The sequence below is a fragment of the Loxodonta africana genome, chromosome 7 (assembly GCF_030014295.1).
Source record: "Loxodonta africana isolate mLoxAfr1 chromosome 7, mLoxAfr1.hap2, whole genome shotgun sequence".
Classification (NCBI taxonomy): Eukaryota; Metazoa; Chordata; class Mammalia; order Proboscidea; family Elephantidae; genus Loxodonta; species Loxodonta africana.
The window spans coordinates 83,827,153-83,888,100 of NC_087348.1; the positions used below are offsets into that span (position 1 = coordinate 83,827,153).

Consider the following 60,948-nt stretch of genomic DNA (forward strand, 5'->3'; position numbering starts at 1 on the left):
GTTCTGTGCCCATCTCTTCCCTTCTGTTTCTGTCTCATCATCCATAAAGTGAAATAACAACCCAGTATGATGTTAGGAATAAAAACAACTAAAATTCATTAGACAAACCTAATTTTACAGGTTCGAAAGTTGAGACAAATAAGGCACTGTACATGGCTTAATATAAGTAGTCAGTGGAAAAGTGATGACAAAACTGCCAGTCTCTGACTCCTACCTTTTCATCTTTTCTTTCTATTGCTGACAGGAAACTTTCAATCTAATGAAATGGCAGATGCGAAATTGGAATACATTTCTTCATTTTGCTTTTGTTTTTGTGTGCTGTCAAGTGAAATCCAACACATAGCGACCCTTTAGGATGAGTAGAACTGCCCATAGGGCTTCCCAGACAGTAATATTTTGATAGTGAAATTATGTTAAATATTAAGTCATTATGATAAAATCATAATTCATTTATTTAAGTTTGAACACTGTGATTTTGCTAAATATTGAGTTAATATGATAGTTATACAATGTTCAGAAAATGTACTCAAATTTAACCCAGACATTATTTATTATGGGGCCTGACCATCCTCCCTTAACCCTGCCACAAATTTTCACGACAAGGAACTTTGACCCAATCCCAGAAAACTTGATGGAAAATTGTTTAAAGCTCCTGTAAGATAAAATTGTTTTTTCCCTTGGAAATTTGCCAATCTGAGAAGCATTATTCTAAATTTTGGAGTAAGAGTCCAGAGTAAGGACATGGACTATCTATATCAGCTGATATTCAATTTCACCGGAAAAGGAGTTAATTCAAATCTCAGAGCTTTGTTGCCTCCAACTGTATCCTGGGAGTTCTAATGCCTGCACTTTTCCCTCTGGAAGCTGTGGCCACAGTACAAAAAAAAAAAAAACCTCCTGTCTAGGCAAATGAAGTTCAGAAGAATGCTGGAGAATACTTGCTAACTTCCAGGTGTGCCTGCTGGTAAGGTTTTAGGAGCAGGGATTCTATCCGTAGCCAGCTGAGCACAAGGAAGAGAGTGGTAGATGATAGGAGAGGAGCTGGGGGGAGGCTTCTACTAAGGGACCAGGATAAGAGAATTGTGGCTATATTTATATATATATATAATCTCTTGTACACTTTCGAGTGGCTACTACTGTTTGTCTTCGTTCTTACACAATTACAAGAGGAAAAAAAAATCTCTATGTGCTGTTAATATACCTTTTTATACCTTAGTGACTCTTTAGGCTGAGTAGAACTGCCCTTTTTACACCGTTGCTATTTTCTCTGGGTTCTAGAGCTCTTCACTGACCTGGATAAAGTCTGTTCACTCATCTGTTAAGGCTCTGTCTCTTCACATTTTCTGTCGTTCTAGCATTATCTCTCTTTCAATCCAACTCTCTTCTTAATATCATTTAAAGAGTGGATAAATGGCTCCCAGCTTGAGTCTATGTTTGACATGGAGGCAGGACATACCTCAAAGGCAGAATTTACCTTAAACCATCCAGGAAGTATCCCTAAATCATTACAGCCTAATAAAATATGGCTAAACCATTTGCTATGCTCCTTCAATGAAAAGGTACTCGTAATCCTTTTGGAATATTATAGTACCCAAAAGTGCATGTCAAGGTCTGTGGAAATGCCTAAGGATGAGCCATTCCTATGTACCTTGCTATAAACTCCTTATAATATACTCTACTGAAGGCTTTATACACAGATACAGGGAGGCTCAGTATTTACAGTGTGTAACCCTCTGTTTGGAAACCCTGGTGGCATAGTGGTTAAGTGCTGTTAACCAAGAGGTCAGCAGTTTGAATCCACCAGGCCCTCCTTGGAAACTCTACTGGCAGTTCGACTCTGTCTTATAGGGTTGCTATGAGTCGGAATCGACTTGACGCCAGTGGGTTTGGTTTTTTTTTTTGGTTTTAACCCTCTCTTTTAAAGATTACACAGCAAAGTATGTCAGAACCAAGTTCACTACATCTCTTTATTTTATCATGTTCTCTAAGCAACAAATCAACCAGTTACTATAGCTACACTAATAATCCATCTTGGTCCAGGCATGCCTTGCAACAATCTTGCAATGTAGACATTTTAGTCTCATTTCATAGGGGAGGAATTTTAGACTTAGGGAATAGAAATAGTTTAGCCAAGATCACTTGTCCAATGAGCAACATAACCTGGCCTCGATTCCTAGTGTCTGTTTCTAAATACTGTGTCATTTCACACACACTAAGGAATTCCTGGGTGGTGCAAATGGTTACCACATTCATCTGCTAACTGAAAGTTTCAAGTTATCCAGAGATGACTTGGAAGAAATGACTGGCGGTTTACTTATGAATAGTCAGTCACTGAATACCTTATGGAGCATAGCTTTCCTCTAACTCAATGGGGTCATCACGAGTCAGAGTTGGCTCAACTGCAACTAGTTTTTTTCTTTGTTTGTTTGTTTTTAAGATCTAAGTTAGCTGACAGAAAGTCATAGAGAAGAAATCCAATTATAGGATTCTACCTTGTCCCTCCTCCTGAATCCGCTCAATTCAAATGCACTTTCCTTGTGTATAGGCATCTCTACCTACAACAAGGGTATTTGCTTTGTAGTTCTTAACACTTTCCTAAGAGTTACTCTCCTATTCTCTCAGCCTGGTTTTTTGTTTGTCTTTGACTAATAGTAACAACCTCACCTCAGCACCTGCTTGTAAATTCTTTCAGTTCTCTTAATTTATTTAGAAGACAGGTAATTAATTTTGTGGATTAAATTCCCTTCCCTGCTTGTAATTCTCCTATAATAGGTAATTCGTATTTCTACTGAGCACTTCTAAGTGATGGAACCTCTGTTTGGCATCTTAATAATATCCAGCTTCTATCTATCTACCTATCTGCCTATCTATCTATCTATATCTATCATCCATCTATCTATCTATCTATCTATCATCTATCTATCATCTATCTATCTATCTATCTATCTATCTATCTATCTATCTATCTATCTATCTATCTATCTATCTATCATCTATCTATCTATCTAATCTATCTATCATCTATCTATTTATCTATCATCTATCATCTATCTATTATCTATCTATCTATCATCTATCTATCTATCACCTATCCATCCATCATCTATCTGTCTGTCTATCTATCTATCTATCATCTATGTATCTATGTATCTATGTATCTATCATCTGTCTATCATCTATCTATCTATCATCTATCAATCATCTATCTATCATTTATCTATCATCTATCTATCATCTATCCATCCAGTACTCTTTATCAAAGTAAGTTCATAATTTTTAAGGTGATAGATCATGAAGACAACAAAATGTAGTAAGAGTTAGGATAGATTGAGTGTCAAGGAGTAGCCTGTATAAATTAAATAACTATCCGACAATTTTGTGATGTTTTATAAACTTGGGTGTTCATGTTTGTGTGTGCTCATGTGTAACTTTCTGTTTCTTTCCTTACAGTCATCGGTAGTAGGACACTTTAAAATGAAAAGGCTCTATTTGCGCATCATCAAGGTGGAAATGCAAAAGGAAGGGCACATTCCTTTATAAGCAGAGTTGAAGTAAAAGGATCATCCTGAGATGAAGTTCACTGTGACTTCCTTAATAAAACAGTAAGGCAGAGTAAATCTCTGACATCAGCATCAGCAAGAAAATAGCCTTGGAGTTTAAACAGTGGAGGCCTATACAAATCCAAAATTGTTTCAGCATGTTCTGGTTTGCTGCGGTTCTGGATTCATTCAGCTTAGATAGTGGTATAAGTAGAATCATATTGACTATCTTATTTACACCATTTTCCTAGCTCTTTGCCCACAGAGAATATAATCATAAACAATTTTCTGTACAAGAATAATAAAACATTTTCAGAAGTGTTTTTTTTTTTGTACCCAAAGTAGCAAAGGAATGACTTTAATCTTAGAAATTATTGCTTGAATTTAAGCCATTGATTTGTATAACTATTTCAACCACTAAATTTTAAGTTCTATTTTTTTTTTTTTATTAGGTAAGGAATTTACTCTATTTCTTACAATCAGTCTTAGCACGGAAACTGATACATGTGTGGTAGATAATCAATGTTAACACGGTATATTTAATTTAATTAATCTGATGAGGTACATTGAAATCACGTGACTACATTTTACCTTTAAATTGTGTGTACCTTCAGTCCTCTAAAATGCAATGATGTGGGTAGAATATGAAAGAAGTTTCAGTGATTTCTTTTTCCTTTTTGTGCACTAAGCAAGCCTGAGAGCTCTCAGTGAGAGAGAGACACTTGGTCTATGATATATTTTGCTGTAAAAAAGATCCCAGAAGGATGACCCCACTCAATACCACTCTATTTCATCCCTATTCTTTCATCCTCCTGGGGATCCCTGGGCTGGAAAATGTACATAACTGGATTGGCTTCCCTTTCTGTGCTGCATACCTGACAGCTGTTCTTGGGAATATCTGCATCCTTTTTGTGATTCAGACTGAAAGTAGCCTCCATCAGCCCATGTTCTACTTCTTGGCCATTCTGGCATCTATTGATCTGGGACTATCCACATCCACTATTCCCAAGATGCTTAGCATCTTCTGGCACAACCTGAGAGATATCTCCTTTGAGGGATGCCTCATCCAGATGTTCTTCATCCACCTATGCACCGGCATGGAGTCAGCTGTGCTTGTGGCCATGGCGTATGATCGCTATGTGGCCATCTGTAACCCTCTTCGCTACACACTGGTGCTAACAAACAAGGTGGTGTTCATCATTGCATTGGTAATCCTACTAAGACCTTTGTCTTTTGCCATACCTTTTGTTCAACTCATCTTACAGTTACCATTTTGTGGACACCAAATTATCCCTCATACTTACTGTGAGCACATGGGCATAGCCCGCCTGTCCTGTGCCAGCATCAAGGTCAACATCATCTATGGCTTATGTGCCATTTCTATCCTGGTGTTTGACATCATAGCCATTGTCATCTCCTATGTCCAGATCCTTCATGCTGTTTTTCGACTCCCTTCCCATGATGCGTGGCTTAAAGCACTCAGCACCTGTGGCTCTCATGTGTGTGTCATGTTGGCTTTCTACACACCTGCATTTTTTTCATTCATGATCCATAGGTTTGGACAGAATATACCAAGGTACATTCATATCCTTCTTGCTAATTTCTATGTGGTCATTCCACCTGCTCTCAATCCAGTAATTTATGGTGTCAGAACTAAACAGATTAGAGAGCGGGTACTGAAAATATTTTCCAGAAATAAAACATAACTCTTGTATTCATAAAGATTCAAATTTAATAAAAGGGTGGCACTGATTTTCTATATTCAAAATGGGAGGAAAACATCCCAGACTATCTCGAAGGAGGCCTGTCAATGGCAAATCTTCAGGCTGTAAGCCTCTTTCTCAAACCCAAAACTGTAAAGTCAAACCCATACCAAATGCATGAATAAAAATGTTTTATATTTTCTCATTGTTTGGAAGTAATACAAAAACCCTTCGATGAAAGGAAACCAACACATTTTTCTGCTTTGATTATGACTAAACACATCAAATTTCACAGTCGCAGTAAGTTTAAACCATAGCCAAGTATCTTAGTTACCTAGTGCTACTATAACAGAAATACCACAAGTGGATGGGTTCGACAAACAGAATTTTATTCTTTCAGACTCTAGTAGGCTAGAAGTCCAAATTCAGGGCATCAGCTCTCTCTTGGCTCTGGAGGAAGGCCCTTCTCATCAATCTTCCCCTGGACAAGGAGCTTCTCTGAGCGGGAACCCCACATCCAAAGGATGTGCTGGGCTCCTGATGCTGCTTTCTTGGTGGTTTGAGGTCCCCCCATCTCTCTGTTTGCTTCTTTTTTTTATATCTCAAAAGAGATCGGCTTTAAACACTATCTAATTTTGTAGATCTCATCAATATAACTGCCGCTAACCCATCTCATTGACATCAAAGGGACAGGATTTACAACACATAGGGAGATCGCACCAGGTAACAGAATGGCAGATTATCATACAATACCAGGAATCGTGACCTTGCCAAGTTGACAGATATTTTGGGGGAACACCTTTCAATCCATGATATCAAGTAAAACAGTCAAGAAAATAAAATTATAAAGCACTCCATATGCTGAGTTTAAACAAAAAAGTGGGTCACCATGACTAGTTCTGATTCCTTAAATAATAAACACTAGCCATTTCCCATAAGCCTGTATTCCCTATCATAACAATTTATTTCTGACATTGCCATGTTGATGTCTAAAGATACGGTTTGCGACCGTGAATATTATAATCATGTGAGAAAGATTTTTTTTTTCCCTATGAACAGAATCATATAAACTTTCTAATCTTGGTAAATGTGTAGTATTTGTTACTTCAAAAATGTGCTTGAATATGATATGATGCCACTATTATAAGAACTCAAGAAATAATTTAAACAGAGAAGAAAATATTCTTTGATGGTTATGAGAGTGGGGAGGGAGAGAGAGGGGTATCCACTAATTAGATAGTAGACAAGAACTATTTTAAGTGAAGAAGAAGACAACACACAATACAGGAGAGGTCAGCACAACTGGACTAAACCAAAAACAAAGAGGTTTCCTGAATAAACTGCATTGTCCAAAGGCCAGAGTAGGAGGGGCAGGGATTTGGGGACCATGGTTTCAGGCTACATCTAGATCAATTGGCATAATAAAATCTACTAAAAAAACATTGTGCATTCCACTTTGGAGAGTGGCATCTGAGGTCTTAAACGTTAGCAAGCAGCCATCTAAGGTGCATCAATTGGTCTCGACCCACATGGAGCAAAGGAGAACAAAGAACACTAAAGACACAAGGTAATTATGAGCCCATGAGACAGAAAGGAACACATAAATCAAAGTACGTCTCTCTAAGACCAGGAGAGATAGATGGTGCCTGGCTACAACCAATGACTGCCCTGACAGGGAACACAACAGAAAACCCCTGAAGGACCAGGAGAGCAGTGGGATGCAGACCTCATATTCTCGTAAGAAGACCAGATTTAATGGTCTGACTGAGACTAGGAGGACCGCAGAGGTCATGGTCCCCAGACCTTCTGTTATCCAAGACAGGAACCATCCCAAAGCCAAGTCTTCAGAGAGGGATTGGACTGGACTATAAGACAGAAAATGATACTGGTGAGGAGTGAGCTTCTTGGATCAAGTAGACACATGAAACTATGTGGGCAACTCCCGTCTGGAGGGGAGATGAGAAGGCAGAGGGGGACAGTAGCTGGCTGAATGGACACAGAAGTAGAGGGTAGAGAGAAGGAGTGTGCTGTCTCACTAGGGGGAGAGCAACTAGGAGTATACAGAAAGGTATATAAATTTTTGTATGAGAGACTGACTTGATTTGTAAACTTTCATTTAAAGCACAATAAATTTTTTAAAAAATGTGCTTGGTTGTTTATTTGATGGGCTTGTTCTTATGGGGTCTGACTTACTGGAACTTCTTTGCGAACAAGATATTCTTTTTCTAAATTGTTCTGTCTTTGTGTTTTTTTTTTTTTTTTCTCCACCCCCATAACATCTCCATTGTTATGGAATGTTGGAATTACCGGTGACGCTCCAAGTTCGCCTAAGTGTTTTTGTTTGTTTTTAAGGGGGTGGGGAGGTCGATGAACCCCTAGTTCCATGTGATATCACTCAGTGTAGTGTTTTCTAGTTCTATGTGACGTTAGTGACTTTAGATGCAGAAAGGACTTAAAGGAAAAGTATGTTTGTGAAATTCTGGGTGGGAAAATACTAAATTTTTAGACTTGTTTTTATTATAAGACTTCTAGGAACTTCTAATAGCCACAACAATGGACTCAAACATGTGAATATGAAATGAGATAGTGTATTTACAACTGCTTTGAGCAGCATGAAACATTGCTCGAATATCAGAGATTTCTAAGATTCACCCAAAATATAGGACCGATGCACCTACGCTCCCATCGTTTCCTTCATCAGCTTTACTCTGCTGTACTGAACTTAGCAGAGAAGCCCATGCACAAATTTTTCCTCAAGAAATTGCAGCTCAGACTCAAACCATAACATAGTAGATATCCCTGCTGCCGTAACACAGAGGTAGTCCTTTCAGGGACTACATACCAAGAATTCACTGTCTTCAGAAACTTTTGACAAACCTGTTTATTATGAGCCTGTCTGCTCTAAGGAGAGCCCAGAAACTTTCCGGCAAGACCACTGTTCATCTAGTCCATGACACATATGAGAGAGATGATGCATTACCTGACCTCACCAGGACTTCTTTGGGATCAGGATGAGCACCCACCTTCCCTGAGGGCAGCTCTCTCATGATTTACAGCTTCTCCAAATGAACTCAGTTACGGTCATGCTTCCAGATGCCTAGGTCTTCCATGGACTTGGAGGGGAGATGGCTTCCCTACGGTGTCAGGGAAAGAAGCTATGGGAAGTTGAAGATCTGAGTTTAGAACTAAGCTTCTAAACCCTTAGAACTGTCTACTTCATAACAGAAAAATCCAGGAAGGGTGATGAGGAAGAGAAAGAGCCTTGAGTCATCTTCAGTTGTCTCAGGGGCCTGCCCTCACTCAGCAGGATTGCCTGAGTCTCAGACCCCTGGTTCTTAAAAATGTTGCATATGTTTATGAAAAAAAGAAACAAATATTTTCTATTCACTTGGTATTAAATTAAAGATTGAAATTTCATTTACTTTTTCTCATTTCCTTAATCATATGGTTTTGAATTTTTAAATCATATTAGGCTGTATATTTTTATACATAATCCCAATTTAATCCTGTGATATATACTGTACTCCTATAACTCATCAGAATAAACCTCATAAAATTTATTTAATTATATAAGGAGAATTAAGTGAATAAAAATTGGATTTTGATAAGAATTGTATTATACCTAAGTATTAATGTGGGAAATGTGACACCGTTGAACATGTGATCTTCTCAGTTATCTGGTTTCACTGATTGCTTTTAAATGTGTTTAGCCTCCTTTCAGATGTCGGAAACAATCTTTTGAAGCACTTTTGTATAAATCCTGCCAATTTTGGTAATGGTATAACTTAGAATTCTATAATTTTATTTTATTTTTTTAATTTTTATTGTGCTTTAAGTGAAAGTTTACAAATCAAGTCAGTCTCTCATTAAAAATGTATATACACCATGCTATAGACTCCTAATTTCTCTCCCCCTGAGACAGCCTGCTCCTTCCCTCCACTCTATCTTTTTGTGTCCATTCCACCAGCTTCTAACCCCTCTTCCCTCTTGCCTCCCCTCCAGATGGGAGATGCCAACATAGTCTCAAGTGTCTACTTGATCTGAGAATCTCATTCTTCATCAGCATCTTTTCCTATCCCATTGTCCAGTCCAATCCATGTCTGAATAGTTGGCCTTGGGAAAGGTTCTTGTCCTGGGCCAACAGAAGGTCTGGGAGCCATGACAACTGGGATCCTTCTAGTCTCAGTTGGACCATTAAGCCCGGTCATTTTATGAGAATTTGGAGTCTGCATCCCACTGCTCTCCTGCTCCCTCAGGGGTTCTCTGTTGTGATCCCTGTCAGGGCAGTCATCGGATACGGCTGGGCACCATCTAGTTCTGGTCTCAGGCTGATGTAGGCTCTGGTTTATACGGCTCTTTCTGTCTCTTGGGCTCATAATTACCTTGTGTCCTTGATGTTCGTCATTCTCCTTTGCTCTATGTGGGTTGAGGCTAGCTGATGCATCTTAGACGGTTGCTTGCTAGCATTTAAGACCCCAAATGTCGCTCTCCAAAGTGGGATCCAGAATGTTCTCTTAATAAATTTTATTATGCCCATTGACTTACATGTCCCCTGAAACCATGGTCCCCAAACCCACCCATCCCCCCCCGCCCCACTACGCTGACTTTCAAAGCATTCAATTTATTCAGGAAACTGCTTTTGGTTTAGTCCAGTTGTGCTGACCTCACCTGTATTGTATGTTTTCTTTCCCTTCACCTAAAATAATTCTTATCTACTATCTAAAATATAATTTTTTTTATTTTTTTATCTAATTAGTGAATATCCCTTTCCCTCCCTCCCCCCTCTCTTAACCATCAAAGAATATTTTCTTCTTTGTTTAAACTATTTTTCCAGTTCTTATAATAGTGGTCTTATACAATATTTGTTCTTTTGCAACTGACTAATTTCACTCACACAATGCCTTCCAGATTCCTCCATGTTATGAAATGTTTCACAGATTCATCACTGTTCTTTAACAATTCATAGTATTCCACTGTGTAAATATACCATAATTTGTTTATACATTCATCCATTGATGGGCACCTTGGTTGCTTCTATCTTTTTGCTATTGTAAACAGTGCTGCCATGAACATGGCTGTGCATATATCTCTTCGTGTAAAGGCTCTTATTTCTCTAGGATGTATTCCAAGGAGTGAGATTGCTGGATCATATGGTATCTCTCTTTTAGCTTTTAAAGGAAGCTCCAAATTGATTTCCAAAGTGGTTTTACCACTTCACATTCCCACAAGCAGTGTAGAAGTGTTCCGGTCACTCTGCAACCTCTCCAACATTTATTATTTTGTGTTTTTTGGATTAATGCCAGCCTTGTTGATGTGAGATAGAATCTCATTGTAGTTTTGATTTGCATTTCTCTAATGGCTAATGGGTGTTTTTTTTAATGGCTAATGAACATGAGCATTTCCTCATGTATCTTTTAGCTACCTGAATGTCGTCTTTAGTAAAGTGCCCGTTCATATCTTTTGCCAATTTTTTTGTTGTGTTATTTGTCTTGTTGTAGTTGAGTTTTTGCAGTAACATGTAGATTCTAGAGATCAGGCGTTGATCAGAAATGTCATAGCTAAAAACTTTTTCCCAGATTGTTGGTAATCTTTTTACTCCTTTGTTGAAGTCTTTGGATGAGCATAGCTGTTTGATTTTTAGGAGCTCCCAGTCATCTAGTTTTTCTTTTGCATTGTTAGTAATATTTTGTATACTGTTTATGTCATGTATAAGGACTCCTAACATTGTCCCTATTTTTCTTCCATGTTCGTTATCATTTTAGATTTTATATTTAGGTCTTTGATCCATCTTGAGTTAGTTTTTGTGCATGGTGTTAGTTATGGGTCTTGTTTCATTTTTTTGCAGATGGATATCCAGCTACGCCAGCACCATTTGTTAAAAAGACTGTCTTTTCCCCATTTAACTGATTTGGGGTCTTTGTCAAATATGAAGTGCTCATATGTGGATGGATTTACGTCTGGATTCTCAATTCCATTTCACTGGTCTATGTATCTGTTGTTGTACCAGTACAAGGTGACTACTGTGGCAGTATAACAGGTCCTAAAATCAGGTAGAGTGAGGTCTCCCACTTTGTTCTTCATTTTCAGTAGTGCTTTACTTATCCGGGACTTCTTTCACTTCCATATGAAGTTGGGGATTTGTTTCTCCTTATTAAAAAATGTTGTTGGAATTTGGATCAGAATTGCATTAAATCTATAGATCGTTTTTGGAAGAATAGACATTTTTACAACATTAAGTTTTCCTCTCCATGAGCAAGATATGTTTTTCAACTTATGTAATTTTCTTTTGGGTTCTTGCAGAAGTATTTTGTAGTTTTCTTTGTGTAAATCTTTTTACAACTCTGGTATAATTTTATTTTATACTTAACTACATTCTTTCTGTATTTCCTAAATATATATCTTGTATAAATTACATCTGCATGTCCCTTTTGATGTACACATATTTATTAATTTTGCACTCAGCCACTCTAACAGATGCTAGATAATCCTTTGCATTTATATCTTTGTACATTGTTCCTATCAAACACGTAGCAAACCGATTATATTTTATCTAAGATTGTTTCTTCTGGAGGCGGTGCCTAGATTGAGGAGTAGTCACACACTTCCAGTGAACCCTCTTACAACAAAGACCTGAAAAAATTAGTGAAATGACTACATTTATGACAAGCTAGGAGCCCTGAACATCAAAGGCAAAGTTATAAAATGGACTGAGTGGCAGGGGAAGGGAGAGATGGTTTAGAAGCAGAGAGGAGACCTGAACCACGAGAATCCCTCAGGCACCACTCCTGGGAGCAGCTGTGGTGGGCTGGTGCTAGCATTTGGCCACAGTTTCCTCAGAAAGAAACAGCAAGTTGCACAGACTACTCACACCTCTGGAACCAGAGAAGAATGGTGCTCTCACAAAAGCTAAGTACTTGCGTATATTTTACCACACCCTCAGACCCGAAGCCAGCTTCAATGGCTGTCGATTTCCCTGGGCATGAGATAGGTCCTACTGAGCATCCTGAGCCATTCTCCCAGTCTTGGAGAAAGAATAAATACACAAATGGGGAAGACAATCTGCCAGCTCCACTCACCTGGAGAGCTCAGGACAAAAGCGTCTTCTGTCTAGCCATAAATGGTCTGTGGACTTTGAATACCTTTCCACCCTTCATGGACCTGTGTGGGCCTATTTCAGAAGACTAGGCTCTTGTTGGCAGGCTGCAACTATTTCAGCTGTGTGGTGGAGAGGTGGGTGTTAGATGTTTGACACTGCTTTACCTATTAAACAGGGTCCTCACCTACACACATCAGGAGCCTAAGGACTGGTGGCTCCACTCGGGCCACACAGCCACCCACGACAGGGGTCCAAGGATAACTGGTATGTCTCAGTCCTTACAACAGAAAGCATTAGGTACCCAAGGTCCATCTGCAGAACCCACCCACCTGTGCTCTCTAGGGACCAGGGCCGTGCTGTCATCACAGGAATTTGGAGGACAGTTGTCAACCCCATGCATTGTTCAGAGCATGACCCACTGCTGCAACCAGATACCAGTACCTACACCAATCACCACTGCCCCATAAGACTGTAGAACATAGCCTGTAGCACACACTTGATGATCAGCTACTTGGACACCTGAGCTGAATCCATACAAGAAAAGTGAATGGAATCCTAGACTGATATACCTGGTAACAGCTCTAGCCATCTGGGAACAGGACATCAGAGCTCCAAATGTGAAAATAATCAAGCCAGCTGACTCAAGCAACACATTTGGGGTAATATCACAAGGAACAAGAGCCAGAATGATGAATGGTAAGGCAGGGCTAAAAACAAAGTGTTTTGCTATTTTATAAGATAGACTGGGGATAAACATATAAAATCATGAAAGAATGAGAAAGGAGACATAGGTATTTTAAAATAATCAACTTGAATCACATAAAAAAGAAAAAAGTAGCATAATTTTGGATATAATTCTTTGAGGGTAATGTTGTAGGCATAAATATTATTTGACAATTTAGGAGAATTCTGTCTAGATAATAAAATATGTCATAAAATATCCCAGGAGTACCTCTGGATGGCACATCATGAGAGTTTCTTCATCTGACTGCTCAAAAGACATCGTACTAGTGCCATCACAATTTCCAGGGTTACACATATTACAAGCTTTCAGTTTCATTGCCCAGGAGATGTAGACAACCCTTTTAACTGAGCACTGTAAGGTATGGTATCTTATTGAAGATCAGACATAATGTGCCAATAGTAACAACTCTAATAAAGCTCATGAGCCTGAACAAGGAAATAAGCTTGTGAGAACAAACAAATCAACCAAAATGATCATACAATAGTGACAATATCCAGAATAAAAAACCTATTAGCCATATGTGAAACCAGTTTTCTGAAAGGAAAGCAAAATATAATCAATTATTATTTCAAATATTTTAAATAGAAAATGGAGGGATTCAGGATTCTAGAGAAAGGATTTTTATCTTTTTTTTTTTTTTTTTTTCCTTAAGATAATGAAATGTGTTAGGAGAAGAATTGGTTATTTCAGAATTTTTGAGAAGTCAAAACCTGGAGGAAGCGTTCTCTAATCCTCTTTGTTCTTACACCATAGATCATTGGGCTCACCATGGGTGGGACAAGGAGGTAGATGTTAGCCACAAAGATATGAATATGAGGAGCCACGTGGCGCCCAAACTGGTGAGTAAGGTAGGAGAAAAAAGCTGGCATATAGGCCACTAAAATCACATATACATGGGATTCACAAGTGCCCAAGGTCTTGAGCCAAGCAGCTTTGGATGGGAGATGGAAAACAGAGTACAAAATAACATAAGAGCATACGATTAAAATGAAATCTAAACCCCCAGTAAGGAAGGCAACAGTCAGGTTGTATATTCTGCAGATCCTGGTCTCTGCACAAGCAAGCTTGATGAGGGCCATGAATTCACAGTAAGTGTGAGTGATGATACTAGTTCTGCAGTAGGGGAGCCACCGAAGCATGAAGGGCTGAGGACTGAGAACCAAAATCCCATGGAAAACAATAGCCAGCCCCAAGTTCTTGATAACTCCATATGTCAGAATAGTAGAATAGCTCAGAGGTTTGCAGGTGGCTACGTAGCGGTAAAAGGTCATGGCCAAGATAGACCAAAGGCAATGGCCAAGATAGACCCTGAGGCCATAGTAGATAGTGAATGAATGAGAAAGACTTGTACAAGGTAGGTTTTAAAGTAGATCTCCCTGTCATGGAACCAAAAAATGCTGAGGATTTTGGGGATGGCAGTGGTGGAGATGATCAGGTCAGCCACAGAGAGCATACAGAGAAAGAAATACATGGGCTTATGCAGACTGGAATCCGTTCTGATAATGAATAAAAGAGAGACATTTCCTAGGATAGCACACAGATAAATGAGACAGAAGGGCACTGATATCCATATGTGAATGGCCCCCATCCCTGGAATGCCAAGAAGAAAAAAGGTACTGGAGTGGAAATTAGTATTATTGCACAATGGCATGCTGGAAGCTACAGGTTGTCTTCAGCTATGAAAAGGTGAAAATTCTTTCATATTGATCTGTCAGTTCATTTACTGACGTCTTTATTTCTTAATTTGTTCAAAATACTTGATAATAGTTTCTATCAGAGTATAAGACGATGAATAGTACTTCATTCTTAACTTTAGATATTAACATTTAGTACAGTAGAAACTGGTGCAAAGCAATGATTAAATTCCCATGTAATTGCAGTAAAAGTTATCTGAACAAGCTTTATACGACCCAATAAATGGAGATCTATTCCACTTGTCACAGGAGTCATAGAGAAGGTGCTTCATCTTGGTTTTGAAGCATTCTGGACCTTTAAAATAAAAAGAAAATTCTAAATTAAAAAGTTCATAACCAGGAGACCCAAAGGTGAATGATTTCTGCTTGCATGTGGTGAGAGGTTGGAGTGTTTACAGGCTAGGCTTTTGTTTCTGACTTTGATGAGGCCATCATGATACACTGTTAATGGAAAAAAGAAAGTTCCTATGTACTATAAATAGTTTAGTTGCTTAAAAAAAATAAAATCAGTTACATTATGAAAGGAATGAACACAAATCCACCTGTGAGCAATGATTGGGATCTACAAATCAAGGAAAACAGAAATTAAAAATTTAAAATGTTGTTTATAGAAATTTCTATTTGGAAAAAAAAAAATGTTTTATAATAAACATGCATTGTTTTCCCATTCAGGGAAAAAAAAAAGCAATGTGACTTCCCACAAATCCAGTATGTTGTGTTTTTATCTTCATTGACTTCAAAATACTTTCCATTGTCCTTTTTTATTTCTTTTTGGATTTATGGGCTACTTAGAAGTGAGTTAGTTTTCAAATATTTGGGTGATTTTCAAAGGAAACTGTCACCGCATTTGAAGGATCATAGCAGCACTCTACGTTAACTGTATCGTCATGATTTAGAATTAATTTGCCCGGAAGTGTTTGTGAAATATACTAAAATGGCATCAGCATTGTAGAATGAAGAAGACAGAAGATCATTACCTGAATTTTACTTGAATATTCACCATGTCATGTCTAATCAGTGTTTGTGTATTTTAAGTTGTGCATATTGTAGACTCCTTTTTCAAAGGAATAAGAGTTGTAAGAGTGATAGCAAAAGATTCTAAACCAGGGTATTATCAACACCTAAAACTTTACTACCTCCACAAATTAAGCAGAAAGGAGTTACCCTTTTTAGAACTGTGGTTAAGAGCTTGGCTGCTAACCAAAAGCTCTGCAGTTTGAATCCACCAGCCACTCCTCGGAAACCCTATGGGGCAATTCTATTTTGTGCTAGAGGATCAGTATGAGTCGGAATGGTCTCAATGGCAACAGGTATGGTTTAAATGTTTTCTATCCAGGCAATAGTCATTCTCTCTCAGTTAATACCTCATTTTCCCTCCAAATAGGTCCTCTTTTCTCCATCCTTTTCATCCAACAAGTTCTGACTGCAGCATTCTGGGTGCTGTAATAGACAATTCTGAATTTATCAATATGTAGTTAAGATCTACCATTCTCAGGAGTTCTACCCTCAACTCTCAGGATAGTTTATATACCAGATATTCACTAACAGTGGTGGCACAGTGTATCCATACAGAGACATAATCAAAACAAGAAAAAACAACTGCAGATACAGGAAGCAGAGGTTTGCAAAAATAAAAATCCCAGTTTCTAGCCTTGTAATTCTAATATGGGCAGAGAAAGTGACTGAGAAAATAATATTCTACCTCACTTAGGAAGTATGTAACAGGAATACAACTTCTAAGAGTCATGTTCTTCAGGTGTAAGTTGGAGACTTTAAAAGAGTTATTTGTTCTAATGGCTAGAGGCTGATGAAGAAGAAATAAACATACCACTCAATTTTAGAGGTAGTAACCACTAAGTATAAGAAGTTATTTTTCATTTGAAAGTGATTAAGAGAAAAGACAAAAAATAAAATCTAAATTTATTGGGTAATAAAATAGGAAATTGGCTCTTAATATGTAGGGTTCAAGATTTATTTCAAAAAATAGCTTTACTTCACCAAAATAAAATATAGATTTAGAAACTATATATTAGTATGTAAAAGGTAAGTACAACATACCTATGAGTATGCAAATAAAATTATTCTTCAGAACAACTCTTGAATTAAAGAATTAATCAAAATCAAAACAATACACCCTTTATGAATTACAAAACATGAGAACACAATGACATCTGCATGGCATAATCAAAATTCTGAGCTTTGGTGTAAGTAATTCCATTGGCTGCATTGTCTCACTACGTGATTTCTAAAAAACAATTATTAAGTAAATAATCTTTGAACTTAAAAATTAAAAAAAAAAAAAAAGGAAAATCCAAATGACAATTCCCTGCCAAAAAAAACATATATATATATATATATATATATATATATATATATATATATATATATGGGAAAAAATAAGGATAAGCAAACAAAAAAAAAGTGGAATCACGCACAACAGCAAATAACAATATGCCATTTAAAATATAAACTAACCAGACAAAATCTTACCAAATTCAAGAAAAAGCTGTAGAGAAAAATTAAGCAAATTTAGAAATAAAATAGCCTTTGTGGTAGAAACGATGCAGGAGATAGCATGATAGAATTTAGCAAGATCAACAAATTCTTCATTGTAAACACCTTTTTTTCATCAACATAAACCCTAACTCGCAGGATGGAATACACAGGAATTAAATCGACTACATCTGTGGAAAGAGACGATGGAGGAGCTCAATATCATCAGTCAGAACAAGGCCAGGGGCCGACTGCGGAGCGTACAATTAATTGCTCATATGCAAGTTCAAGAATAGATCTGATGCACTGAACCCTAATGACTGAAGACCAGAAGAGCTGTAGGATAACATCAAGAACAGCATACATGAAGAAAGCTACAAGAAAAAAAAAAAAAAGGATAACATCAAGAAAAGCATACATGAAGAAAGCTAAAGATCATTAAAAAGATAGAAAAGGAGAGGAATAAAAAGAGCAGCTTGACAAGACAAAGTAAAGTTGCTATGATAACCTATTATTTTTTTTTTTAGTCAACCGCAGTTATGTTAATAATTTTAGAACCGCAGTCTCTCACAGATTAATAAAGTGGTGCAGTTGTTGCATGGTCTCCCTGTAGACCTAACAGATGCCAGAGCAGAGACTTACGAACAGATGATAACCACCAAACCCCCAGAGCTATTTTGCGGAAGACCCAAACAGAGAGGACAGAAATATAATGTCTTCAATGGAATCTGTTTTACTATAAAATTCTTTTCATCAAGGATATACTGGCTTGTCATATAAATATTTAGTTTACAAACACATTTATTATACAAAATTATTTCAGATTTATAATAACTTTGGCTTTGGATAATATTTTTGGCTTGGTTGAGTATACATAATTTCTATTTCCCTATGAGACTATATAAGGTAATAAGGGCTTTTCTCCTATGTCACAGTTTTCGTAATTATAATTTTTAATGGTCACACAATATATCAAACATTTTATACTAAATAATTTATATAACCCTTCTCCAGATCCTGGATATATATGTTATTTTCATTGTTCCACTGATTAGAAAAAGAGAAAATTGATTCGTTATATAATGCTATAGGAAAATAATAGCCAAGAAGAAAAAAAACCTAAGGAAATCTATTACTCTGAACATTTCTCTAACAAAATCTTGATGATTTCTTACTGTACCACAAAGTACTTGAAATCTTTGTTTTATGTGTATGCATTTATTCATGTACTAGGTAATATTCTAGGGATTGGGAATGTAACAGGGAAGCAAACAAGGTCCCTGATGTTAGGAATGTTTGTTGTAGTGGAAGAAACCAACATTAAGCAAATAAAATAGAAACACTAAGTTTCAGGAAATAAAAAGCAGCTCTGATGAAAACTAAGAGGTTGATGTGAAGGAGACTGGCCAGAGGTGAGAAGAACTTAGAAATGTTAGTCAGGGAAAACCTCTGTGAGAAGGTAATATTTAAATTGAGACCTGATATAGCAGAATGAACTAGTCAATCAAAGAATTGAGGAAAAGTACTGCAAGAAATAAATATCAGAAATATGAATTATAAAATTTTAGGAGAAAACAGAAAATTCTTGCTAAGTTTTGAGGAAGAGTAAAAGGGGAAGAGTCCACATCACAGGCCAAGTCATTTAGGGCCTTATAGGCCAATGAAAAGAAGTTGAATTTCTAAGTGTGATAGAAAACCATTCAACAGTTTTTGGTAACTTGTAAGTTGATTTCCTTTGTAAAGAACTCATGTAGAGCATCTAAATTGGAAACAAAGGCAACTGTTCAAAGACCAGGATAAAGATGGTGCTGAGATTTTTAAGGTTCCTATGTTGGAATCGACTTGACAGCAATGGGTTTTGAGAAAGTGTAAATAAAGAAATATGACAGACAGTGCGTGTAATTTGGAGATAAATTTGGTGAACTGATTTTGAAGAGTAAAGAATGGCTGCTAGTAGTGTGAAGCAGAAGAAAATGAGCCATCAACTACTGGAATATGTTAGAGAAAAAAATAATACTGGTTTGGATTCAGTTGATGGTTGTGAGTATAAAATAAACTGAGAGATTTTAGAGCTATGTTATGGATAGATTCAATAGAGTTTGCATTTGGACTGGGTGCAGTTCTTAACCTCTAGTCTCCACAGTCCTGTTCTTCCCCTGGACTTCCTTTTCTCAATAAGCTGCATGAAAATATGTTTAGATGCATAAGACAAGAATATAAATTTCAGCCCTGTTTGAAAGCAATCCAGGAGAGTTTTTTTTTTTTTTTTAATAGGTTTGCCATATGTAACATTTCTTGAAAACAATGAAGTCATCTCTATAGAAATTATCTGGGAGATACAGTTCAAGATATCTGGTTGCAGAACGGTGTCATGCTCTGAACACGGCAGGGGGCTGAGGATCGTCCCGCAAGTGTCTCTGAGGAAAGCATGTCCCTGTTCCCTAGAGTATACAGGTGGGTGGGTGGATTCTGCAGACAGACCATGGGAACCCAATATTTGTGGTTGTAAGGGTTGGGACAGGTTTTTGTTTAAGGGTTGGGAGGTACCAGTTTCCCATGGACCCCTATCATGGGTGGCTGGGTGACCCGAGTGAAGCCTCCAGTCCTTAGGCCTCTGATGCGGCTAGGTGAGGACCCTATTTAATAGGCAAAGCAATGTCAAACATCAAACATCCACTTCTCTGCCACACAGATGAAACAGCTGTAGTCTGCCAACAAGGGCCTATTCTCCTGAAATAGGCTCACACAGGTCCATGCAGAGGGGAAAGGTACTCAAAGTCCACGGAACATTTATGCCTGGACAAGAGCTGCTTCTGTCCTGAGCTCCCCTGGTTAGTGGAGCTGGCAAATTATCTTTTCCCCCATTTGCGAATTTATTCCTTCTCCAGGGCCTGGAGAATGGCTCTAGGCACTCAACAAGGCCCATCTCATGCCCAGGGAAATCAATGGCCACTGCAGCCGGCTTGGGCACGGGGGGCACATTGAAATATATGCAAGGACTTAGCTTTTGCCAAGAGTGCTGTTCTTCTCTGGTTCCGGAGGTGTGAGTTGGATGTGATTCTGGCTGCTTCTCCCTGAGGAAACTGCAGCCAAATGCTAGTACCAGCCCACTGCAGCTGCTCTTGGGAATGCTGCCTGAGGGCTTCCAGAGATTCAGGTCTAGTAACTCCACTCCACTTCTGAACTGTCTCCTCCTTCCCTTGCCCCTCAATTCCTTTTCTAACCCTGCCTTTGTTGTCCAGGGCTCCGAGCTTGTCATTAATATACTCGTTTCACTTGTTTTTTTTTTTTTGGTCTTTTTTGCAAGAGGGGTTGCTGTAAGCATCTGTCTATTCTGCCATCTTGTCCCTGCCCTGTATCATATTCTTGAGGTATATTCTATATGGTAACCCCATTGCCTCCAAGTAGTGATTGCCATGCCATTATAAACTTTAACTAAAGTGGCTGCTGGAATTGAATTGAGCAACAACCCTCAGAACATTTATTAAGAAGAGTAATATGAAATGAGTGAAAATATGTTTGTGTGCCCTTTTGACATGTCTGCATCAACAATACTGAGTACATTTTTTTATTTTAGATATTGAGAAAAATGCAGTGAGAAGAAAAAATATACAGTCAGACCAAGTCAAAAATATGTGTAGCCAACTAGGTATTAATATTAGATTACAGTGAAAAAGCACTTTTTTGCCTCTTAATTTGTCTTTGAACTTCCATATCCAGAGTTTCAGCTACCTTGGCATATGACTTTCAGGGTCCCTAGAGACGGATATTCTATTTCAGGCATGAAATTAGCTGGATATGCTGGTCAATAAAACTTTGGGAAGTCTAAATAAAACTTTGGGAAGTCTAGAGAATGGCAATTCAGAATCATGGTATAAATTGATACACAAGAAGAATACAGGAACCCAAAGTATTGGGAACTTATGTAATAATGTAATAGCTAACATTTCTAAGTGCATCCTGTGAGTCTGTTGCTTTTCTGATAGTGGTTAGTGTACTGAGTCATTTAAATTTTATCCCTATTTTAGGATAAGGAGAGTTTAAGTCACCTGTATGAGGTATAACAACTGGTAAGTGGTAGACAGGTAGACTTGGGTTGTAGCTCAGACACTCCGATTTCATAGTCCTCATTCATAACTGATATGATAAACCACCCTAATGGTGTGGCAGGCTAGTTGCCTTTGTGTAGGTGAGGAGGTCAACTACCAGAATGGACTCAAAGGCAATGGGGTTTTTTAATGGTGTGACTGGCCATTTGCATTTGTGTTTGTGAGGGAGAAGATGGGGATTAAGCTGTATATGAACTTAGAATGTACCATAAGCATTGTTCTGATAACAAATAATAAATGTCCGTTAAAATGGACCCCACCTCCCCCAAACACTCAAACACACACCTCTATTTTAACATTTCATGCAGAAACTGGTCCAAATCTAAGACCTTCTCTTCCTAATTAACCCTTTCCCAATGCACTTACTGTCAACAGATGAGCTTATAACTCGCAGGAAAAATTAACATCACAAGGCAAAAAGCTCTACCAATGTTATTGTAATCTATGATCTGTTTATGGATGTATTTATTGAGCTAAGATATTTTTATGTATTTTTCCTTTCTTTTTTTTTGGTCTTGAGCCCTTTTATCCTTTTATCTGTATACATGATTGCATCAAAATTCTCATCTTTCTCGTGTGCTTTAACTTTCACCCTTTCCATTATTTCTATCCCTTTTCACAATAAATTTCATTATGCCCCAAACAATTTAAATGTGTTTACATAATAGGAAATAAATAATACAGATTATGTGGAGAGAAAATTCACAGAGAAGTGAATGCAACTATAAAAATAACTTAAAATAGATCTTAGCCTCACTTATAATTAGAAAAATTAATACAAAATGTTTATTAAATGTTTAGCTAACTGAATATCAAGATTGATGATAATAAGCATTAGTGAGGTTTGCAATAAATGCTAAGTCTTATGCACAAAGGAAAGGATTGTGAATTGGCCCAAATTGAGAAGATTGTGTAGTAACCAATGTTATTAAAAACAGTATTATTTTGCAAAGCAATTAACTACTTGTCACTCTAAAAATAATTTTCACAAATACATATTGGAGTATGTACAGTGATTTTAATTGCAAAATTTTCTGTATAGAAGAAAAATTGAAGCACTCAAAATGTCCCTCAAAAAAGAAACACTTAAAAAAATTATGGTATATTCTTATGTGGACTACTCAGCAGCAGTTAAAATAAAAAAGGTAAATTTATATAAACTGAGCCACTTCTGTCCTGAGCTCCCCTGGTTAGTGGAGCTGACAAATGATCTTTTCCAACAATTGCAATTTTATTCCTCCTCCAGGGCCTGAAGAATGGCTCTAGGTGCTCAACAGAGCCTATCTCAGGCCCAGAGAAATCAACAGCCAAGCCAGCTTGAGGGTAGGGGGTACGGTAAAATATATGCAAGCACTTAGCTCTTGCCCAGAGTGCCATTCTTCTCAGGTTCCGGAGGTGTGAGTAGGCTTTGTGGCTGGCTGCTTCTTCCTGAGGAAACTGCGACCTAACACTAGTACCAGCCCACTGCCACCGCTCCGGGAGTGGTGCCTGAGGGCTCCCCATGATTCAGGTCCGGTAACTCCTCTCCGCTTCTGAACTGTCTCTTCCTCCCCCTTCCCCTCAGTTCATTTTCTAACCCTGCCTTTGATGTTCAGGGCCCCAAGCTTGTCATAAATATGCTCATTTCACTTGTTTTTTTAGTCTTTGTTGTAAGAGGGCTCACAGGAAGCATCTGTCTATTCTGCCATCTTGTCCCCGCCTCCCTATTTCAGTTTTTTTTTTCTTTTTTTATTACCATTTCTTTCTGATTCTTTCTTAAACTTTTCATCTCTCTGCTTATATTGCCTATCTATTCTTGCGTGTTGTCTACTTAATTCATTAGCACCTTTGGCTTTTTTAAATTTGATTATGCTTTAGGTGAAAGTTTACAGCTCAAGTTAATTCCTCATTCAAATATTTATACACATATTGTTTTACGACACTGGTTGCAATCTCCACAATGTGACAGCATGCTCCGCTTTTCTACGCCAGGTTCATTGTGTCCATTTGTCCATTCCCTGTCCCTTCCTTCCCTGTCATCTTGCTTTTGCACAGGAGTTTCCCATTTGGCTCATATATTTGACTGAACTGACAAGCATGTTCCTCACGTGTATAATTTTCTGTTTTGTTTTGTAGGCCTGTCTAAACTTTGTCTGAAAAGTGGGCTTCAGGAATTATTTCATTTCTGAATTAACAGAATGTCCAGTGTCCACAGTCTTGGGGGTTTCTCCAGTCTCTGTGAGACTAGTAAATCTAGTCTTTTTTCATGAATTTGAAATCTGTTCTACATTTTTATCCCATTCTGTCTGTTGTGGTCCCAGTCAAGCAGTCATTGGTGGTAGCAGGGTACCATCTAGTTCTTCTGTGCTCAGGTTGGTGGAGTCTCTGGTTTGTGTGGCCCTTTAGTCCTTTGGGCTAATACTTTCCTTATGTCTTTGGTTTTCTTCATTTTTCTTTGCTCCAGATGATATGGGGCCAATAGATGTATCTTAAATGTTGGCTGGCAAGCTTTTATGACCCCAGGCACTACTCACTAAAGTGGAATGTAGAACAGTCTCTTTATTAACTATGTCCTGCCAATTGACCTAGACGTCCCCTGAAACAATGGCTCCCAGTCCCCAGCCCCAGCTACTAAGTGCCTCAAAGTGTTTGTGTCTAGGAAATGTCTATGCTTTTGCTTTGGTCCAGTTGTGCTGACTTCCCCTGTATTGTGTTGTCCTCTACCTTCACCACAGTTGACACCTGTCTACTATCTAACTAATGAGTTCCCCGCTCTCTTTCCCCACCCTCATAACCATCAAAGAATGTTTTTGTGTGTGCTCGTATGCTGTGTAAATCTTTTCTTGAGTTCTTATAGTAGTAGTCTTGTATAACATTTGTCCTTTTATAACTCACTTTTATTTCACTCAGCATAATGCCCTCCAGATTCATCCATGTTGTGAGATGTTTCACAGATTCATCACTGTTCTTTATCTTTGCATGGTATTTCATTGTGTGTACGAACCATACTTTGTTTATCCACTCATCTGTTGATAGGCATTTAGGTTGTTACCATCTTTTTACTATTATGAATAGTCCTGCAATGAACATGGATGTGCATATGTATATTAGCGTGATGGCTCTTATTTCACTAGAATATGTTCCTAGGAGTGAGATTGCTGGATTGTATGATATTCCTATTTCTACCTTTTTATGGAAGGTCCATATCATTTTCCAAATTGGTTGTACCATTTTACTTCTCCACCAACAGTGCATAAGAGGTCTAATCTCCCCAAAACCTCTCCAACAATTGTTTTTTTTTTTTTTTTAAGTTAGAGCCAGTAATGTCACCAATGTGAGATGTTATCTCATAGTAGTTTTGATGTGCTTTTCTGTAATGGCTAATGGTTGCGAGCATTTCCTCATGTGTCTGTTGGCCACCCAAGTGTCTTCTTTGGTGAACTGTATGTTTATATCCTTTGCTCATTTTTTAACTGTATTATTTTCCTTTTTGTTATTGAGGTGTTTAAGTATGTTGTAGATTATAGAGATAAGACCCTTGTTAAATATGTCATGGAATGATGTCAAATGTCACAAATCTGAAGCTCCCACTTGGCTACTGCAGGTGAAAATGGGCTTCAGGTGGATGCCCTGCTTGTTTTGTCCTAATGAGGGCATGCTGTGTGGGGTCAGCCTGCAAGGCACTGGTGTGGGTGTTCAGCAGGGGTGAAGGGTGCTGGAAGTCCAAGGACCTACTACATCAGTAGCTGGGCAAAGGAGCAGATGCCTCCAGACCAGGCCTGGAATTCCAGGCTTAGGGGATGTGGCAGTGCTGAATGCCACTTGACTGGTGTAGGGGTAGGGAGGGGGATGGATGAGGAGAAGGGAGTGCTCCTCTGTGGTGGACCTCTGATGGGGAAAGGTTATAATGTGCACACAATGGTTTGGGAACTTGCACTTAACTTTCATAGGTCTGGTGTCACTCCTGTTTGGTTCTGGAGGTGCATACAGACTCTCTGCAGCTTGGGTGCAACAGATGGAGTGGGGTTCAGCTTGGGGTGTCACTACTCAGCCTAACCTATGTGTCCTGTGCTGACTCATCTAGAAGGATGCTGGGGATCCCCTATCTGTAATCTGTTTCCACTGTTTGTGAATTGTCTCCCATCCACCTGCCACTCAGTCTGATTCTTCAGCTTTGTCTTTGGGTCCCTAGATTGCAATATATATATATATATAATCCTTTTTTTTTTTTTGATGGGGGGGTTGCCGTTGTAAGAAGGACAGCATGAAGCATCTGACTATTCCACCATCTTGGCCTCACCCATGTTTTTTATAAAAACTTTTATTATTTTGAAAATATACTTAACAAAAAATGCAATTTCAAAAATTTCTACATAAACAATTCAGTAACAATTAAATTCTTCAGGTTATACAAGGATTCTCACTATCCTTTTCTAAATCATTCTGACACCATTAACATAAACTCAGTGTTCCCTAAACAAAAACTCCCACTTTCAAGATCCACATTAAGAATATTGCCATTAATTTTAGCTGTATACATTTACATTTATTGTTTCTTTGGTACTGTCCTTAGTAATTAATTATGGAGCCAAATTTTTTTCTAAATTAATACAAAAATGCTGAGGTTATCATCAACTGTCTCCTGCAAAACTATGCGTATCTCAGAGATAGAACAGTTTTATTTCTCCACGGCCTTTCTTTCCTTTATAGAATCATATAAACATTCCTCCTGTCTACCACCAAATGCAGATGCACTGAAAAAACAGGCTGAAAAGCTTAACAACCCAAGAAAAATTTTACTAATGCCTTCTAAAATTAATGAAATACTGTAATGAAGACAAGCCTATATATATAATAAATAATATGCACAATATTTGAAACTAATTACACAAAATATTCTCATAGTGATACAGGTTGAGATCCTACTTTGAGGAGAAAAACAGTGGAAAAATGGTTCAAAATAATATTGCTTTATGCCTCATAAAAAGGTAGAAAAATAACCACATTAGTTTTAGTGACTACCAGAGGGTCACACAGGTAGAAAAACAATTAAAATACAGTTTACAAAGTGGTGGACCCTGGGGAATCACTCAGTAGTATTGGCTCAGCAGGTACTATTCTCACAGAAAAATCTCAGGAGAATTTAGAGACAGGCTGGTAAACACACACATACATGAACAAATATATAACTACTTGATCCCAGACACAATTTTAGGAACATGTCTTTATGCCTATGGTCCAGAAGTGCTTACTTACTATATATGGTGGGAAAGAAGCTGATTCCATTATTCTCAAAGGAAACCCCAGGAAAAGCATGGATTTAGAAGGTAATTTTTATCACTAGACTTTATTTCTGCTCCAAAATTTAGTTATATAAGTAATTAAATCAAGGGTCTTGGGGTTATATTTTCTCAAGGCCTTTGGCTCACTGTCCTCATTCTAAAGATGTAAATTCCCCTCTGATTCAGCAGGTTTCCAAAAAAGAGCAATGGAGATGTTCAATGCGAGCAATGGATTCTCACTAGATTTGTCTGGAATATCATGCCATTATTATGGAATGAATTCTTAGGATTTTACTTTATAAAATATATGTCCCTCAAATTTCACCTTGTTGTTTCTGCTGCCAGCAACCATGGATTCAGACAATCTATTTGGTGTTTAAATATAGCAAAGAAACATGTGAAGTTCTCAACTAAGAAATATTATTGATAATCAATATTTCTGACAATATTCTATGTACCAGGCTTGGTTTTAAATACTTACTATGAATTACCTTATCTACTCCTCACAGCACCCCTATTCATTAGATATTATTACTGTTATTATCATTACCCACAATATATATGCCTAAACTTAGGCCTGAATATATTAAGTGTATTGCTGAAGGTCAAATAACCGTTGAACCAATTAGGACCCATGCTTTTCATTTTAGGAAACCCTGTTGGCGTAGTGGTTAAGTGCTATGGCTGCTAACCAAAGGTTTGGCAGTTCGAATCTGCCAGGCCTTCCTTGGAAACTCTATGGGGCAGTTCTACTCTGTCCTATAGGGTCACTATGAGTCACAATCAACTCAATGGCACTGGGTTTTTTTTGGTTTTGGCTTTTCATTTTCATGCAATAACACAGCTAACTAAGGAGTCGAACCCCCCTATGGCAAAATTCAGGGATTTCACACTTAACTCTCAGTCTTACTAGTGTGTAGCTGTTTCTGGGGAAGTCACTTTACTTTCTAAGCTCAATTTCTCACCTACAAAATAAGGGAGAACTAGAATTTTTTTTTTTTTTTTTGCATACAGTTTTAATAAGTTTTATGGAAATGTTCTTGTAAAGTGCTATACTTCTTTATGTATAGTATTAGTGCTATACTTCTTTATGTATAGTATTATCCTGTTAATTACATGTTAGCTGTTATTGTAAATACTGCTTCCTTGAGACAGGTAAAGAACCTTATTGTGAGTAGGGAAATGCTCCCTTGCAATCTATTCTCCACATCGCACTTAGAATTATTTTTTAAAAACATGAATGTAACAGAGCCATTGCCCATACCCAAACACACACACACTCACAAACATATAGACACTCAAAATTATTACCCTAATATTTGTTTCATTATTTGGAATTATATAAAATATTCTTAAAATTATTCACTTCTCAAACTTATTCTGTGCTACCCCTCAAGTTAAGCCTTTCTCCACGTATGGAAACTGTTCCCCAAATTATTAGAGATTCCAAACTGTGATATCCTCTCTCTTAAGCATACATTTCTCCCTTTCAGGTATACTCCTGTCCCACAACAAAACTTTGTGGGCATTTCCTACTTACACCTGTATATTAGCTTAAATTGGATATTGGCTTAATAGTACCTCCTAGGGAGCATTCCCTGACACACAGTACCTTTGCTTCCATTACAATGACATTTATAGGAATTTGTAAAAAAAAATATATATATATTTTTTTTTTGTTCCAGTTTACACTTTGGATAGAAAAGGCAGTATCCGGACTGTCCGTAGACCGCTGCTTCGTAGGCATGTATTAATTTCTAATATATATAGACATATATTTGTTATAAAAATAAATTAAAACATTTTAATTAATACTTCCTCATTGGAAAGGTCTTTTAAAAATCACTCATATAATCCTACATTCTTTACAATTTTTTAATTAAAAAAAAAATTAAACTAAAGTTCAGAGAGCTGAGCAATTTAACCAAAATCACATAGCTAGGCAGAGATAGGATATGGATTTCCTGAACTCTTGTCTTGTTTTAGCCCCTGGGTGATGCTAATGGTTAGCTTACGCTCAGCCACTAACTGAAAATTTGAAGATCCTAATTCACCAAGAAGTTATTTGGAAGAAAGTTCTGACAATAAACTTACAAAAAATGAGCCATTGAAAATCCTGCGGAGCATAGTTCTACTCTGACACACATGGGGTCACCATTTTAACATAAAATGCCCCAGGAATTGTGAATAGGAAGAGGCAGATGTTAATCTAATTTAATCAGAATAGTTGTCGCAGTCCTCTCTGCATGGATGTTGTTGTTCTGGTGTCAGTTTGGTTCTGACTCATGGCTAAATGTAAAACAGAAGGAACATACCTGGTCCTGCGCCATCCTCACAACTGTTGCTATGTTTGAGCCCATTGTTACAGCCACCAAGTCAGCCATCTTGTTGAGGGTCTTCCTTTTTTTTCACTGACCCTCTACTTTACCAAGAATGTTAGCCTTCTACAGGGACTGATCTCTTCCAATAATATGTGCAAAGTATATGAGACAAAGTCTTCCCATCCTTGTTTCCAAGGAGCATTCTGGCTGTACTTCCTCCAAGATAGAATTGTTTGTTTTTCGGGTAGTTTGTGGGATATTCAATATTCTTCACCAATACTATAATTCAAAGGCATCAATTCCTCTTCAGTCTTTCTTATTCATTGTCCAGCTTTTGCATGTATATGAAGCAATTGAAAATATCATGGCTTGTGTCAGCTGCACATTAGTCCTCAAAGTAACATCCAAAGAGACCTTTTGCAACAGATTTGCCCAATGCCATATGTCATTTGATTTCTTAACTATTACTTCCATGCACATTGCATGGACAGGGATCCTTTATGGATGGTATTTACATCTTCACTTAGTTTTTATTGCTCAATTTTCTTAATGACCATGAAGAAAGATAATACAAACTAAGAATAAAGGAGAGGTTTTTCTACTCCCTGCCTATTCCCTCAGACTTTAATTTGCCAAATTGGTATTAAGTTGTCCTCTCACAGGACACATAATCAGGTTTTATACTAAAAAACTATGCAGATATTCTCTCTACACATGACATAACATGTCTTAAATAAATTAGTCATATATGATGAAATCAAACAGTTAAATTGATTTGTTTTATAGATTTGTTGTATTAAAGTTAACTAGTGCCTCCAATAGTGTGCTGATTTTATGTAGTACCTAAGGAAAAGCTCATGATACAGACTCATTCATTACAAAGGATAATGGTGACCATGTGCTAATTCAGACTCTATCACTTTAGGAAGAAGCAACTATTGACCTTTGTACTCCAAATTATTCGCTGGAAATGAAAAAGATGATGATAGGCTAATTGGGACCCCCCTACCATGGAGAAAAGTGAATATTGACCTCTTTACTATAAATTAGACATCATGATCCTTTTCAACAGTAGCACCTACAGACCTTTTCTTCTAACTGGTTTCCCTGGCCTGGAGGCCTCGCATCCAATGATCTCCATTTTGTTTTGTGCCCTGTACCTAATTGCCCTTCTGGGTAACAGTGCAATCTTAGTGGTCATCTGGGTGGAACCATCACTTCATGCACCCATGTACTTTTTTCTCTCCATGCTGGCTGCCAGTGACCTGGGGCTCTGTGCTTCCACTCTGCCTACTCTGCTCAAGCTTTTCTGGTTCAATGTCCCTGAAATAGAGTTTGATGCCTGCCTCACCCAGATGTTCTTCATCCACATTTTCTCCCTAATGGAATCAGGCATCCTACTGGCCATGGCCTTTGACCGCTTTGTGGCCATCTCCAACCCACTCAGGTACACTACTATTTTGACTGATGTCACCATTGTCAAGATAGGCGTGGGGCTTTCGATAAGGGTTATGGCTGTCATCTTCCCAGCACCTTTTCTCCTTAAGCGACTGAAGTTTTGTGAGACCAATGAGCTATCCCACTCTTACTGTCTTCACCCTGATATAATCAAGCTTTCCTGTTCTGACCACCGCATCAATAGCATCTATGGCCTCATTATCATTCTCATCACCTTTGGAATGGACTCTTTGTTCATCCTCCTCTCTTATTTGAAGATCCTGATCATTGTGCTAGGCATTGCCTCTCAGGAAGAACAATTCAAGGCCCTCAACACTTGTGTCTCCCACATCTGTGCTGTGTTGCTGGTCTATGTTCCAATGCTGGGAGTGTCCATTATCCATCGCTTTGGGAAGCATGTTCCAGCTGTGGTGCACATTATCATGGGCTATGTGTACTTATTAGTCCCTCCTGTTCTCAACCCTGTCGTGTACTGCATTAAGACCCGGGAGATACGTACCCATATTCTGGGAAAGCTACTGAAAATATAGCAGAGAAAACTTTAGTGTCATTGCATATTTTTGAAAGAATGCCTATGAAATTAACTTCTACTTTGGGTGAAATATACATATATATGTATGTAACACTGGGAAGTATTTCTATGTTCATAATTCCAATACACATATTTATCTCCCTCATTATTCTGGGAGTTCATGAACATAGCAACAATATACTGTGACCTTTCTTTTGCCCGAGTAACTCAACTAAAATAGATGACTAATAATTTAACAAAGGATTACTTCTTACTAATCTATGTATTCAGAAAGGCACCAATATTCATAAAGTTCAGAGAACAAGGTAAAAAAAACAAAAACAAAACTATAAAACAGGTTAAAATTGAAGGCCAACTGGGGAATTAGAATGCCAAGTTGTAGTCTTTGGCTTGTGTTTGTATTTTCTTGATCAACATGAATAAAAGTACACTGTTTACTCTGATTGTCTACTGGAGAGTTTTTCCAAAGAATATTTTTTAGGGGGAAGATATTTATTTTTATTAATACAGCACCTACTATAGTTATGTTTTTCATCCTTAAAGTTATTAAAATAACTTAAAGAAAAAATAGTAGTAATAATTTATGTCAGTTAATTTTGAAGCATGTCCAGATTAATATGACAGAGGAGATAATTTATGAGCCAGGAAATAAGCTTCTTAGAGGTTGTGCAGTGCCCCATATTCCTCACACTGACATTTTGCTAGTTGACAAAGACTTTCTTAGATAGATCCACTTAGAAAACAATACCAAAATCTCCCACAACATATATTTACAAATCTTACATAGTGTCCTGCACATGCTTAGGAAGTTCATATTATATCTAAATGCTTGTATGGTAAAGAAGGTCTTATAGATGTAATTCATTACTTCTTCTGTGCTTCTAAAAAATCTAGAGTTTGCCTACCTCACCCTCAGTATAGACACTTGAGGAAACAGTGGACTTTTTCTGCCATTGTTGCTTTTAGTTATTCATTAATCATTTTTAATTTTAGTACCATTCCAGAAGTCTCAATTTTTGGAACTCAGTGCATTTATCTTACCTGAAAAACACTTTATTTGTCTCTTACTGTAGAGCATCTGATTCATTAAGACAGTATCTTAGTTATTTAGTATGACTATAACAGAAATACAAAAATTCATGTCCTTGCCACATGCAAAACACACTCACCCCTCACACCACTGTAAAAGTCTTGAATTCATTCCAAGATAAAAATCACATCTAGTGAAGCATCTAAATCAAGCTTGGGTGAGAATTTAGGCATATTCTATCCTGGGGCAAAATTCTATTTTACATCTGTGAACATGTGAAATCTAGACTACAAGCTATCTGTTTCCAAAGTACAATGTTGGAACAGGCACAAAGTAGACATTTCCATTACAAATGGGATAAATAGGAGGGAAAGAAGAGATAAAGGGTACCCAACTAGCCCAAAAACCAAGCAGAACAGTTTACATTAGGCTTGGAAATAATTCTCTGAGATGTTTTGGACAATGGTCCCACCCTCCAGACTCTGGATGTTGGCCACACCCTGTGGATGTTAGGTGGAGGCTCCTTGGCCCTGGGCTTCAGCCCCAATTTCCAGGCTCATTGGACAGTAACTCTGCTATCCCTTTTTCGGGTGGTCCCATTCTCTTATCCATCTGAGTGGTGACCCCATTCCCTTGGCCCTGGCAGGCCCTATCCTTCTGCCCCTTAAGCATGGGAGCTCCACCTCCTCAGCTTTGGGCAGCATCCCCATCACCCTGGCACACCTTCACAAAGAACCCTATACCTCAGAACCAAGTTGACCAAGATCCCATTCTTTGCAACCTGGGAGGCTGTAGCCCAATCCTTTGTGATCTAGGAGACTGTGCCCCAAAATTTTGGAACTAAGAAGGCCCTGCTTCCTTTGCTCCTTCCAACAGTTCTACTGATCTCTGGACTACTCCAGGAATGTTTTTTTTTTTTTTTCTCATAGTCTTGGAGGACAATTGATATATCTCCTTTGACCTGTTTCCTGCCTTAGAATCCCAAGAGGCAGACACGGTTCTCTCCTTTAATTCTTTCTCTGTCCCCTTTAGTCTAAACTAATGGGTTTTCTGCTATCATAGTTGGTTAGATCCATGAGTCACAGGCTTAATCTAAAAAAAAAAGTTTGTGCAGCCAAGTCCTTGGTAAGACTTCTAGGGCACATGTCCTTAGTTTACACACCAGAATTTTCCAATTATTTAAGCTTTGTTTTCATTTTGCACAGTTCATTTTTAAGTCCATCTCTTTCCTCTCACACTTTACTATAAGCAGCAAGAAAAACCATACAGTTCCTTTAAGGTTTTCCTTAGAAATTCCCTCAACCAAATATCCAAGTTCATCACTTACAAGTCTACCTTCCACCAAACAGATGAACATAATTCAGACAAGTTCTTTGCCACTGCATAAAAAATATTGCCCTTCCTCCATTGTTCAATGACATACTCATCATTTCCTTTTAAACTTCACTGAAACATAGTTATCTTCCACATTTCTAGCAACCTTCTGTTGCTGGCACTATATAGATTCTCTAAGATGATAGAGACTTTATAGTTCTCTCCTGGTTCCTTCTGAGCCCTCATCAGAATCACCTTTGATGTCCATAATTCTAACAGTCTCCTCAAAGCAATCTAGGCTTTTACTATTAGGCTCATTAAAACTCTTCCAGCCTCTACCCATTACCCAATTCCAAAACTACTTCCACATTTTAGGTATTTGTTCCAGGAACATTCCCACCTCTAGGTACCAAATTCTGTCTTAGTTATCTAGTGCTGCTCTAACAGAAATACCACCAGGGTATAGATAGCTTTAACAAACACAAATTTATTTTTTTTACAGTTTAAGAGGCCAAAAGTCTGAATTCAGGGTGCTGGCTCTAGGGGAATTCTTTCTGTGTTGACTCTGGAGGAAACTTTGTCTCCTCTGCTTGTTTCCAGGTTCCTTGGAGATCTCCCTGTGGCTCAGGATCAGTCTTCCCCTATCTCTGCTTCCTTACTTGCTTGTTTAATCTCTTTTACATCTCAAAAGAGATTGGCTCAAGACACACCTTTAACTAATCTTGTTCATTTACATAAATAGGAGAATTCATTCCCAAATGAGATTATAACAGGCATACAGGTTAGGAATTACAATGCATGTTTTTTGGGAACACAATGCAAACCATAACAGACAGTAAACATGTCTACCCTGTTCAATGATGTATTCACAGCAACAAGGAAAGTCCTAGAAATATTTCATAGCTGCATTCAAAAATCAGTACAAACAATTTTAACCTAGAATGAAGTCGTTGTATTTCCAAAGATTCTCTTATATAATAAACATGCTGCTTAATTCGTGAATGATTAGTTTTCATTGTACAGTGAATAATTCAGTACCAGGAGTCACAAGGACCATTTTACTTCCTTTTAATGATGGTTGGCTATGCTTAAGTTTCTAAGAAAGTCAGGCCTCATCATTGCATTCATTGTGAGATTATTTTCCCTTTTTTGCCCGATGTCTTATCTTCACTATTTCTAAGAAACTGTGATTTTATAAATTTGATGTGTAAACAGTGGGTGGTAATCTGTTTATTTTAAGACAATTAAAAAAAAAGGTAAAGAATATAGATATCTTAGTTCTTTATTTTCAGTTTGGTCATCTTGAGTTAGATAAACCTGGAAAATGGCACGACATTCCAAAATTTATCTTAGAAGAGCAGCCCCAGAGGTGATCCAGAACCTCAGTCTAGGGCTATCTACTCAACATACATTAGTAACTTTATATTTTCCTCAATATGATTGCCACATGTATGTGGAAATATGATCAGGTTGAGAAGATCCACGGTGAGAGATGTTCTCTACCCCTCTGAAAAAACAGATCACCATATGTTGAGTTTTTTCTTTGTATAAGTAATTTAGAATCCAGAATCCAGATTGACCTTTGTTTGGATCCAAATTGTCTATGTACTGAGTGACTTTTGTCAGATTAATTCGTATCTCTGAACCTCAGTTTCCTTAATGATAAAATGAAGGTAGTATTAATTTCCTGGGTTGTTGTGATGGATAAATGAAATATCATATATGATACAAAAGAGTATGTGTGTATGTGTGTGTGCCTGTGTATTTCTTGATCTATTTCCTCATGAGGAGTTACTAGCTCCTTCCAACGACTTTTAACCACTCCATAGGATGGCTCCATAACCCAGGCCTTGTCCTTGTGTGCCTGGAAATCCCAAAGTTTCATGACTCATTACTTTTCTTATATCACATGACTGCAATAGCCCTATGACGTATGTGCACATGTCTAGTATGAATAAAGGGAAACAATGTCATAGAATCAAGGATAATTTTTCATTTCAGAATTCTTAGGTAATTCCATATACACCTAATGGTGTTTTGAGTTTACACATCGAAATATTATACATAAGGATAGGTAGTGTGGTGAGTCTCTGTTTCAAGCAAGTTTTAAAATTCCAAAAATATATCCCAGAAGATATCACACGATTGATCCCAATTTATAGTAAGCTATTTTAATACGACTTCCAACTAGAGCTGAAATGCACACTCAGTATCTAGTATGTGCAACACTGCAGAATAATTGATGTTATTACTAGAGCATTCCTCTTGAGTAGTCAAGAGTTAATAGGAACCTCAAGTAAAGCAAAGGAGGAGGGATGTCCAGAAGAATAAAAAAAAAAAATTTTTTTTTTTTATTCTATACCCTCTCTAAAGTAGCAATGCGTGAGTAATAAAAGAGCACAGAATACGTCTCAAAAAATTTGAACTTTCCGATCGGAAGAGAAAGGCTGTTCCTGCAAGGCTGTAGCAACCAAGCTGCCCAGAGATGTCAGGTGAGAAGAAAACTCTGGATTTAGCTTAGCTTAGAAACTTAAACAAGATAGAAAAATAGTTAAACTCTAACATGTAATACAAGAAACTACAGCTTTATAACACTGTCCTTTGAGGATGTGTATGTTACCTTTCCAAAAGGCAAACCTGACTAGTTTTGGAGAATGATGCTAACCCAAATAGAAGACTAGAAGGAATTTATGTAAAAATTTTAAGAACAGAGAAGAAGAGGTTTCAAGTTCTATACTAATATTGATCAGTCTCTTGCTTAAACACTAACACATCCCAAGACCAGACAGAGTAGTTTAAAAAAAAAATGCTAAAAACCCACATATAGGAAGTGGCAATAATATGACATCTGGTAGTGCCATGCCTGGAATAGTTAAAATGCATTTTTATTGAATGAATGGAGAAGTGGATCCCTTGGACACTCAGCCATCTTCTTTATCTATAACAACCCAAATACTATAAATGCAGATTTAAAAAAATTCTGATCATGCTTCTGAAGCTGTTTCCTACCGTCTCAGTTTTGGTCATGCAAAGTGTATGATTTTAATTAAGTATATAGAATTGAAAATGATATTCCTGATTGGAATTTTTATACAGTGAATGGAATAATAAATAAAGGCAGTGACTAGTAGACAGGATGCTTATATTTCTTGTCTTCATCACTGGAACAAGGAAAATGACGTTTTGAGGAGGATGGAGTTTTTGATTCTCAAGAACACATTCTTGGGTCAAAGATTGATTTCAAGGAACATTTTAATATTTGGATAACCATCACAGTCAAAACCCTATATCAAATTAAAAAAAAAAAAAAAAAAAAAACCTGAAGTATGCCCAGAGCAAGTCTCCTTGGGATAAAGAAGTGGTAGCTCATGGAAGCGCTCTCATTGCTAATACATTGTGTATTCATTTGATAATTTGTTGTAAGTCTGCCTTCCATGACCTACAATGTAAGCAGTGTATCCACTTTGAAAATCACTGTATCACTCTAATCTATTTCAGATAGAGGTTATCAGTATTCATTAAATAAATGGTTGAAGAAATATAAGAACAAATGAGCAATTCTTAATTCATATAATGAATAAGGTGCTGCCCTTTTTTACTGATTATAAATGAACTACCTGTGTACACAAAATAAATATTATTTTTGTGTCTTTTAAAAAAAACTTATTCTTGATACTAACAATTACTCTTAAGCTCATAAGATTATTTGCTTTCTTAATTTCCCTCCATTTGTAGTTTAAACAAAAACATGAGCTAACATGCTATAATGACTAATGTTTAACCTGTTTCAGGATGGAACAAAATAGTGAGCAACCCCTGGGATAATTCACAACTATAATATCAACGAGAGACATGAATTTTGGGATTTCATTTTAACACAAATGCATGGTTGAATGTTGCTTATTAAAAGCTGCTTGGATCAATTTTAATAAAGATCTTTTCTGTGTTTTCCTTTCTCTAAGTTAGGTCATATTAGCTGAGGCAATAAACAATGTAGAAATAATGTAGAAGGGAAGGTCCTTTTAGACTTTGATTACCGGATGTATAATTGGATATGACATGGCACCTTTCAATAACATAGTCAGGGTCAGCTTAAAAATGCATTAATTAGGTTAGTAATCATTCAGGTTATAGTATAGATACTCTCAGATTCTGAAACTCAATATTAGAGGGAAACAACTATGCCTCAGAAAATGCATTTTATTCTAGAAAGGGCATGCAGCTCTGGCATCATGGTTCCTGTCAAGAGCACCAACTCCAAATTCTCCACGTTCCTCCTGACAGGCATCCCTGGACTGGAGGCTCTTCACATCTGGATCTCCATACCCTTCTGTGCCATGTTCTTCATTACCTTGGTGGGCAACACGACCATCATGACAGTTATCTGGAAGGAGCAGACCCTCCATGTGCCTATGTACCTCTTCCTGGCCATGCTGGCTGCCTCTGATCTAGGTCTGTCCCTCTTCACCTTCCCCACAATGCTGAGGATCTTCTGGCTAGATGCTCGAGAGAGGACTTTCTCTTCTTGTTTCACCCAAATGTTCTTTATTCAAACTTCCAGAAATTTGAGTCTGCTGTTATTCTAGTGAAGGCCTTTGACTGGTATGTGGCTATTTCTCGTCCATTGCACTACTCCTCCATCCTCACTAGTAGAGTGATTGCTAGGATAGGTTTGGCTGTTTTTGTGCAAACTTTGGCTGTAGAGGTGACCCTTCCCATCCTCTTGAGGAGGCTATGCTTCCGCCACTCCAATGTACTTTCCCATTCCTACTGCCTGCATCCTGACATCATAAAGCTCTCTTGTTCCAACACTAGGATCAATAGCAGCTTGGGATTGTTTGCGGTCCTCTCCACCATGGGATTTGACCTTTTACTTATTCTCCTGTCTTATGTGCTGATTCTGAAAACTGTACGGAGCATCTCTTCACATGGTGGCCGCCTGAAGGCCCTCAACACTTGCATTTCCCACCTCTCTGCTGTGGTCCTCTTCTTTACTCCCATAATCTGCTTGTCTATTTTACACTGCTTTGGCCCATGGCTTCCCTCACACATCTGTGTGCTTAAGGCCAGCATGCATTTCCTCATTCCTCCTCTGATGAATCCCATTGCCTATGTGGTGAAAACCAAGCAGATGCAGGAGAAAATACTTAGGTTTTTCATCAAAAAAAGACATGGCAAATCAAAGTAACATTTTTTTAAAAATATATGGTATATGAATAGTGTGATTCACATTCAATCAGCACCTTTTGATTCTAAGTAGACAGGGACATCTTGGTGTACTGTATTTTGTCAACCACACAATTTTCTTTTTCAGCTACAGCTCTCCTGAAGCCTAATTATGGAAGTTGCTTTTATGAGAATCACTAATCATAGCCTGAAAAGCCATTTAAAAATATGGTATGGTATTGGCCTTAGTGTTCTAAAAGAAAAACTCAGCATTGTAGTTTGTTTCATTTTGTGTTTATTATTCACTTATACTGTTTATTAAATTACACATATATAAATATATACACATATACAATATACATATATAAAATATTATCTATTTATGTATTTTATTCTTTGTCCCCAAGTCTCTCTGTAAGTTTGAAGTTTCATATCAGCCAACACAGATTAAACCAGTTAAGGAGAGTAAGTGTTTTGAGAATTCATAATCAGCTTGAATAAAATATTGATGATGTGCTTAATTCTAGTGACACAACCATAAAGACATTAGTAAACATTTTATTTCTTCCATGTTGTTGAGGCAAAGCCCAGGTCTTCAAGTAGAAAAATAATAATAATAATTAAAAATTATTAAACAACCAACGAAGTTATTTACTCATCTGGGTTTTAGCTAATCCATAGATGAAGTAACTGCTATCTTGAGCTTTTCATCACAAGACACTCTTAAAATTTCTCATTTACCAAATAAATGACACCCATTTATAACTGTATAAACTAAGGGAAATTCGCCTGTTTCTTGTCTACATCAAACATTCTTGCAGGATTGATTAGTGCTATTTTCTAACTCGGATGGCACCCATGAAAAATTTAGAATGCTGGTCTGTTTGGCTAAGTTTATTAAAATAAACTGCTCCTGTGTTTGAAATCTAATTTCATGTTTGCTTCTCTTAATTTTTTCTCTCGTTTTTTATATATTCACGTGTGATCCTTGATAACACCTGGGGACATATCAACTCTGTGCTAATACGTTCTAGTATTCATCATTTTCTCGTACTTGTCATACCCATCCTTTTTCTTTATTCCTTTAGTAATAGACAACCCTTTGATGGCTACTGCTTAGGTTATTTCATCTTTGGAAATTTCCCTGCCAAATTAAATTCTATTCCTTCAATCATATCAACATTTATTATTCATTCTCTGTGTCTTCTTTGAGGATCCCTAGCGGCACAGTGGTTAAGACCTCAGCTGTTAACCACAGGGTAAGGAGTTTGAATCCCCCAGCTGCTGTGTGGAAAAAGATGTGGCAGTCAGGTTCTGTAAGATTATAGCCTTGGAAACACCATGGGGCAGTTTTCCTCTGTCCGATTGGGTTGCTATGAGTTCGAATTAACTGAATAGCAACAGGTTTGGTTTTGTTTTTGGATATGTTCTTTACTTTTTTTTTTTTTTTTAAACTGCTTCATTGACATATAGTATACATCCCATAAAATTTACCCATTTATGTGTATATTTCTGTGGTTTTTAGTGTATTCCCAGAATTGTTCAACTATCACATTATCTAATATTATTACATTTCTATCACCCTCTAAAATAAATCTCATGTCCGCTATCAGTCAGTTTCCATTCTTAACGCCAGGCCTAGACAACTACGAACTATTTCTAATTGTCCTTACAGATTTGCATTTTCTGAGAATTTTGTATAAACAAAACCCATACATTATGTGGTGTTTTGTGTCTGGCTTCTTTTACTTGTTGTGTGCTGTTGAGTCAAATCTGACTCATAATGTTTTTGAGGTGCATCCATGTTGCAATATGTATCAATTTGCTGTTGTTAGTTGCTGTCCAGTCAGCTTGGACTCACAGTGACCTCGTGTATAACAGAATGAAACATTGCCTGTATCAATACTTTATTCTTTTTATTGCCAAACAGTGTTTCTTTTTATATACAGATGACGTTGTGTCTATCCCTTCACCAGTTGATGGACATTTGGGTTACTTCAGGTTGGAATTATTATGAATAATGCTGTTATGAATGTTATCACAAAAGTCTATGTGAACATATGTTTTCATTTCTCTTGGTTAGATACATAGGGGTGAAATTACTAGTTTATATGATCGTACTCTTAAATATTTTGAAGAATTGCCAAAGGTCTTTCAATGTGGTGGCACTCTTTTACGTTCAAAGCTGCGATAAATAAGTGTTTCAATTTCTCTAAATCCTTACAAATATTTGTGATTGTCTTTTTGATTGTACCCAGTCTGACGGGTAGAAGTGGTATATCATTGTGGTTTTGATTTGCATTACCCTATAAACTAATGATATTAATCACCTTTTCATATGTTTATTGCACATTTATACATTTCTTGGAGAAATATCTATTCAAGTTATTTATTGTTTTGTTGTTTGTTTTGTTTCTTAATTGTGCCATTTGTCTACTTATTATTGAGTTGCAAAAGTTATTTATATATTCTGAACTCAAGTTGCTTATTGGACATATGATTTGTAAACATTTTCACCCAGCCTGTGGATTGTCTTTTTTACGTTCTTGATGCTGCTTTGAAAGGGAAAAGCTCTTAATTTCGACTAAGTCAATTTTTTAAGTCTTTTATCTCTTGTGATTTTGGTCTCTGCCACTTGGGCCATATGACCCAGCTGATCAATGTTACTTGAAGTGTCAGTGGCAGCTAGAGAAGTTATTTGGAGTCTTTGGTGTGCCCCTATTTTTGAATCTCAGTGCAGACCCTTATGATTTTGGAGCAAAACCTTGCCATTCTTTGCAGATTAATACTCTCCTTTTGAGAAACTGATTTTGGCTAGTTACCGGGCCTTAGTAGAGACTTAATGTTTGACCATGTGCTACCAAGTCACCATGTGGCCTGAAAATCCCATCGTGAAATGAGTTTTGTTTGACCCACAGAGATAACATCAGACGTGCACAGCAGCACTCCATCATTTAGTTGAAGTGGTATATACGAGATCAGGCTCAAGCAGAACCTGAAGACACTAGTAAGTTGCCTGAGGAATTGGCCTAAATAACCATGGTCTCCACTCCTCTCACATTTCATTTCTGTCTCTCAGTTTGTACCTATGGCCCCAAGGCATGTTCTTTATGATCAGTTGCCTGAGGAAGAGAAAACCTGTGCCTGGTTTACTGATGATTCTGTGTGATACTCAGGCTCCAGCCAGCTGGACAGCAGCAGCACTACAGCCTATTATAGGAACTCCCTGAGGGACACTGGAAAAGGGAATCCTCTCAATGGGCAGAATTTTGAGCAGTGCCCCTGGTTGTTCACTTTGCTTGGAAGGAGAAATGGCCACATGTGTGATTGTATACTGATTCATAGGCTTTGGCCAATGGTTTGGCTGAATGGTCAGGGAATTGGAAGTAACATGATTAGAAAATTGGAGACATGGAGGTATGAGGAAGACATACGTGGATAGACCTCTCTGCATGTCCAAAGAGGTGAAGATATTTGTGTCACATATGAACACTCACCAAGGGCCTCCTCCCCAGAGGAGTATTTTAACAATCAAGTGGTTAGGATGATGTGATCTGTGGAAGCCAGTCAAACTATATTCCTACCCACTTCCATCATTTTCCCATGGGCTTACGAACTAAGTGACCAGTGTTGGGGCAATGTTCTCCAGGAATATGTACATGCTGTAAACCAGCGTATGGTGCTGTTTCTACCATAACCAAAACTCATGGGTCCAAGAATTAAGGGCTGAAAATGGGAATGACACCCCTCACTATTACCTCTAGTGTCCCACTCACAAAGTATTTTCTTTCTGCCCCCATGAACTTCTGCTTGGAGAGTCTAGAGGCCTTCATTCCAAAGGTAGGAATCCTCCTACCTGAACACACAACACTTACTCCATTGAACAGGAAGTTAAAAGTACCACCTTGCCACTTGGAGCAAAGAAAGGAGTTACTGTATTGGTTGTTGTGATTGATCCTGATTACCAAGGGGAAATTGGATTGATGCTACATAGTAGAGGTAAAAAAGAGTATGTCTAGAATACATGAGATTACTTAGGACGTCTCTTATTACAACCACACACTGTCAATAAAGCCAATGGAAAACTACAGCAACACAATTCCAACATGACTACTAATGGCACAGACCCTTCAGGAATGAAGCTTTGAGTCACCTCACTAGGCCAAGAAGCACAACCATCTAAGATGCTTGTTGAGGGCAAAGGGAACATGGAAAGGGGGGCAGAAGAAGGTATTTCTAAACACCAGTTATAAGCATTTGACCAGTTCCAGAAATGAGAACAGTCATTGTCATGAGTATTCCTTCCTTGTTTGAGTGCATCAAATATTTTTGTTTTCTTAACTTATAAAATATGATGTAAATGGGATAGTATGTTTTCAGTTGTAGCCGGTTAAGGGCAAATATGACTTTATAATTATCTTTATCTAGGGATTTTGTGTGGTTTAAAGAGGTGTTATAGGTGTCACATTAACAAGGGGTGGATTGTAAGGGTCAAGGTTGTGTGTCAATTTGGATGGGCCTTGATTCTTAGTGGTTTGGCATTATGATGCAGTTTGTCAGTTACGTTATGATATAATCATCTACATGATGAGATCGTCTACAAGTAGCCAATCAGTTGAAATGAAGTTTCTTGGGGGTGTTGTCGGCATCCAGTAGATATGGATTTCCTGGCAAAGCTTGCTAGCTTTTGTTGATTTGGATCCTGCATCCAGCCCGTCATCATCTGGCATTCGGTTCTGGGGATTTGAGCAAGTAGCTTGCTATATGACCTGCTAATTTTGGGATTCTTTGGCTTCTGCAGCCTGTGAGCCAGCAGGATACTTTCTAAACTGCTGATCTTATATTCTTCAGCCTCTGTGGCCTGTGAGCCAGCACCCTGACATCTGACCTGCTGATCTTGGGTTTGTCAGCGTCTGCACTACATGAGTCAGAAGAAACCTCCAGCCTGATGCCTGCCTGACTCATGGACTTAGAACTTTTAAGCCTCTACAATTCTGTGAGCCATTTCACTGAGTTAAATCTCTCTCTCTCTCTCTCTCTATACATATATATCCTTCACTGGTTTTGCTTCTCTAGAGAATTCAGCCTAAGGCAACTATTGAGCACACTGGTAATATTTATTTAGACACCACTTTTTGGGTTAGCAATTTATACAAACCTTTTAGAAATTAATTTGGTGGAATAGATAAAATGTTTTAAAGGAAGTCTTTAGCTTTTATATATATATATATTTTAGCTAAAATTAGGTCCAGCTGCATATAACAAAGCAAACCAAAGAAACAAATAAAACTAAAATATTGACAAAATATTTTTATTAACTATGTATTTTGAAGCCAATTCCCATCACTGCCTAGGACTCAAGATCCAGCCCTCTTTTTTATATACTCACACATCCATTCAGGAACAGGTGATCTGATCTATAACTTGACACATTATTTAAATTGCATAAATGTTTTCCACAAGATTATTTCTTGAGAAATACACGTTGGCCACAAAAGTCTGAAAAATTGTGGAATATTATTGGATTTTTTATATTACCATCTAATACACAATATTATATGTTTTGATTAAAGTGTTGCTCCTTGTTATCAATACCCACCAAAAAACCCACTGCCGTTGAGTTGATTCTGACTCATAGCGACCCTATAGGACAGAGTAGAGCTGCCCCATAGAATTTCCAAGGACACTGTGCAAAATGATGGTGGACACAGTGTATTAATCCATTCCACTTATTTCTGTGATACAGTACCTCAGGTAATTTGTGTCTCTGGTTTTCACTAAATAAACCTCGAACATTAGCATACACCAGAATAAATAAAGGGGCTCAATCTACAAATCACCATCATCATCACTATCTGTGTTTACAGGGTATATAACTACCCTATAAAATATTCTACTAACTAAAACTGTAAGTTTCAAGTGTACTGTTTCATTGATAGCTCTAGTTTTTCCCGTCATATCCTAACAAGAGCTACTTTCTTTTGGGAGCTTCTACCATTTTCAATGATCCAGAGACTTTTGAAATCACAGATTCCATTATTTTACTTTACAGATATAACTTTTATCTTCCTGAATTCCTTCTTGCCTCCCCTATTCCCTTGTTGGAAACAATTCCCTTGAATTGCTCTAAGATCCCATTCAAATTGCTGTCCACCCAAAGTGAACTTCTAGTTTCTCAGTCTGAAATCTGAATGCCTTTTAAATTATCAAGAAATGTATATTATCTACAGAGTCTTAAGAAATACTGTTAAGAAGAATAAAGTAGCAGGCTTTGTACTGCCTGACTTCAGAACACACTACACAGCTATGGTAGTTAAAATATCCTATGACTGGTGCGACACAGACACATTGACCAATGCAACAGAATTGAGAACCCAGATGTAAATCCAACCACCTATGGTCATGTGATCTTTGACAAAGGCCCAAAGCCACAAAATGGGAAAAAGACAATCTTTTTAACAAATTGTGTTGGTAAAACAGGGTGTCAATCTGTTAAACCGGACCCATTCCTTACACTATACACAAAAACTAATTCGAATGCATCAAAGAACTAAATACAAAACAAAACCTATAAAGATTATGGAAGAAAAAATAGTGCCAAGTCTAGAGGTCCTAATACACAGCATTAACAGTATGTAAACCATAACAAACAAGACACAAACACCAGAAACCAAGCTAGATAACTGGTATCTTCTAAAACTTAAACACATACTCATGAAAAGATTTCACCAAAAGAGTAAAAAGGGAACCTACAGACTGGAAAAAAAAATTGGCTATGGCATATCTGTCAAAGGTCTAATCTCTAAAAAGCATATAATAAAAGCCTACACATCTACAACAAAAAGACAAATAATCCAATTAAAAAATGAGCAAAGAATGTGAACAGACAGTTCACCAAAGAAGATATCGAGGTGACTAGCAGACACATGAGGAAGTACTTACGATAACTAACCATTAGAGAAATGCAAATTAAAACTACAATAAGATGTCATCTCACCCCAACATTACTGGCACTAATCAAAAAAACAGAAAATAACAAATGTTGGAGAGGCTGCAGGGACATTGGAACTCTTATGAACCTCTAGTGGGAATGCAAAATGGTACAATCATTTTGGAAAGTGATACTGCACTTCCTAAAAAGATAGAAATAGCAATACCATATGATCCACCAATCCCACTCCTAGGAATGCATTCTAGAGAAATAAGAGCAGTTACATAAATAGACATATGCACACCCATGTTCATTGCAGCATTGTTCACAATAGCAAAAAGATGGGAATACCCTAAGTGCCCATCAACAGATGAATGGATAAACAAACTATGCTACATACCCACAATGGAATACTATGCAAAGTTGAAACGTCTCACAACAGGGATGAATCTGGAGGACATTATGCTGGAGATTACGTCAATCACAAAAGGACAAATAATGTATGAGACCACTATTATAAAAACTCACGAAAAGGTTTACACAAAGATAGAAACAATCTTGGATGGCTACTAGGGAGAGGAGAGATGGGATGGGGAAGGAAAACACTATTTAGACAGTAAATAGTAACTTTGGTGAAGGGTACAACAGTACATTATACTGGGGAAATCAGCACAACTTGACCAAGGCAAAGTCATAGAAGTTTCATAGACATATCCAAATTCCTTGAGCGACTCAGTTACTGGGCTCAGGGCTGAGGCTTATAGTCTAGGGGTACACCTACCTCAATCAGCATAACATAGTTTATAAAGAAAATGTCCTACATTCAGCTTTGATGAGTAGTGTCTGAGGACTTAAAAGCTTATGAGCAGCCATCTGATATACATCTACTTATCCCATCCCATCTGGAGCAACAGAGAATGAAGAAAACCAAAGACACAAGGGAAAGATTAGTCCAAAGGACTAATGGATCACAGCTACCACAGCCTCCACCAGACTGAGTCCAGCACAACTAGATGGTGCTTGGCTACCACCACTGACTGCTCTGACAGAGATCACAAGAGAGGATCTGGGATAAAGCTGGAGAAAAATGTAGAACAAAATTCTAACTCACAAAAATAGACCAGACTTACTGTTCTGACAAAGACTGGAGAAACTCCTAGAGTATGGCCCACGGACACCCTTTTAACTCAGGGCTGAAGTTACTCCTGAAGTTCACCCTGCAGTCAAAGATTAGATAGGCCTATACAACAAACAATAATAACACACACAGTTCAACCATCTATACAAGACTAAATGGCTACACCAGCCCAAAAGCAAAGACAAGAGAGCAGGAGGGGACAGGAAAACTGGATGAATGGAAATGGTGAACCTGAGGTCGACAAGTGAAGAGTGTGGACATTTTGTGGGGTTGGCAACCAATGTCACAAAACAATACGTGTATAAATTCTTTAATGAGAAACTAATATTCTGTGTAAACTTTCACCTAAATCACAAACAAAAAAAATAAATAAAAATAAAATAAAAGGTTACAGCCTTGGAAACACTATGGGGCAGTTCTACTCTGTGCTATAGGGTCGCTATGAGTTGGAATTGAATGACGGCAATTTTTTTTTTTTTTTAAGGATACATTAAAAAAATAGTATATGTCTACATATGTATACACATGTACATATATATATATACTTGCAGAACTGTTGCGTTCCTTAGTTTCACATTCACTCTGTGAGGTGAGCTGAAAAGGTGCAGGTTCTGTTTGAACTGTGCCTAAGCATTCTTCCTCCTTAAAACAGAAATGGTGTTGTATTTCACAGGGCTCCTATCATGAGTGTGGAGTTGTCCCTTTGATGGAGAAAATGAGCACCCTTATAAGAGGAATCCTGGGATGTAAAGAGTTTGGGATGCATTACGAGCATCATGAAGTTGAAGTTCATAAGGGCAAAGCGTTCAGGAGGCTACCTATTTAAATATTCTGAGAGGGAAGAGTAAGCTGTGGCTTGTGCAGTAACTCACTCTTAGCTGGAGTGAGGTACAACAAGAATACCAACTTTTGTTTAGTTCCCTTACAGGAATTTGCTCATCGGTTTACTCATTCCAGTAATCACATATTGCAATCATAATCACAAATTCCTACTAAATTCTCTTGGTTCAAGGTGAGGTCCAGATTGGGCATGCTGCATGGATCTATAGAGGCTTCTCCTCTACCTTACAGATACCCTGTGTCCCATGGGTATACCAGGAGCTGCTCATCATTTATGTTGAGGAGTGCTGCATGTGTTTTACAATGCCGTCTAATTTCTCAGTTCAAAAACTGTGAGCACCTACACTATGCCATGAACTCTGAATGTGACAGGAGAAAGAGATGGTATGTTCTGTTTGAATATTGCTTTCCACATATAGGTCTTAAAGTCATCAGCTAAAACAGAAGTGTGGCATGTCATGAACTGTAGGAGCCCGTGGCAGAGAATAGGTAGGATAATTAGAATTTTTTGTACAAAAATTAAAAAAAGTATGGTTTTATAAAAAAGAAAAAAAGAAAGAAAGAAATTACTGTTAGGGCCAAGAAAACAAGATTCTGTTGTCCTGAGAATTGACTCTTTTGTTGGCCTGGAATATTTATCCTGTGATAGGGGCTTAACCACCTAAATCATATTACTAAAGGTTATAATCATCGCCTTCGATGACACCCTTACCACCACCTTCATTGGCTGTGATCCCAGGATCAATAAGGAACATCAAAATTATTTAATAAGGTTTGCTAAGCATTTACTTCAGGTAAATTATTTTTCTTCTGGAAACCAAAGGTTTATATTTTGGTAGCCAAAAGAGTTGAGTTTCCTATTACATACGACAAATTGACATTTTGATCCGCAAGTGTAATACGAGAGTGGGTACGGAGCGTGACTTCTTTTGAGCCATATTAATTTAGGGCTATAAATTACTAGTTTCGAAATTCTGCTCATCTACCGAAGGAGACAGCAAATAATAGGCTGTGTGCAAGGTCCGGAGTCTTTGAGATCATGTTCTTTGATAGTTTGACCACTCCAAAAAAAAAAAGAAATATTTGAAAAATGGAAGTTCTTCAATGTCTAGTCATGTTTTTCCCTCAGAAAAAAAAAAAATCTCAAAATATCACACTAAAGTATACCTAGCAATTTATTGCAATACATTAAAATAACCTCAGTAGTTTGATTTTGTCATAAAAGACTTTCATGTTCCAGAGGAGCTATGCAATAGAAAACTTTATTTTTTATAGTATTTTCTAATGATTGAATACTGAGCTTCCAAAAAAAAAAAAAAAAGAGAGAGATGTTGCCTAGAAACATTCTCTGGTTGGGGAAATTGTTGGGTGCAGTTCAAAATGGGAAAACACAATTTCACAAGTGTAATTACATGATTTAGTCGGCTAACCCAATTACCAACTGTGAAGTCTCAGATGTTAAAGAGGCCACTCAGCAGTTACAGTACCCAAGAGACCCCCAGATATTCCCTGTGTTGTTTTTTATAGATATTGAGGTACATACAGACATACGCTTATGTGTACACATGTGCATGTATTCACGAGTGTGTGTGTGTGTGTGTATATATATATGTCTTCTCAGTTCTTATAAGCCAGTCATGACTTTTTATCTAAGACCTAAGAATACACCACTGGATGTGCTAAGAGGAATATCAAGATCTACCTTCTTCTGTTTTCAATGTATTAGAAAAATCATGCATCTAAAAGGTAAAAGAGGATAGTTTAATGGCTAAATACCTGGAATTAGAATCCCTTGGTTTAAAAACAGATTTTCGATGCTCATTAATGATGCAATCAAGGGAAAGTTAAACCTTCAGCCTGATCCTAAAATAGGGATGATAAGAATTGCTTCCTTATGTAGTAGTTGTGACCTTTGAATTGGAAAATCTGTGTAAAGTGCTTACAGCAGTTTTCAGGAAAATGTTTGGCACATTGTAAGCATTGAGAAATGTTTGTTATTATTATTTACTATTACTTCTATATTGCCTTTTTTCCAGGCATGTGATACATGTCCTCTTTAAATGTGTTGATATTTTCTGTGTTTCTGTTATAACAACCAGGGCCAGGCACTGCTGAGAGAGAAATGAAACAAAATCTCAATCTTAAGAGGCTCCTATAAAGTGTAATCAAAGCATTTTTTAATATCGCTTCAAAAAATCTCTCTTGGAGCTTTTGTTAAAGGCTGATTCATTTATTTCATGTGTTTATTTTTGACAGAAATGTTGTCTATTCTTCCTTGCCAATATTTTATGACAGAGTGAGAAAGATAGAGAGAGAGGAAGAGAAGATAGTGTCAGATACCTGTTGTCATTGAGTTGATTCCAACACATAGTGATCCTATCAGTAATATAAAAAAAAAGACTAGGATAAATACGTGCTGGCAATGTGATAATGTGTACTACTTCCTTGTTAAGAGTTGGGTTAATCTAGAAAAGAAAATTTCAAGTAACACAAAGACTGATTAATGTGTTGTTAAGCGCCATCGAGTCAATTCTGACTCATAGCTACTCTATAGGACAGAGTAGAACTGTCCCATAGGGTTTCTAAGGAGCTGCTGGTGGATTTGAACTGCTCACCTTTTTGGTTAGCAGCCAAGCTTTTAACCACTGCTGCTATCTTGAAACGCAAGACAGTTTTCTGTTTATTAGACGGTGTGACAGGCCTACATAAAAAGTGGAGACCACAGATTAAAGATTTTGTTGGCTCTTTTTAGATGCACAAGAGTTTATTATACAGAACTGCTTTAAACTTCCTAAGAGTTTCAGTCCAAAAGTTTTGATGAACATACATGATAGTTTTTCCAAAGCTACTGCTTTCAGTTACAAGCTTGGCCAAGCAAATTGATGTTGTTTTACTCTTCATAGAAGAATAGAGTATTAATTCTCCCCAGTCTTCTATTGAGTGTTATAGAAAGAAAAGAGAGAAATCAATCTTTTGTTGTTGTTTATAGTTAAGAATTTATTATTAAGCTGAAAAGACAACAATTATATACATTGTTATTTGTCATTGTTGTTGTGTTCTGTCAAGTGAATTTTGGCTCATAGGGATCCCATATGACAGTAGAACTTATCCATAGAGTCTTATGGAGTGTAATCTTTACTGGAGCAGATTGCCAGGTCTTTCTCCTGTGGGGTTGTTTTTTGGGCTCAAGTTGTCAACCTTTCAGTTAGCAGCCAGCACTTAACATTGAGCTACCAGTGCTCCTTATTATATACACAGAACGGTTAAAAGTGCAGGAGATACTATATGGTTATAACAATTGAGCATTACAAAAGAGAAAGAACGAAGATCTTGATCATCCTGATTTATTTTTTTTTTTCCAGAGAAAACAAGTGTCTGGTGAAGGGAAGTGAGTTGCCCACAAATCATTCCGTTATTAATAATTGTACTCAGATCATTTTATTAATGATCCTCATTCCTTCTACTTCATCATGCCCCCCACCAAAAAAAAAGAAAAAAAAAGAAAATAGCATTTGAATAGAATGAAGGAGTAAAATCTCATTTCCTGCTATTGTTCACTCTACTTCTTTTCTCTCACACAACAGACTTTGGCCACCTCTCCCTAACATCCAACTCTACATTCACCCAACTTACTGCTTTTCTGTTGACTGGCATCCCAGGATTGGAAGGCTTCCACATCTGGATCTCCATTCTTTTCAGCTTCATGTACTCTCTTGCTCTGATAGGCAATGTCCTGGTTATGATGGTGGTGGCCTGGGACAGAAGCCTCCACGAGCCCATGTACCTCTTCCTAGCAATGCTGGCACTCAGTGATGTCCTCCTCTGTACTGTCACAGTGCCCAAAATGCTTCTCATCTTCTGGCAGGGCCCTTCTCCATCAACGTTTTCTGCCTGCCTCACACAGATGTTCTTTGTCCATGCTCTTTTCCTCTCTGAATCTGCTGTTCTTCTGGCCATGGCTTTTGATCGCTATGTGGCCATCTGTGAACCACTCCAGTATGTGACCCTACTTACAGGCTCTCTCACTGGCAAGGTTGGCCTGGCTCTGATGGTCCGGAGTGTGGCTGTAGTCACTCCTGGTGTCCTCCTCATTCTCCGGCTGCACTTTTGCAGAACCAATATCATCCACCACACCTATTGTGAGAACATGGGCATTGCCAAGTTGGCCTGCAATAATATTTCCCTTAATAGCATTTATGGACTCACTGTTGCTCTCCTTACCACAGGGTTGGACTTTGTCCTCATCTCTCTCTCCTACTGGCTAATCCTGAGGACAGTGTTCCGACTGCCTTCAAGGGGAGCTCGGACAAAGGCGTTTGGAACCTGTGGAGCTCATATATGTGTCATCTTGATATTCTACACTCTGGCCTTCTTTTCCTTCTTTACTCATCGCTTTGGGCACCATGTGCCCAGGCATACTCTTATCCTCCTGGCAAATCTCTATTTACTGATGCCACCTACCATGAACCCCATTGTGTATGGGGTAAAAACCAAAGAGATAAGGATGCGAGTACTAGGGCTCTGTAGTCATTCAAAATGACCTTAGGTAAATGAATCAACAAGGTCCGGGAATGTTAAGGATACAATTCAGATTGTATCATATCTGAATCAATCCAGGCAGGCTTGTCCACAGAAGACCCAACTTCTGATTAGAGCTTAAAATATTCATGCTTCCAAATCCTATCTTCCTAATATGGGGTAAACAGGAAGTTAAAAGGGAATCATTAAGGTATCATCTAGGAATATTTCAACATACTAGAGTAATAGTCATTGAATTATGTAACAGAGTGGAAAATTCAAATACCCTTTTTGTAATCTGCTGTCTCTTTCAATTTTCTATGGACAGGCGAAAATATAAACTTTAGACAATTAGGAATTATTTCTAATTCCAGTCTTACCATTGCATGTATGAGGCATAGAACATACAAATAATATAATAAATAAATAATATATTATAATAAAAAGGCTGTTGCCATCAAGTCAATTCTGACCCTCTAGGACAGAGTACAGCTGCCCATAGCAACCCTCTGGGACAGAGTAGAACTGCCGCATAGAGTTTCCAAAGAGCAGCTTGTGAAATGGAGCTGCTGACCTTTTGGTAAGCAGCCAAACTCTTAACTACTGCACCCCCAGGGCTCAGGGAGTTTGTTGCATATATTTTGTATTACATATGTTATAGTATATATAGTATATTATAATATTATATATAATATTTTAATAGATTCCTTAATTAATTACTCAAATAATTAATGCAGATTTTCTCGTGTAACGAACTCCCTGATCTTGTCCTTATTATGTATATTACCTGTTAGTAAAATACTTGTTTTCCTTTCCTCTCAAAAACTATTCCCCTAGTTTCCAGAAAACATCTATTTCTCATCACCTTTAATGCCTTAGTGTAATATGTTTTTGGTTATAAAATATATATACCTATGTTTTTGGTTATACACAATGGAAATTGATTTTCTTAATATTACATAGACAAAAAAAGAAGGATATTACATGAAAACATTCTGAGTTATATCATTACATCCAAGGAGGAGCTGAATATCCAAGATTGGAAAGGACAAAATTCAAGCTTCTGTAGGACTTCAGCAACAGGCAAATGTGAACTTCTTCACAGGAGTTGATGGCACTAACCTGTTTTAGCTACAGTAACCCTGGGAAGATAAACATAATTGCTCTGGATTGGGTCAGATTACTAAAACTGGATCAATCCATTTTATCCAGGGAGTTGTTGCTGTTGTTGTTAGCTGCTATCCAGCAACTCCATATGACAGCTTAGAACTACCCATAGGATTTTCTGGGCTGTAACCTTTAGGAGCACATTGTTAGGTCTTTCTCCTGTGGAACTGCTGGTAGTATCCCTTTTTATTTTGATTTCACAGAAATGAACATGTGTCAGGGTAGTTCCTGAGAAGTGGAAATCACAGGAATAGGTCAGAACTATGTCCACCAAATTCACTGACTCATTTACATAAACACATGTATTTTTTCCTAATTTAGTTCCTCTGAAACAAACTCTTCTTTCCCTTTACAATCTATAGTAACTGGGTCATACTTTCTCACCTATAAATTTATCTGCTATATTCCTGTAATGTATAAATCCTTTTAATCTACTAGAAGACATTTACCTCCTCATTAATAAAAGAGATAAAACATTTTTGGGTGTTCCAGACAATAAAATATGTGTCATGAACATAGCACAACACTTACGTGGTCTGGGAGTTGAGTCAACTGCATTGAACATTGTGAAAAAAATTGTGTTGCTGCAATTCTCTTTATAAAATGCATGTGGTTGTTTCTAGAGTCTGTGTATAATCAGATGACTATCCATGACATTGTTTTGAAGACAATTATTTTACTATTTTTTAAGTTATTAGACTGAGTGGCTAAGTGAGATAGTGAAGTGTTTTGTAGCACTACTTGGAATAGAAGAAAATACCAAGCAGATGATGAAAGAGATAGTGGTCTTCCCTACTATTGTTTTTTCTTGCCATCATGTTTTATTACAGAGGGTCTTCTGCAGCACTAAGATTATTAGTGCATTACCCAAAGGATAGCATTTGTAGCAAAAATAATTAAATTGTCTTTGTCTAATGAAAAGGTCTTGACCATCCAAAAAAAAAAAGCAGATTACTTATTTAGGCCTCTGTACCTCTTACAGATTTGACAGGAAGGCAGGGAGGGTTTTCAGAAGACAAATAAATACTCATGATTTTCTCAAAGAACATAATATATGTAAGAGGGTCTCCTAATCTGTAAACCAACATGCAAATTAGATAGTGCTTCAACATATTATTGTCAGTGTAGGCAGAAACAAAAGACCTTTTTGTTTTATGAGCACTAGCTGCTTCCCAATGACTGAGCTCCAGCCTTCATTATTATTGTTTCAGCTGCTGTCAAGTTGGCCCCCTACCCATGGTGATCTCAGTGCACAATGGAAAAAAATCCTGCTCAGTCCTATTCCATTCCAGTTATGGATTGGAAATGGACTATTGCGCTCCATAGGGTTTTCATTGGCTGATTTTTAGAAGCAGATCTCCAGGCTTTTCTTCGTAGTGAGTCTTACTCTAGAAGCTCCACTGAAATCTATTCAGCATCTAAACAACACACCAACCTCCACTGACAGACGGGTGGTGGTTCCACATGGAGGGCATTGGCTAGGAACTGAATCTGGATCTCCCTCAGGGAAGGCAAGAATTCTACCACTTAGCCATCGATGCTTTCTTTATCCAGACCTTATTAGGGTTCCAAACAGAAATTAATGCTTCTGCTTTCAGCTCAACACAACGTTGCCATCCATGTATTTATTTAGCTGTATATCCAATCAGTCATCTCTTTACCAGCTGTATTTTACCTGGAAAGATTATCTTCATTATAAGAATATGTGTTTTATGAATATTTTTGTTAAAATAACTTTTATGAATATAAAGTAACTCTAACAATAAAATTTAAGAGCTAGTATAGTATTTTAATACTTTTTAAAGTCAAAAGTGTAGCAACCTATATAGGCATCCACTTAAACATGGAGCCTTTATGGTGCAGTACTTAAGCACTCAGCTGCTAACCAAAAGGTCAGTGGTTTGGGCCTACCAGCTCTGCAAGAGAAAAATGTGGTAGTCTGTTTCCATAAAATGTACAGCCTTGGAAACCAAATGGAGCAATTCTACTCTCTCCTATAGGGTCGTTATGTGTCACAATTGACTCAACGACAATGGTTTTGATTTTGAGGTTATCCACTTAAACATAGTTTTTTTGGTATGTTTAATTTAAAATCTAGAATCCAATAAACCCAATGCCAGTAGTCGATTCTGACTCACAGTGAGTCCATGATCCAGTACCTTAAATATATTTCTCTTAACAGAGGTGATTGAAAGTTTCATTTTCTGGAGTACAGACACTGAGAAAAATATATTCAACATTCACAGGTTAAAATTATACTAAGCATTTGAAGATCATATGTTAAAGGTGATTAAAACTAGTTAAAGGATACTTATATAACACACATCTGACAGTAATGTTATTTTGTCCTCAAAGTTGTAATTGTTTCTATTAATTTCATTTTATTTATCACAAGAAGAGGATTGTCTCATTTTGATGTGTATATATTCTCTATTATTTTTGATTGTTCTTTCCATTACCAAGGTGAATGTGCTGAAGGGACGAGGTAATAAGAAGTAGAATCAATAAATGGAATAAAGAGGAGTGGAGTCAGACACGATTGACTTAAAAGCAGGAAACAGATTTTTCTAGGTAAAGTTCATATGCCTGAAATTTGAAATGCTAACTATGAGTTAGTAAGATTTCTCTTATTGTACAATACTTGGGCTTATGGTAGGTCAAAACTTTGCTTCTAAGATTTTTTTTTCATATCCAAACAAATTGTTCTTTATTCATTAGTTGATTCATTTATTTTTCTTTGATGCATTCCATAATTATTATAAAGTATCTCTTTTTAAAAAAAAGCATAGCAGTAGTTCTTACATGCAGCAAACTGAGCCACAGTTTCTGCTTGATATTAGAATAAGTTAAGACATATGAAAACACATTCTATTATGTATTGTCATTGAGCTGATTTCAAGGGCCATAAAGCATTCTGAAAATCTTTTTACTCCCCAACTTTTTTCTTTGAGCAAACATAGACATGTGAAAAAAAAAATTAATTAAATTTGCAAATTACTTTTTTTTAACAACTCTACAGCTAGCCATGTGCTAGATAATTTCAGAGATAAAAGGAAAGATAGCTTTGTATATTGAAAAGAGTTCTGTGTATGAATTAAGAGGCCTTATTTTTCAGATCCTGCTGTCATAAACTTGTAAGTAGTTATGACTCTGTGAAATACATTTTGTTCATATTTAAGTAAATAATACATCCTAAATTATTATTAAGATACTTTTTTTAAACAAAAGGTTTGCCATCCCTGGGTGAACATGACAGGATCTGGGAGTTTTCAAAAACTACTATGTGCTGGCTTCTATAAGATTAACAGTATTTGAAATAAAAATCAAGTAAAAGAAAAACAAAATACTGATATTGCCTTTTTCTACTCCGGAAGAAACTAAACCTGCACCGACAAGGTATACATGTGTATAAAATTTTATAAGGTGATGCTGAGGCATCATGAGGGCTGAGAACCAACCTCCGCTTTGAGAACTAGTATAGTATTATACCAAGATGAGATTTTTTTTCTAACTTTAAGAAAGATAGAATAAGCATATTTATAAACACAAAATTTAGGTAACAAGACAGTACAAGATTCTGTGACTAATATAAAATATCAGAAATAAAAGAAATACCTATTTGGTATATTCACTAAAAAAATTCATGGATGAGATGACGTTAAATAAGGGTTGGGATTACAAATGGAAGAGTATGGACAGAAATGATTCAACATATTTCAAAAATATTCATAAAGAAAGCAGTTTTATAAAGCAGAATGTGGAGTCAACTGTATAGTCCCAGTGGACTTAAATTTTCTTCTTCATGCTCCTTCTATTTCTACTTTTTCAGTAGCCTTGTGTTGGAAACTCTGATGCCAACATACTAGATATATCACTACAGCAAACAAATCATTATGTGTTTACTCTACTAAAACTGATGGTCTTGAGGACATGTCCACATCACAGTACAACTAATGTTTTTTTGGGAAAAGAAAATGGAGGACTCCCTGGCAGATCTGCTTGGTCTTCACACTGTAGATGATTGGGTTGAGCACAAGTGGAACCAATAAATAGATGTTTGCCATGAAGATGTGGATGAGAGGAGAAGAGGGTTTGGTGAAACGATGGACAATAGACAGTCCAATCATGGGTACATATAGAATGAGTACAGCACAGATGTGAGATGCACATGTGTTGAGGGCTTTAAGCCTGCCCTTGCAGGATGCAATTCTCAATACCTAATGAAGGATGAAAACGTAAGACAGAAAAATTCCCCTAAGAGTCCATGCCCCATAGCACAGTGATCAGAACCAATCCATATATAAAATTAAACTTGGTGTCAGCACAGGCAAGGCGGATCATGTCCTGGTGTAGACAGTAGGAATGAGAAAGGACGTGGGAGTGGCAGAAAGGAAAGTAGGCCAACCGGGCCAGAAGTGGAATCACGGCAAAGGCACTCCTGAGCAGGGCTACAATTCCAATCTTGGTGATGAGTCTTGGCATAAGAATGGTGGCATATCACAGAGGGTAGCAGATGGCCACATACCGATCAAGGGTCATGGCCAAGAGCACAGATGATTCAGTGAAGGAGAAAGTGTGAATGAAAAACATTTGGACCACACAGATATTAAACTGTATCTCTCTGGAAATGGACCACAACACCCTGAAGACTGATACCATTGTGGGCATGGACATGCCCATGTCAGTAAGGGAAAGCATGGCAAGGAAGTAGTACATAGGCTCGTGGAGCCTGGGGTCTGTCCGGATAATGTGCAAAATGGTACAGTTGCCCATTATTCCAGCAAGGTAGAGTAGACAGAATGGGATGGAAATCCAGTTGTGAAATTCCTCATAGCCAGGGATGCCTGTGAGATAGAATGTGGATGGCAGGGCATTGCTGGAGTTGGAGGCTGCCATTGGATTGACTTGTTGAACCACAGTCCCATCACAAGATCATACTCCTATGGGGAGGATAATGGAAAAACAGGATCTGTGTCAGAATAAAACAAACACTTCAGTGCTCATCAGTAATCACCTCAAAACCCAACCTTACTTTATCAATAAGAGTTGCCAGTTAAGTAAACAGCAATTTTAGACCCACAAGGACCCTGCCTTTTGTCTCTTATATGCAGGCACATCCATACCTTTTCTAAACATGTGACAATCATATCTTAAAGACACTACGCAGGGACAATAGCACAAGACCTCTTCATTTTTATTTGTATAATACAATCTTTAGGAAGTTACTAGGACAGGGTTACTGGCCTTACTTTAGTCAGTCTTTTTTTTTTTTTTTTAAATGAGTCTGGCAGTGATTTACAGAAAATACCTTTCTCTGCCTGATCTTCATAGTTTCTTCAGTAATGCTAGAATACCATGCAATGCATCTTATCAGGATTAAGGCAAGTATTGGCCAGTATGGGTCTTGTTCTTACTAACCTATCCCCATCTATATAATGGATGTGCCAGGCCTGGTCTCTACAAAGAGTTAAATCTGGTATCAATTTGGTCTTGGCCTGGCACCCCCATTTAATTACTTTTGTGTGTGTGTGTGTGTGTGGCCGTCCAGATCTTCTAGTGAGCTTTTATTATTGAATAAAAATATCGAAATCCAGAGCTAAATACAAGTTATGATACAATTAACTAAAATAATCAGTGTCAAATTTTTGAAAGAATATCTTAAAATAATAAAATATGTATAGTTTGAGGAAAGCTCATTTGACTCTGGCTTTGATTTTAAAGATTCAGAATATAATTCTTGTTAATTTTCATAAAGAATTTCTACAGAAATGTAAAATAATGGATAGATTGGTATACTAGTAAGCTATGGCAGAAGCTCATGATTCAAAACAAAACAGAACAAAATAACATAAAAAAAAAACTTATGGACTAGAATAAGTCTATAGGCTTCATCTCATCTTGACACTAAGTGCTTTGTACTTGGACAAAATGAGAAAATAATTTTGTCCCCACTAGACTCCAGTATTTCTTCTGTGCTAAAGAAAAACGTCTCTGAAATAAGATGTGCTGCCTCTCAAAACTCCACTCATTCTCCACTTTCAAAGCACCCAAGTTCACGAAAATGCTGATAGGAGAATTACAATCCACGAGCAGATTACTTCTCACTGTAAATTAATTGGCATCTTCCTGTCTTGTAAAGTCTACTTTGGCCTTTGAGACACTCAAATCTTCTTCAATCTCCTCAAGTCCCATGTAGATAAACCCTTAAATATAGCAAATATTTGTTTGGAACTTTTAATAATGGCAATTTTATAGGAAATAAAAGATCTATAAACAAGCAAGTATATTCTAGAGACAACTCAATCTTTCTGTTTATATTATAATTTAGGTCAACTCACATGTTATATAAACTGATATTTATGATCCTACTGTTTCCCTCTCTCTGCCTGCCTTATCATCACCCCAAATCCTTACTGCTCTGACCTTGGGCTGTTCCTCCATACCTTCCTTTCTATGCTTCTTTCATTATGCCCAAAGGCAGATATGTGAGGGAGAGTGTGTAGTTCATGTGATACTTCCAGAATTATGTCAGGATTGTTTTTCTCTTGGGTCACTGTATCAGTGCCAATTTTGGAAAAAAAAAAAAAAAAGACTCTTGTGTAAAATGTGAAGTGTCAAGAAAAAAGGAGAACCTTGAGACTTCATAGAGCTAGGATTCTGAGCAACCATGTTACTATGCTGAAGTTATCACAGTAGTGTTTCTTTATTCATTTAACATCTAGCCTGCCTATTATTCCACAATGTTTTTTTTCTTGTCGCACTGCTTCATTTTGATACTCTGACTCCTATTGCTCTTGACCCTAGCATTTCCAACTCATTCACATGACCATGTAACATTTTCACCCCTCCTCAGGGGAGGAGAATGGAGTTCTTTGGTACTAGCTTGTGAATTTGGAAGTCTTAAGATTTTATAAAGTAGGATTTAGAACACTGAGCTTTAATTACAGTCAAATTAAAATCATTGATACTTGGGACTGGAAGGAACCTTGAAGGTTATCTGGTGCAATTATACCATTATTTTGGAATTCATCCTCTATTATGCCTGAAAATGGTCCACACCTTCTCCATGGGCATAGAAGACATCACCTGCTGTGGAAATCTGGGAACCTTAGGCAATCCTGTCTATCTGAAAAGCCTCCCTTATATGAGTCCAACTTTGATAGTACTAGAGTGGGCATAAACAGTAAAGATATATATATATAGATATATACCAAAAAAAAAAAAAAAAACCTATTGCCATTGAGTTGATTCTACTCATAGAGACCCTATAGGTAGCTATAAAAAAAAAAAAAAATAGGGAACATTATATCTTGTGCTGAACTGAGAACCTCTTGCTTTCTGAACCAGCCGTTTTGTCCTTCACATACCCTGGATATCTGTCCTTTTCTCTTTTGAGTCACAAGATTCCCTTCTGTTTCTTCCTACTCTCTCCCACTTTTATTTCTCCCAGGTCTTACGCACTTGGTGGAATAGTTCTTCTTGCTTGTAGTAGTCATTCCAGTTCTCAAAGCACGGATGATGAGTTGATAAGTGTTCTTCCAATCCTTAGAGATATGAAGCCCCAGGACAGTCACATGACAGTGGCAGTAACCCTATCACTGCTAACTTTTCAGTTTGTCACACTTCCTAAGCTCCTCTCTCCACCACATCTGTACTGCAGCAGATGCGGCAGTTTGGGAACATGGGAACAAGGACCTTATAGAGATTACCAGATATTTATTGTCATAATGTCTGGGAAAAATGCTGTAACATTACATGAGATGAGATACTAGTTTAGAGACAGAATATGACATGACAGTAAATATACATATGTGTGTGTGTGTGTGTTATGTATTTATGTTGGAGGGGAACAGACATAAGCGCTGAAAGTAACTTGAGTTCAGACCCATTACT

General features: G+C 37.4%; 3 protein-coding genes and 3 pseudogenes across 3 annotated transcripts; 4 read left to right on the plus strand and 2 right to left on the minus strand.

Moving 5' to 3' along the window:
- The first annotated feature begins 4,105 nt into the window (after window positions 1-4,105).
- Window positions 4,106-5,245, plus strand: LOC100663655 (olfactory receptor 52E1-like). Its single transcript, XM_003421459.2, has one exon. The coding sequence runs from the start codon at window positions 4,304-4,306 to the stop codon at window positions 5,243-5,245; it is 942 nt and encodes a 313-aa protein (XP_003421507.1). The 5' UTR covers window positions 4,106-4,303.
- Window positions 5,246-13,769: 8,524 nt separating this feature from the next.
- LOC100663373 (olfactory receptor 52D1-like) lies at window positions 13,770-15,338 on the minus strand (annotated as a pseudogene).
- Window positions 15,339-29,919: 14,581 nt separating this feature from the next.
- LOC100663091 (olfactory receptor 51L1-like) lies at window positions 29,920-30,949 on the plus strand. Its single transcript, XM_003421458.3, has one exon. It carries the CDS (start codon window positions 30,017-30,019, stop codon window positions 30,947-30,949), a length of 933 nt encoding a protein of 310 aa, XP_003421506.2. The 5' UTR covers window positions 29,920-30,016.
- Window positions 30,950-37,403: 6,454 nt separating this feature from the next.
- LOC100662803 (olfactory receptor 51G2-like) lies at window positions 37,404-38,483 on the plus strand (annotated as a pseudogene).
- Window positions 38,484-51,073: 12,590 nt separating this feature from the next.
- Window positions 51,074-52,130, plus strand: LOC100662529 (olfactory receptor 52D1-like). Its single transcript, XM_010600954.3, has one exon. It carries the CDS (start codon window positions 51,074-51,076, stop codon window positions 51,908-51,910), a length of 837 nt encoding a protein of 278 aa, XP_010599256.3. The 3' UTR covers window positions 51,911-52,130.
- A 4,743-nt stretch (window positions 52,131-56,873) lies between these two features.
- LOC100662242 (olfactory receptor 51L1-like) lies at window positions 56,874-58,313 on the minus strand (annotated as a pseudogene).
- Window positions 58,314-60,948: the final 2,635 nt, after the last annotated feature.

Coding starts and splice junctions, on each gene's coding strand:
- LOC100663655 (XM_003421459.2), top strand. CDS start 4,304: ATGACCCCACTCAATACCACTCTATTTCATCCCTATTCTTTCATCCTC.
- LOC100663091 (XM_003421458.3), top strand. CDS start 30,017: ATGATCCTTTTCAACAGTAGCACCTACAGACCTTTTCTTCTAACTGGT.
- LOC100662529 (XM_010600954.3), top strand. CDS start 51,074: ATGTACTCTCTTGCTCTGATAGGCAATGTCCTGGTTATGATGGTGGTG.